The 72,089-nt window shown below is 41.6% G+C and overlaps 2 protein-coding genes across 4 annotated transcripts; both read left to right on the top strand.

Moving 5' to 3' along the window:
* Positions 1-15,588: 15,588 nt before the first annotated feature.
* LOC139923284 (acyl-coenzyme A thioesterase 5-like) lies at positions 15,589-30,255 on the top strand. Of its 2 annotated transcripts, XM_071914020.2 has the most exons (10): positions 15,589-15,781; positions 16,434-16,533; positions 16,898-17,088; positions 18,314-18,474; positions 18,853-18,972; positions 19,246-19,328; positions 19,414-19,507; positions 21,568-21,648; positions 28,404-28,545; positions 30,125-30,255. In XM_071914020.2, exons 1-10 carry the CDS (start codon positions 15,589-15,591, stop codon positions 30,253-30,255), a joined length of 1,296 nt encoding a protein of 431 aa, XP_071770121.2. The 2 variants fall into 2 exon arrangements, with proteins under 2 accessions (XP_071770121.2, XP_078138170.1); XM_078282044.1 differs by lacking the exon at positions 28,404-28,545 and having other exon boundaries at positions 30,125-30,130.
* A 12,068-nt stretch (positions 30,256-42,323) lies between these two features.
* Positions 42,324-54,347, top strand: LOC139913399 (peroxisomal succinyl-coenzyme A thioesterase-like). Of its 2 annotated transcripts, none has more exons than XM_078282051.1 (10): positions 42,324-42,539; positions 43,150-43,249; positions 43,622-43,752; positions 44,462-44,628; positions 47,630-47,749; positions 48,030-48,112; positions 48,194-48,287; positions 49,119-49,199; positions 52,488-52,629; positions 54,217-54,347. In XM_078282051.1, exons 1-10 carry the CDS (start codon positions 42,347-42,349, stop codon positions 54,345-54,347), a joined length of 1,242 nt encoding a protein of 413 aa, XP_078138177.1. In that variant the 5' UTR covers positions 42,324-42,346. The 2 variants fall into 2 exon arrangements, with proteins under 2 accessions (XP_078138177.1, XP_071757501.1); XM_071901400.2 differs by having other exon boundaries at positions 42,336-42,539; positions 43,622-43,812.
* Positions 54,348-72,089: the final 17,742 nt, after the last annotated feature.

Here is a 72,089-nt window from a genome sequence, read left to right as displayed (position 1 = left end):
GCAAGTATCTGCTCGCACCTGCATCAGGTAGAGTTTCACAGATTATGGTAAACTAAGTGGTAGACTATGCCAGCATGTGTTGACAGCATTTAGTTGTTCATTGATGGTGACTGAAGCTCTCACTTACAGGCTGCACTGTTATCATATGAAAATTAACCTGGAGATGTAGCCTGGTGATAAAGTGATCAGGGTTCACTTTTGGTGTATTCTAAACCAAGCAGTATTTATTTCAACAAAATTTCCATTTTCTGAATTGGCTCATAATGCTCACCATCGCCCTAATAGGCAAACTAATTATAAAAGTTTCAGTTTTATTGAAATAAGTGCTGCTTGGTGTGTTTGATCTACTGATAATTCAGAAAAGATCTCATTTCTGTCTGACTAGATTTTCCGACATTTAGAATTTTCTGGAAAACCTATTTTTGCAAACTCCTCCTAGAAGTTGATGCAATTGTCTCCAAATTTGGTTTCCATCATCTCTGGATGCCCATGATTTAAAGTTATCAAACATTTTTTGATATTCCATACTGTTTTGATATAATTGGCTTCCAAAATTTTGTCAAATGTTGTGGGAGCGGTCTATTTTACAAAAATTGCCATAACTCATGAACATATTGTGCTATCTAAACCAAATTTGGTACACTTTTTTTCAAAAGCTCATAATTAATATCCCAGAACTTAGAATTTAGTATGAACAGATTAATAAAGCAAGTAATCAATAACTGAAGGAGAGGTCTGTGTCTTTCCAAAAGAGGAGAAGTGCACAGCACAGTGGCAAATGCAGTTCTCTGACTAGTGAAAACTACAAAAAAAAGTTTATGTAAGTATGATTTTCAGTACAAAGACAAGGAGTGCGTAAAGGAGGGTTGAAAATGTAACAACTGTGGTGCTATGTGTGAGTTTCACATGTAGCTACTTGACTGTGATATTGACAGGAACAGAACAAAGATCTGGTAAACAAGACATTGTAACAAAACTTCCGTCTTACTTAAAAGATACAAAAGACTTGTTGAACTGTCTAAAAGACTGTGAGATAAACCCCAATACTCTGCTCGTCACCATGGACGTGGCCAACCTATACACCTGTATTCCACATGATATTGGTTTGACATCGGCCACAAAAACTACTTCATGCATGAAAACAAATTTTACATCCAGACTCTGGGTGCAGCCATAGGCACTTCTGTTGCGCCGCCGCCGAGCTATGCAAACATAGTGGTTGGAGACTGGCAGAGCCGGTCCTAACCTCACACCAGTGCTCCCACTACAATCCTCCCTCCTTTAAAACAGTTTGCTCCATCTGTCGGTCTAAGAATAAGTAGACCTATACAGAACAGAATGAGGTATAAACAAACAATATTTATTGAATAGAATATTTTCTATAGAATCTTAAGATAAGTGAATATTAACATTAACATAAATAAGAAATTATAAATATAAAATGTAGAAAATAATAAAATATAACACTGAGCTTTGGCTCTGCTGCCTGTTAATTAGTCCAGTCCTCACAATATTATACAATTAGCTTTGGGGTTAGAGGTTGCTGCTGGAAAGCGCGAGTTTCATTTTGTGCACACGCATATTAACGCATGTTCACGTGCAACGCAGTTATCTTTTCCGAGCTGCAGTCTGTAAACACCGTTGCCCAAATGTTTATCAAACGTAATAGTTGTATTTCACTCTCACTTTTGTCAGGCACAAAGTCACAGAACACAGCCCTGGAAGTGGCTGGCAAGCAAGCAAGACACAGACAGACCAAGAGATGCACTGCCCAGCTAGGTTAACAAGACAGACAGACTAGAGAGAGATGCATTGCCCAGCTGAGACAGACCAACCCGGTCTCACGGCAGATTTCATCTATCGATTCGTGTTCATGGACATGATTTTTCTCGTGACACTCAGCATGACTTTCAAACTAATGTATTTCAGTTGGAAGTAGGAGTTGAACGCACCAAGTCCGCCAAACAACAGCCCTTCCGTGAGCCACGTCATCCAACGTGTGTGTGTATGTGTGTGTGTGTGTGTTCGACTCCTGTTTTGGCTAAAATATCTGAAATAAACCAACATCTTTACTTTTTCTTAACATGGATCATCTAGATGCAGTGTAATTACTAGTTCAGCTGTACTAGATATTTGATATATTCAGTAGATATATCTTTTTACAACCCTAGATTTACAACCCTACTTTGCAAACCGGAAGAACTACAACTGTGGGCTGATTTGTATCAAGCTGCATGGCGTGGCTCTAGGGAATTGTAGTTTTTAAAAAATATTAGTGTTTTTCCTAGAATTGGAAGTTGTAAATACTGAATTGAGAGTACACTGAGGAGTTTAAGGGGATGGTAAACACGTGTGTAATCAGATTTTAAATATCTAATTGTTAAATGGGTGAAAATTAATTTTAACCATATTTGACAGCGCCCCCAGTTGTTGACTATACTCACATGATACTCCCATGTCTGTAGCCCCTTTTGTTGCTGAAGTATAAGCCTTCAAACATACACCGAGGTCAAGGTTCAAAGGTCAGTATTTCAAAGCAGGAGCCATGTAGAATCTTCATACTGACATATGTTACTCTCCAGGTCAAGACCTTTCCAACGATGTATTTGGTTTAGCTCTACGACAAAGAAAGAAAAAGCTTCATTTTATATATTGCGCCTTCAAAGTGCTCTGTGAAACTAGGCATGGGATGGCTTGTGTCCCTGAAATGAGAAAATTAAAACTTTGTCGTATTGTTGAGTTATCAAGGACACTTTCGTGTTTTTGTGTTGAGAAATGTTAAAGATATCATTAAAATCGAAGGTTATGTTACGGCTTCTGTGCTCCCGAGTCCCGACTGACAGAAAAAATAAACGTGCTGCAGGCACGAAAGATACTTCCAATTGAAATACATTAGTTTGAAAGTCGTGCTGAGTGTCACGAAAAAAATGGAAAAATCGTGTCCATGAACACAAACTGATAGATTAAATTACGTGACTATTTCACGAACTGCCGTGAGACCGGGTTGTATAACGATATTATCCAAAATCAGTCAATGCCATGAACAACGAGATCTGCTACTATCTCTGTCCTACCCAAGCCAGGTAAAGATCATAAGCAAATATCCAATTGTAGACCCCTAAGTTTGCTGAATAATGATTATAAATTGTTTGCTAAAATCCTTGCTACACGTCTATCAAAGGTAATTCCATCAATAATAAACTTGAACCAAGTAGGTTTTGTTACTTGGCGGTTAGCGTCCAATAACATGAGATGATTGTTCCAAGTAATGTGGGAGGCAGGCTCTCTTCAGCACCCAGTGGTTGCAGTATCGGTGGATGCCGTGAAAGCCTTCAATCGGTTGGAATGGCCCATCGTTTTCACATACTATGGCTTTGTATGTATATAGTATGGCTTTGGCCCTACCGTTATAAACTGGGTGAAGGCATTAAATAATGGTCCAATTGCATCTGTCAAAACAAATGGTATAATATCTGACCCTTTTCAACTATATCACTCTACCAGACAAGGCTGCCCAGGCTCGCCGATCCTCTTAATTTTAGTACTTGAACCCCTAGCCTGTGCAATCCAAGCAAACAAGGCACTAAGCAGTATTAGTATAGGACATTATTTTAAAATTAATTTATTTGCAGATGATGCAATTTTCAAATAAATTATGCAAATAAATTTGCGTTGTTTGTTCGAATTTCTGGTTACAAAGTGAATTGGACTAAGAGTGAGGCCATACCTCTCAATCCTTACACAAGTCCAACAGATTTGGGAGATACCCCTTTTGCTGGGAAGAAAATTGGTATGAAGTACCTTGGTATAACCATCAATTCACCAATTACAAAAATATACAAATTGAACGGACCCACATTACTCAAGAAAATTAGAGACAACATTAAAAGAGGACAGTGCTACTATTATCAATCTGGGGAAGGGTAGAGATCCTGAAAACAAACATCATGCCCATTTCATACATAGTCAGCCATACCATTTCAATTTCCTAAACAATGCTTTAATTAAATAAATACACTATTCTCAGAATGTATATGGAGAAACTAAAAATCCTGAATAAGCCATAAAAAAAAAGGTTATAGACAATCCGATCATAAAATTTTCATGTAATCTTGCTAACATTATCGACACAAAAATCTTCAACAGAGGAGAGCAACTCCCCTCTTGTGCTATTTGGAATAACCCTCTGAAGAACCCTCTGTTGGCAACACAAAAACATTTTAGAGATTGGACAAATTTTAAGGAATAACACCATGATACTATTTACTGAATGTAAAGCAACATTTGGATTGACAAAACGATTTGTTTTCTTCACCAGTTGAAATCAATCTTAAGAGATGTAGCATCTAGAGGAGTTGTTACTGGCAAACATCGGGAGATAGATAATAGGTTGCGGAAAATTGCTATTGGTTGTGGCATGGTTTCAGCAATGGCTTGGTCGTTTTATGCCTGATGCTAATGTTCCTACTCACAACACACAGAGTGTTGGGATGCAATATGGAAAAATGCAAATACAATATCTAAATGTGTAAGATACAAGACCATTCAACTTAAAACGTTACATAGAGTGTATATCACTCCATCCAGACTATCCAATAGATGCTGGCAAGGCTGCGATGAAAGCAGTACACTCATTCATATGGTTTGGAAATGCTGTATATCTACTAAGAGGAAAATATTAATCAACTGGAAAGTATGTATACCTGACTGTTTTAACATGGAGACTACCATTAAATCCTATACTACATTTGAACCAAAAACATGAAACTACTATGTACAATAGGATACAAGGGATTTTGTGTGTGTGTGTATTCATTTGCTTTTTTTTTTTTTTTTTTTTAAATAATATAATTGGAACTGGGTGTCGAGTGTTCCCCCCTTGAGCCTCCAGTCGGGGTAACTTCGACTCACAGACCATCTCTCTAACCTGCACCTATACTTCCATACTTCTCCCACCTCCCTGTAATGTAGAATGTTCTTTGCTTACTGTGTGTTTTGTTTGTTAAGACATAAAAATACCCAAAAAATATATAATTAAAAAAAAAAAATGTTGTGGGTGGACCCATTTTACAAAAATTGCCATAACTCATGAACGCAATGTGCTATCTTATCTTGCAAGATTTGGTGTTTCGCCCATAGCGTCGCTACAGTAACCTTTTAAAATTGTATTGCCCATAACTCAGTGATAACCAAGGTAATCAGGTAACCTCATGAAACAATCAAAAAGTTAATCAACAATCAGAAAATTTTCTGAACTTTTCTGATTGTTGATTAACTTTTTGATTGCCATACCTTGTCACCTGGACTTTTTACCTCACTAGGTACTGATTTGTTCCATGAGGTCACCTGATTACCTTGGCCCTATGATGATGATTTCTATCTAGCCTATGGTTAGATAGAAACTACCTTGTCTAAGACCTTGGATAGAAAGGGTAATTCGGAAATAGGTCTATAATTGCTAAAAACAAGGGGGTCCAGATTTGTTTTTTTGAGGAGAGGTTGTACTACAGCATGCTTAAAACAGCAGGGGAAAGAGCCATTTGCCAAGGAACTATTTACAATGGATAAAAAAACAGGACCAAGTGTTCCAAGTATCTCCTTTAAAAATGTGGTGGGGATAATATGATTTCATGTGGGCTATAGTATCCTGTAAGGCCGAAAGAGTAATCGGTTCAAAGTTTGACAGAACCGCGTGAATGTTGAGGGAAATTAAAAGGTTTCAGTCAATAGGTGAAATGTAGCGCTTGATGTTCTCCACCTTGTTGGAGAAGTAAGTTGAAAATTCCTCACATTTGTCAGGGAAGCATCAATATTTAGACTAGGTGGGGGGGCTAACTACAGAATCAAGGCGTGAAAACGCCCTGTTCATTCGCTTTGTTCCAAATCAGCGACTAATTGTTACAATGTTGCAGTTAACCCTTGGTTCGGTTTCACAGAGCAATATTTCTGAGTGGACCAAGATTTATAAACAAACGCCACGCGCAATCAAACTGGTCCCTCATTGGTCATAATTGTCGTGCAGGAATTCTGTACTTCCTGGAAAAAAACAAAAAACAAAACACAATGGAGCATAGGCTTGCACACCAGCAGCTTGGACAGGTTATTTTGTCTTTGCTGTTATTCTCTGGTTTGTATACCAGTGTTTACTGCATGAGTAGAACATTCAATTTGAACGCAATTCAAGACTGCGTCTCAACAATGTGTTGCTACATTTGATTTGACAAAGACACGCTGCTTCCAGACACCTCTGTAGAAGGCGCACTCTAATGAGCGACTACAGTGATATATTCACCCACCAATTTCTACTCAGAAGACACATCAAGTAAGCTTGCTTAGGTGATGCTGGAACTCCAGTGTGGTTTCTCCCAGTCTGGTAGTGGAGGCTGAACTCGGGAGGAGGAGAGAACTCTGGCCTGGAAACACACAGGAGAGGGGGTAAGTGAGGGTAACTGGTCTGTGGGGGAGACAGCTTACAATGCCGTTGGTCCGTAGTCCAAATCTCATGGTCAGGTCTGTTCCTACTGGGTCGTTCAACCGGGGCACACACACTCTCGTTGGTGAGGAAACAAGCACAGGTCAGCACAGTCAACACACCACAAGTCCGTTTATCCAGATATCCTTCAATCGTTTCAATCCTATCACACAAGCCAAGTTTCGTTTCCATATTTGTAGTCCTTCTTACCGCCTTGGAGATTTGGTTTGCTCTCTGTCCGCAACCACCTTCCTCTCCACTGAATGAGTGGAGTGGCTGGCTTAAGTAGGCTGGTTGCTGATTGCTGATCTGCCACAGCTGTGCTCTCTCCACCCCTGCCACATGATGGTAGGAAGGTATTGGCCCTCCTGTAGGCCCAATCCCAATGTCCCCCCTATGGACTGAGCCCCGAGTCCTCACGGTCTTACTTGACGTCACCTGTGTGCGCAGTTGTAGTGCCTGAGTGCGAGAAGTCATGAGGGCTCGAAATGGTATAGGAGTGGGTTAGGGTTAGGGTTACCACTTTGTGGTATCACGTGTTGCCTTGATGATGTCAGACGTTACTATCTCCCGTCAATTAATCAATTTGTAATTTACTCTTTGTGCCTCGCGCTTTTGACTAAACATTATTAAGCTAAAATGAAAAAAAAAATTGAAGAATAATGTTAAATAGGTCTAACATTGCAAAATGTATATACTGTGCTAATGGATATAGAAAATACTACAAGAGGTTAACCTGCGCTAGGCTACATTATTACAATATGTAAAAAAAGAAAACAAAAAAGAAACAGTTGGAGGCACCTTGATAGCAAAAGGTACTTTTAATAAAGCTTAATGTACAAATAAGCACATAAGTAAGCAAAAGGCTATATTACATGCTGCTTATATTAGCAGCATCTAACACAACCTTCTTCAACGTGTAGGAAAACTTACCTTTCTTTTTTCTCAAATGATCTGTTTATTCTGTTTTAATGTTGAAATATTTTATATTGGGTGTATTGGCTGATATTTTCCACATACATGAATATTAATGTCACAAACACTATGAACTGTGGGTAATTCCCTCAAGCAAAGTCTGCTGAAACGCGGACTGAAATGCGAAAGTCTGCATAAAGGGCTCATAAAGTCTGCCAGTGAGCCCTCGTGCACTTACCGATTTCACAGTGGGACAGCCCTGAACCCTCGCGGACTTGTCAGAAACACGCGTCAAAGTCCGTGAGTCTGGGATTGGGCCACACTCTGCCCAGTGCTCTCCTGTGTGGGAGAGAGCGGTGTCGGTGGTGCTGAAGTCCCACTGAACACCCGCCCCCCGCCGTGCTGGTGCGGGGAGCTGCAGTCCAGAGACATTCATTCCTCCTGGAGAGGGCTTCGGTGTTCTGGTGGTACTTTCCCGCTCTGTGTTCAATCTTAAAAAAGAAAGCTTGCAATTCCAGAAACCACTTAGTCACTCTGGCATTTTTCTCCTTATTCACACACATCCACTTGAGGGTACCATGGTCAGTAACAAGAGTAAACTGCCGCCCTAACAGGTAATAACAGAGCTTGTGCATGGCCCATTTTATTGTTAAACGCTCTTTTTCAACAATAGTTTTTCTCATGCTTCAGCAACTTACGGCTTATGTATGTGATGGGGTGCTCCTCACCATCGACCACCTGGGAAAGCACAGCTCCCAGTCCTGATTCAGAGGCACAGGTCTATAGCACAAATGGGAGGCGGAAATTTGCTCCTCACAGAGGGCTTCCCACAGCGTGTTGAAGGCAACCTTTGCCTCCTCAGTCCACTTCACATGATGCGGCTGTCAATTCTGGGTTAGAGCATGTAATGCACAGCCACAGAAGAAAAACCAGGAACAAATTCCCGATAATATCCCACAAGTCCCAAGCATATTTTCACCTGCCTCTTGGTTGTAGGTCTCGGCCAACAGGTGATGCTGTCTATCTTCGTCTGTTGAGGCTTTACTGTCCCTCTGCCAATGGTGTGTCCAAGATAGTTGGCTTCCTCTAAGCCCAACCGACATTTTTTCGGATTCACCACCAACCCAGCTTGTCTCAAAGCTTCCAGAATTGCCTGTAGGTGTCTCAAGTGGCTGGTCCAGTCGACACTATGGATGACAATGTCGTCCAGGTATGCAGCTGCATATTTCTGGTGAGGTCGTAGAATCTCATCCATCATTCGCTGGACGGTAGCCGGGGCACCATGGACACCAAAGGGAAGGACCTGGTACTGGTATAAGCCATCTGGAGTCGAGAAGGCAGTTTTTTCCTTGGCTCAGACGATAAGGGGTACATGCCATTACCCTTTGGTAAGGTCCAGGGTGCTGATGAATCTTGCGGGACCCAAGCACTCTATTAGTTCATCCACTTGTGGCATTGGATATGCATCGAACTTTGAGATTTCATAGACCTTGCGGAAGTTGCTACAGAAGTGTGGGCTGCCATCTGGTTTCGGAACCATCACGATTGGGCTGGACCATGCGCTATGAGATTCATCTATCACTCCCAATTTCAGCATCTTTTGTACCTCCTCCCGGACGGTGATGGCCTCGGGGATCCTGTATGGGCGCTGGCATACAATCTTCCCTGGTTCTGTCACAATGTCATTCTTGATCACGTTTGTGCGTCCTGGTTGATCGGAGAATACATCTCGGAAGCGTTCCATCACCTCTCGGAGATCTTCTACCTGGTGTGGGGCCAACTGTTCCCCGACTGGGCCCGGGTCTGGCTCTGGGGGTGGAGCAGTGGTCATCAATGCCGGGACTGGCGGCTGTTCAGCTTCATACCATTTTTTCAACAGGTTGACATGGTATATCTGCTGGCTTTTCCGTCGGTCTGGTTGTCTCACCTTGTAGTTTACAGGCCCGGTCTTCTCCACCACCTCGTAGGGTCCCTGCCAATTAGCCAGAAATTTACAGTCATTATTGGGAATCAGAATCAAGACTTTGTCACCTGGTTGAAACTCCCGTATCTCGCCCCTCAGTTGTAGACTCGGGCCTGGGCTTCTTGAGCCTTCTGCATGTGTTCCCAGATGATGGGCCACACTTTGGTCATACGCTGGTGCATCTGCTCCATATGCTGTATGACTGACCGGTGGGGCGACGGTTGCTGTTCCCAGATCTCCTTGGCTAGGTCCAAGATGCCTCTAGGTCTGTGGCTATAAAGCAGATTGAATGGAGAGAAGCCTGTAGAGCTCTGAGGCACCTCCCTGATAGAAAATAGAACATAGGGTAACAACTGATCCCAATTCTTCCCATCCTCATCAACCAACTTCCGAAGCATACTTTTAAGGGTAGCATTAAACCTTTCCACCAATCCATCAGTCTGGGGGTGGTACACTGAGGTACATAACTGCTTCACCTGGAGTCTCCGGCACATCTCCTTCATCACTTTAGACATAAAGCAAGTTCCTTGGTCAGTTAGTATTTCTTTAGCTTGAAAACAGAAATACCTCCTGGGCCACTGCTCTGTCGAAGGAGTCTCGATTATGGGAAGAAGGACCAAAGGGCTCCATTGATGCATTTTGGGAGCAGTGAGCTGACACTCAGCACAGTGACGGCAGTACTCCTCGACAGCCCTCTTGATGCCAGGCCAGTAGAACCGTGTCTGGATCCTCTCGTTTGTTTTTTTCTACTCCCAGATGCGCTCCTAGAAGATGGGGGTGAGCTAGGTACAGTACTTTAGATACATATGCTTTTGGTATCAACAACTGATTAATCACTTCTTCGCCCACTTTAACCACTCTATACAACAACTTGTTTTGCACCGCAAAATGGGGATATGTCACATCACTCACCCCGGACTGTTCCTCACCTGAACATCCCGCTGTGCCTGCATCAGGTTAGGGTCAGTCCGCTGTGCTGAGGCAAAGCACCCCGGGGAGTCCGCATCCCCTTCTTCCTCCTGAGGAAACTGTGAAAACATCATTTGTGTCAATTTCTTCCAGCGCAGTGGGGGCTTGGCGAGCTCCCTCGGCAGCTGATTCGGTGGACTCTTCCTGTGGCCCCGGCTCACCTGTCTCCTCCTCTGTATGTGGCTGTTCTCCCTCAGTTGTCTCAGGTCGTGTGGCAGCATAAACCGGCTTTAGTGGGGTTGTTTTACCTTGGCTCCATTGTCTTCCGGCAGCGCTGCGCTGGGGACTTGCGGACCAGCATTCTAGTATCGTGCAAATAAAATGCAATCTCTGCCAACTAAGACTGGTACCGGAAGAGTGTCCACCACACCGACTGTAAGCATCTCCGTTCCTTGAGGGGTTTGCAGACAGACGATGGTGGTTGGATAGGTCTTGGTGTCGCCATGGACGCAGGTAACCTGTGCAGGAGGAGCCCCTGACTTGGTAACATATTCTGGCCGGACAAACCTCACTACCGGAGTCCAGGAGAGCTTCTGTATCCTGTCCTGTCACCCGTACTGGCACATATCGGAGTGCTTCTAATTCCTTGTGTGCCCAGCAAGAGTTGACATACAGGCAGGGGGAGGATGTAGAGTTAGCCGACGGCATCGTTGCATCCCGGGATGGACAGTTCCAGGCAATGTGACCCTCCTGGCCACATGTATAACATCGGCAGCTGTCCTGGTTGATGAGGGGTCGCCTGGCACTGGGAGACCCTAGGCGATCTAGGGGAACATTCTGTGGTACCGTGGACTCCCCTCGCCCCTTCTGGCTGCATCGGCTCTGAGGTCTATTCTTCTGGGTCACTTCTCGCGGAACATTTCTTGGCTGACTTGGTGATTCTCCAGTAAGCTAATGAGTGCCTCTACAGTGTTAGGACAGGTCTGGGCTGCATACTTCATGGCATCGGGGTGAAGAGCCCGTATGCATCGGTCGAGGACAATCCTGTCCACTACTGAGGGTCCCTCGCCCTCCAAGATCCAGCCTCTGGTCAGTCGGACTAAAGCAGCTATCTGGGTCAGGCTGGCTGAGATGAGTCATATTGCCAGGCATGGAACCTCTGGGCCCTGGCCGGCAGACTGAGCCCATAACGGGCTAAGATGGCTCTTTTCAGAACAGGATACTGTGCGGCTTCTGCTGGTAACAGTTCCTGGCAGGCACGCTGTGCTTCACCAGACAAGAACAGGGCGAGGATTCCTCCCCAATCAACAGGAGGCCAATTTTCTCGGGTCGCCATTCTCTCAAACACTCCCAGGAAGGCTTCGATGTCATCTTCCGCTGTTAAATTAGTCAGCAGCTCTCTGGGACTGCGTGCAGGGCTCTTCCTCTGTGCAGTTTGTAGGTATAGAGCAGCTATGGCGTTCTCCATCTTGTGTCGTGAGTCACTCCCCAAAATAGCGTGGTATTCACAGTTCCCACATTCTCCACCAAATGTGACAAATAGCTCAGGGAGAGGCACAATACCAGCGGGGAAATGACTCTCAGACACAGGTTTGCAGGTGCCAAAATTATATAGTTATATATAATTATTATTATATACTTTATTTTACAAGTGTGGTGCGGGTTGGATGCTGGAATTCCAGTGTGGTTTCTCCCAGTCTGGTAGTGGAGGCTAAACACGGGAGGAGGAGAGAACTCTGGCCTGGAAACACACAGGAAAGGGGGCAAGAGAGGGTAACTGGTCTGTGGGGGAGACAGTTTACGATGCCGTTGGTCCGTAGTCCAAATCTCGTCGTCAGGTCCGTTCCTATTGGGTCATTCAGCCGGGGCACACACACTCTCATTGGTGAGGAAACAAGCACAGGTCAGCAAGCCAAGTTTCGTTTCCGTATTTGTAGTCCTTCTTACCGCCTTGGAGAATTGGTTTGCTCTCCATCCACAACCACCTTCCTCTCCACTGAATGAGTGGAGTGGCTGGCTTAGGTAGGCTGGTTGCTGATTGCTGATCTGCCACAGCTGTGCTCTCTCCACCCCTGCCACATGACGGCAGGAAGGTATTGGCCCTCCCACACTCTGCCCAGTGCTCTCCTGTGTGGGAGAGAGCGCTGTCGGTGGTGCTGAAGTCCCACTGAGCCATCATTCTGGGCTGAGACTCCACAGTACCTATAAAGGAATCTGGATTAAAACAGACTTCCAAGGCAGCAACGTCACAATGTCATAACATCGCCAAAATACCACCGTCTGTCAGTTACAATGGTTACGCTACCACCTGTTGGTCATTTGGAATAACTGCTTTTAGTATATATATTTTTTAGTGATAGTATTCAGTATAAATTTAAATTAGATATAGATTTAATACAATAGCTAATGTTATTACTATAACAACCACAATAGTGGAAAGTATTAGAGAATATTTACTAACTAAGTAATACCCAAGAACTACAATTAAATATTTAACATGCAATTCAAATGACATATCTTCAGCAACTACTAGGTTTACTTTTCACAACCATTTCATTACTTTGGCTGGAATATTTTTTGCCTGAATAGAGTTTTAAATGTAGGACTTTCACTTGAGTTATACTAGTAGTTATACTGCAATTAATAGGCTATTTCGACTTTTACTAAAAGCATTTCAAGTACCTTTTCTGCTATTAAATAATCAACAATTTTTATAAAGATTTTTGTACTTTATTTGAACATAAATATATAACCAATAAAAAATAACTACATACTGTATCTACATAAAACACAATTACACTAATGCAACTACATACAGTAACTATACTATATACACAAAAGTTGATGGGTGCCATTGATGGATGTCACATCCCCATCAAACCCCCTGGAGAGCCTGATGCCCAGTCTTATCCGAACCGCAAGCTGTTCCCTTCCATCTAGCTGTAGGCTGTATGTGACCACAGAGCCACGTTCATTGATGTTTTTGTCAGTTTCCCTGGCTCCGTGCATGACTCCAGGGTCCTCTGGCACGGTGCCTTGTATCGGCGAGGGGTGTATCCACCACAGGGTACCTTCCCTCTGGGTGATGGAGGGTATCCATGCAGTTTGAGGAGTGGCACAACACAGGTTCATTTACTGAAAGGGTTGCTAGCGATAATCCATTTTAAATACTTACCTGGCTTGACTGGTTCGATGCCCATCATGCTAGAACTCGCTCTGTCATTGAGCATGATGAAGACTGGAGGGCCATCTTCTTCCATGCCCTGGAGGTGGACACCACATTCGTCCTAGTAATAATTCGTAGTAGTAATAGTTTAAACATTCAGGTTACTTATAAAACAAAATTACTGTCTGTTGAATAGCCTACTGGTAGAATTTAGGGATTGGAATGTTTTCACTAGTAAACAGCTAAACTTACGTCCATCCATTCAGGGTGCTGTTTTTTGCCCAGTGAAGTCTGGACCTGCCTTTGCCCGGGCCTTAATAAAGGCGGTGGTATCCTCCGTCGACCCTCTGAAATGGTCAAGTTCAGTAATGGTTAACCGACGATGAAACATGCGTTTTAATTAAATAACAGTTTAGGCTACAACTTACGGGCTTGTTTTAGGCTAACATTATATAATTCAATGGTCTGCTTAGTAAGCTAACGGATAGGCTAACAAGATAACGGATAGGCTAACCTCAAAAAGTCTGTTGTCAGTGAATCCAAAAGTCAAATTTCTTAAATAAGCATTATACATCTAAATAGAATGGATATTCAGTGACTAAACTGTTTCTTGGTAGAAAAAAAATCTGAGGTTGAAAAAATAAAAATAACTTACAATTATAAACAAACTTCAGACTGTTGCTCGCCATTGTTTTTTTTCCGTCGGAGCAGTGGAGTGGACACATGGGATTGTGGGATATCTTGACCAACGAAGGATGCGTCTATGCAGTTGGAGGCACGTCAGCAGGCAGCATTTTTTGTAAACATTCGATTGGGACATGACTTGAAGCCTTCCTGCCTCCAAAGGCTGCCTGATTAGGCGGCATTTTAGCCATTATAGGCCTTGGCATGTTTATCATAGCGAGTTCGGGCCTTTGGCTCGAATTGCAATCTCACTACCAAGGAACTGCGGCAGAGTTTGTTTGGAAGAGTCCGCTTGTTTTGGTCCGCACCCGAGTGCGATTGCTGCGTTCATATATGCCCAAACAAACTGAACTTGGAGGAAACGCTCCAGGGTCCGAAATAAAGGTTCCAAACGAACTAGGTGTGAAAACGCCCTCAATTACTTTAAAAAGGACCCTGGAGAATAAGATGAGAGTGGATGGGATCTGCATTTTCTGTCAGTTCTGGCTATGATGACACCGACAAGCTATTATAGCTTCACGCTGTTATTTTGAAGGATAACCACCCAAACAGGTCAATTATCTTAGTGTTTGGAACTAGTGATGCGGACTGTTCCTGACACTATTAGACAACTTTCAAGTTCACTGTGGCACAACAGAAAGAGTGAAAGAGAACAGAGAAAGGATCCTGTGTTCTGGAACCAGGGTCAAAAGTTTATAGAGTGCCATCTCATGTTCACAGTGCTTTGGGATGTACAGACAAGCCTCTACTACTCCAAAACAAAAGAACACGAGTACAGAGGGCGGATAAAGATCCTGCAAGTTTACTTGTCAGCCGAGGTTGCATTGGATGGTAACTTGGCCGATGAGAATGAATGGGAAGCCCAAGATTAATTGTGGGAATGATAGCTATAACTTATAGGGCCATTTGAAACAGCTGGGAAAATGAACAGTTGTGTGTCTTAATTGATTGTGTGCGCAACATCAAGCACACAGCCCATCTCAAACTGTAAGGAAGCATCTTTGCGCTCACTTTTGTGAGAAGATAATTTTCTCCAAGACAACTTGAGAAGAACTTTCTCCACAATGTCCTAATTATTGACTTCTTCCTGCTTCTTCCTGACTGGAAACTCTCACTCTCTTGCTGTTACATTGCTATTGTTTTTGTTGTTGCTCTGTCCACCTACAAGTAAAACCAATGGCTGGATGCAACAAGTCCAGGCAAGTCCTCCAGGGATTGGCAAAAGTCATTTTGGTAATCAAATAGGAATTTTTTAACTGAAGTAGAAAGTGAATAGAAGACGTTTTTGAATTTTGCTTTCTCTACATGGTGTGAATTTGCTACTGCCAGTCTAATACTATATACAATGTAAAAAAAATATATAGTGAAAGACGCTTGCTCTTATCTGTCCATTATTGTGTCCTCTAATATATATTCACTAATTAAACTGTATCCCTTGCTAATCTTTCATTTTCAATACTCCACAGACCATCATCAACTATGTCTGGGACTGTCACTCCAATTCTCTCTGTTTTCCCCACACGGGATCTTGTGGATAACAAGTTCAAGGTGATGGTGGAGAATCTGCCTCCAGGACATCCAGTAACACTGCACTCCCTTCACCAGTCTGAGGACAAGGACTACTGGGAGGCCTATGGCCACTATGTCAGTGATGATAGAGGCACAGTGACTAGTAGGTTTGGTTCCTCTTGAACAAGTAAAACCTTTCTGGATCTAATTGAAATCTTTACTTGTGGATTTTTTGCCCTCAGGAAACATTGCTCAAGCCCAAATTGCTTAAGTGATGGTTTCAAACAAAAATCCTTAGAGCTGATTTGATGGCTGTGGTTAAAGGACATGCTTGCAGGATATTTAGGTACATTTAAAGCTGCAGTAGGTAACTTTTATGGATTAATTTAATTTGTAATTTATTTAGAAGTAATAAAAATAAATCAAAGATGAGCAGGATAATATGTCAGAATCTCAGAAATGGTGGTAGCCCCATTCCTCTCCTGTTCTCATTTGAATGTGAAATGTATGGAAACTCATCTGACCAATTAGAAGTCTGAGGCAGAAGGCATGTCCTGTCAATCACTCCTCCTGTCACTCACTAGAAGGAGTGGGAGGCGTGTCATTCCTTGTGTCTGAATTTCCTGCACTTTTATCGCTTTCCTCCCAAACTTACCTACAGCAGCTTTAAATTAATCTCTAGTGTGAGGCCATCTTGAAAATCAAGCATACATTCCATAGTCTACTTTTGTTTGTCTTTTGTTGGTGTAAGTGTAGTTGTTACCAAACTATACAAACAACTGTTGTTGTAAGTCAAGATTTTATTGCTTTTGTAGTTTCTGAGGATACGAGTATTGGAGGAATGTACATAGGAAAAGAAACCATGGGTTTGCTGTGGAGTATGCGCCCTGTCCCAGGCAGCCGGACAGGCCTCAGGTAACGCATTAACAGTTCCCTCTGAGGCTGCGAACACACAGGACAGTTTTTAAATGCATTGCATCACACACACAACAACGTATTTCACAGATTTTTGTCTCTGTCATAAATAAGCTCACACTAGATGATTAGGCAAGGTTCTGCAAGTTTTCATTCCCACAAAACACTGCAGCAGCTGATTTCACTGACTAATACAACTTCAGTCAGAGAGGGAGGAACTAACCAGTGACATCAGCTGCTGTAGTATTTGGTTGGAATGGCACAGGACTGGAGGGAACACTGATTAACAGTAATCTGAATTGTCGAAGGTTGCATACGGCGATGGTTGAAAAGAAGCTCCTTGCTCTGACTTTTTGCCTCTCAGGATGAGGAAGATGGATATCCGCACCCCCATGGTGGTGTTAATCTCTGTGTACAGAGGACATGTTGTTGAGGGCTTCAGGGAGCGTCTTCCCATGGCCTCAGTAGTCACAGAGAGATGGTACATGGCACCAGGCGTCCAGAGGATAGACGTCAGAGAGGGAGGAGTCAGAGGGACCCTCTTTATACCCCGAGGTACTAGGGCTGTGACATTGACCAAAAATTACAATTTGAACATTTAAATATGAAATACATATAAAATTGATGATTATCGATATTTTATTAAATTTTTTTTTTAATCAACAATATATTTCTAGTGTTATACTGGGTATGTCCACAATATAGTCAAGGTTTTGACAGAAAGACTGACAACAGCAGTTAATCTAATAAACAGAAACAGTGCATTTAGTTTACTTATGGCAAGGGCCACACGCCCCCGTTGGGCTGTTTTGGAACGTCAACGTGTTTGCCGCTATTTAAAAAAAAAAAAAGTAGGAACTAATCATTTTTTCATCGGGTGCTCCTGCAGCTGCGGGACGAGTGTTAGTAGCCATTCGAAAAATGGCTTTAAGTTTTGTTTCCTGTTTAGAACTATCCAATTGTATTGCCTATTTTGATCACTCAGTTAAACTGAGTGATCAAAATAGGCAATACAATAGGATAGCCAATATCAAACGTTCTGTTTGATGTTCGAATATGGCAATCAATTAATGTGGTTGATTGTTGTAAGTTGGTAGACCAGCAAAGCATCAAAAGGGCCTTAGTTTTTGACCAGAGTGTAACAAAGCACAACAATGATTTAGTAAATCTGTAAAGTGTCCCCTTTAAGAAATGGATGGTTGTATAAAAATATTTAACTGTAAATGTGGATAAAATTCTGAAAATGCTCTTGATTGAGGAGGCAGTGGTGTATACTTTTGTCCATTGACTTTTTTTTTATACAATCATTAATTCCTGAAAGGGGGCAGTTCACTGATTTTAGGAAATCAGGTTGTGCTTCGTTCTATGCCAAAAAGACGTTTGTCAAAAATTTAGAGAACTTTCAGACGTGTATTCCAAAAGTCAGGGAATTTGATATATTTTCCAGGGGAAGTCAGGGAATATCAGGGAATTTTGCAAATGGGTCACTTTAAAGGAATTTAAAGAATGTATTTTACAGTTTGTTTCACACATTCATTGCATTAGTGGGTTTTCAGCCCAACGGAAACCAGACTGTTCATTCCTTTAGATAAACAACATTCATTGACCAGGAAGGAAGAACATTTTTAGGTCATGGAAGCACTTTGACATAGTTATGGAAAGTTGTGGAGCAGTTTTGGAATTTTACATCAGGATCACGGTGGGAACCCTGGTTTTATTTGTATGAAATTATTTGTTTTTTCAGAGTAAGCTTACAGTGTCCTCTTCTGCCTTGCCTCAGGTCCGGGACCCTTCCCTGGGGTGTTGGATTTGTGGGGAGGGGGTGGAGGGCTGGTGGAGTATCGTGCTGCCTTGCTGGCATCCCATGGTTATGTTTCTATGGCGCTGGAGTATCTTTCCCCCGATGAGCTCGGGACAGATATAGGGTTAAGCTATTTTGAGGTGTGTGTTGTTTTTTTTCCTCTTACTTTTCCACCTTCTCACGCGTTTCAAGCTTGGCGTTCTTCTTCAGGCAGCATCAAGAAGGAAGAGCGCCAAGCTTGAAACGTGTTGCAAATGCTAACCCTTTTTGTGTGGATTCACTGTTAGATTAATACAGAACAGGATTAATACAATATGAGTGTCCTTTATCTTAAATATATAAGACCTTTTTAATGCTACCTATGAAGGGTCATTTATAGTTTTAGGACTCAAATACAATTCCAGGTAGCATTAAAAAGATCTTAAAGAGTTTTATATTTGGCTTCATGAAACCTGCAGATGATGATTTAATGTTTTGTTTCCTTCCCTGTCATATCACCATTATCTACCTCCCTACAGAAAGCATTTACTATTATCCAGGAGCATCCTCTAGTGATCAGTGACAGAGTTGGGATTTGTGGTCTTTCCCTCGGCACAGCAGTGACCCTCACTATGGCAGCTTACAGCAACTTAATCAGTGTAAGTAACTGAAAATATCCTGGAGATGTTCTTTTGTTTGACCTTGTATCAGTAGTTCTCAAACATGTACCATGGAGGGCAGAGAGTTCAATTGAACCAAACATTACAGCTGCTGATTCCACTAACACACCTTCAACCACAGAGGAGGAACTAGTCAGTGAAATCAGTGGCTGTAGTGTTTGGTTGGGATGAAAACCTGCAGACTCTCTTGGGCCTTAATGGCACATGGTGGAGAACCAGTAACTTATAGTGTATCATTGTATGTTGTTCCAGCCCCGTTGCTGTGTTTGTGTCAGCGGCAGCCACGTTGTTTTAGTCGGCAAGTCTGTCTTTGATGCGTTTCAGCAGATGAACAAGTAGGTGTCCTGCTTCGCGGTAACATAAATACAGTACACAGCATTTTATAGTAGGAGTAACAGGAACAAACGCTTGTCTTGTCAGGAATGTTCACAGGGCACGTCTGGATGAGCAGAACCGTATGATATGGCGTGACATGATGCTACCAATCCCCTCTGACCCCAGCAAGAAAGTGGATGTAAGTACATGTACTCTTAACACACACAAGAGTTAGACTGATATATTAGGTTAATTAATATTGTCCTCATCATCCACATCTGATATGATGCCGTTTGTTTGATTACATATTTATTGTAGAATTGATCAATAAAATTCAGTGGGAAACTCAGAGGTCCAGATTCACTAAAGGGGCTGAGGTGAACATGTAGGCTACAGTGTAAAATATCGTTATGAAACACACATATCGATAGAAATGAATGTTTATGTCAAAAATAAATGATGAAAAAATTATGATACAGTTGGGATCAGTGTTATGAGATGTTTATAATTTGGACCCCAGATAGTTAGCCCAGTCTACATCAGAGTCCCGGTTATAGGCATATACTCCACTGGTGCAGCACAAAAATGAATTGGAGGTTAATGTATCGATGTGATCCTGCTTTTTGTTGTGGTTCAACACATGAACGTAAACTGCAAGTTTTATACAGTGGTTTAGTAGTGCATTAGTGCAGTGGTGCGTTAGTAGCTGTAATGATTTCTTTAAAACACTTGCTGTCTTTTAATAATAAGTTTAAGTTTAAGATTGAGTTAAGTAATGACCTCGTCACAAAACTTGCAATCTTAACATAAATTCATGACTCCCGCAACATATTTTGTGATTCATGTATGGGCTTTAGGCAGTACGCCTGATAGTCCACTATACAGGCAGGGTACAAAAACTCACAAATTATCAAGATATCAGTGCCTTGGTTATAAATTGGCTGTTGTCAGCTGCACACCATTCTTCTAACAATTAACAACATGCCACAATTTCCACCACTGCTGAATTAATGTAGTGTAATGTAATGAGTTATTTGTAGGTGAGGCTATGCAAAGTGAGATTGCACCCAATTTATTAGTACAGTGGTCTTCAACTTTGGTACTCGAGACTCAGAGAACTGCTGGTTTTCTATCCTACCAGCTAGTTAGTTGTAGTTTATTGCATTCACCTGGCGTCACAGATGTAAATCAGTCTGTGATTAGACGGCTAGAATGAAAACCAGCAGCGTAAAATCTCAGACCAGATCAGAGGGCGCTCAAATTAGAAAGGGGCTTTAGGACACAAGGGTGCCAGCCTTGGTGGATTAGTTTTACAGCTGAAGCGGTTTGTGCTTGCAGTTGGTGGTGAAAGGACTATTTGCTTGTACAGAGCTACTTTTGAGGACTTGTTTGCATCACAACTTGATTTGCATAAACGTCATAGTGAATAAGATGAAAACTCTATGCTCTTAGCTCAAGCAACTGAGGCTCAAAAAATTTGCAAATTGGCCTCGTAAAACAATCTTGGTGAATCTGGACCTGAATGCTTCGAATTTTCTGGGATCTTTAAGTATGAATATGGTCAGATTGAAAGAGTTTGAATATCGGCACAAAATATCAGCAACTTCTACCCAAGAATATCTGTACTGATCTTCCAAAACCAAAGCCCATATCAGTCAATCCCAAAAAACGCATACTATGGTTGTTCCTTGGGGTGTCCTGAGCCACTTTCACACATGAAACCTGTAAAATTGCCATTTAAATTTTTCCGGTAAAGGTAGCAGTTTCCGAGACATGCCTTCCCGTTTTTCTGCCATTCACACAATACTGGCAATACCATTAAATTCCACTGTTGTCATTTCCCGCAAATTACGTTTAACTGCCGGAGTCACTGCAGTTTGAGAACACAGCGGCCTAATCTCTTCATCTGCCCGGACTCCGAGGATCTCTCTTATTTCCACAACTGTCAAATTCGACACGTCTTTAGAAGTGGAATTGCCGGAACTGATTGACCAGCATTTCGACACCGGAGCCTGACACACGAGCCCTGTGCCGGTAAATTTACATAACAGGCTGCATATGTGAAAGGGGCTCTGGTGGGTCAGTGGTCTAAGGCGCATACCATGTAACCATGATGTCCTGGGTTCAACTCCGGCCCAGGACCTTTGTCACGTCATCCCCCCATGTCTCTCTCTCTCCCATTTAATAAAAACTATGTAAGGCAGAAATGACAAAAAATCTTAAAAAAAGGGTTGTTCCTCATGGTTAATGTTCTGCTAGATGGGGAGGATAAAGTGTCCGCTGTTATTGCTTTGTGGTGATGATGATCAGAGCTGGGCCACAGTGGAGTCTGCTGAGGATGTGAGTACACACACACACACACACACCTGATTGCAATAGATGCAGCAAAGAGAAATTGCACTCACAAATTGGAGAAAAAAGATAGATTGAAAGTGTTTTGTTCCGGTCAAGCACAGATCATCAAGCGACACTTTAACAAGACATAGATAACATCACATAAATAAATACAGTTTTAAAAAAAAACGATGACTATGTACATATAAAGCACACTTTGAACTGAACAATGTGTGCTTTATATGCACATATAAAGCACACATTGTTCAGTTCAAAGTCCCTTTTGGGGTGCGGGGTGGGGGGTGGGGGGGGGGGGGGTTATAAAAAAAGGCCTTCTGGGGCTAGAGAGAAGGATTCAGCATGTGAATGGTAGAGGGAATGAAGCTGGCCCTGGCTCTGTTAGTTTTGTACCTCGGGGTGGCATACCTCTGCCAGAGGGCAGGATTTGAGAGCTGCTGTTGAGGTTGTATGTTGCATCCCTTGCAATGTTGTGTGCCTTCTTCACTGCTCGCTGGTCATACAGCCCTTGGAGACCAGAGCGCTCCTGCTCACAGAGCTTGGCCCCCAGAGAGGTCACCCTTCTTCACAATCTACTGTGTTTTCATTGAAGGTTAGTCCGCTGTCAAGGATTGTTCCGAGGTATATGAAGCTGCTTACTCTCTCCACAAGCTCTCTGTTGAGCATCAGCTGTGGGAGAGGGTCTGCCTTCCTCCTGAAATCAATGAGGAGCTCCTTTGTCTTCCTCACGTTCAGTTGGAGAAAGTGTTCCTCACACCAGCGGTGCAGCCTCTCTGGCTCCTCCTCAAAGTGGGCTGCACTGTTGGAGGTATCAACCATAGCAGTGTCATCTGCAAACTTCACTGCCATGCTCACACTATCTGAGCCCCTCAGGTCATTTGTGTGAGAACAGGTTCTGTTCTCACACAAATGACTGTTCCCTGGGGGGTGCCAGTGGATGTAAGTAAGACAGGAGATGTTGATCAGTTTACTTTGACATACTGTCCTCTTTTGAGGAGGAAGTCCATTATCCACAGGATAAGGTAGGGGTCCACCTGGAGCTCCTGCAGCTTGGTGCAGAGAATGTGAGGCTAGGGTTTAAGAGTGAACGTTTTTTATCTTGTACTTATGGACTTAGGTGCATAATGATATTTACAGCCATTCACGCATTGTTTAAATATGCAATAATGTATCTACTGCATGGTATACATTGCCAAAGATCCTGGGTATATGAAAGCTAAAGCATAGACACAACATTGAAATGACGTCTAGTTCATTCATTCATTCATTCAACCTTTATTTAGATCTCGGAGATCATTGAGGGTATACCCTCATTTACAATGATACCGAGAGTACAGAGTAAAATACACATCAAAAAATAACCAACGAGAAAATAAACAAACAACAACAGAACACAATCAAACACAGTTAAAAACAGTTACATTTATGAGTGGTGCAGTTTGCAATTATGGTTTTAAATTGACCCAAATGTACAATTGTGTCCAGTTTCAATGTATGTTGCAAAGTGTTCCAGGTGTGTGCAGCACAGAAACTAAAGGTAGTCTTTCCAAATGTAGTGTTTGTACGCGGTACTTCGAGCATTAGCCAATCACTTGAACGAGTTGAATAGGAACTATAGGACCAATTTAATAAAGTAATGTATGATGGCAAGTTGCCAATAAGGGCTTTATAAATGAAGAGAAACCAATGCCTGTCACACCTTACTGTTAGGGATGCCCACCCAAGCTTTTCATACAAGAAGCAATGATGTGTGGAATAACTGCCACCGGTAATAAATCTTAGGGCAGAGTGATAAACTGAATCTAGGGGTTTAAGAGTGGAGGCAGAGGCGTGTCCATAGATAACATCACCATAATCCAAAACAGACAAGAAGACAGCCTCAATTATCCGCTTCCTACTGAACATAGGAAAATTAGCTTTGTTTCTGTACAAACATCCATTTTTTTTGTCGTAGCTTGCTGACAAGTGTGTCAATGTGAAATTTAAAAGTAACTTTTTGATCCAGCCAGATACCAAGATATTTATACTCCGAGACCCTCTCAATATTGTGTCCATTCAGAGTGGTAATATGCAAACTATTGTCCACAATATTTCTGGCTCTAGAGAATATTTAGTATTGTTTGAATTCAGGACTAATTTCAAATTAAAAAGTGCATCTTGCAATTTGTCAAAAGCTTGTTGTAGGATTTCAGTGGCTGAGTGCGCAGTATCAGCAAAGCAATACAGAAATGTATCATCCGCATAAAGATGGGCATTGCAGTTTGCTAGAAAGGATGTAATATTGTTGATATAAATTGTGAACAAGATAGGACCCAATATTGAACGTTGTGGAACCCCTTTGGACAGTGGTAAAAATACAGAACAATCATTTCCCAAAATCACACATTGCTGTCTATGAGACAGGTAGTCCTGAAACCATTTACAGGACTTATAATCAAAGCCAATATCACACAGCCTCTGTAGGAGCATAGCATGATCAACAGTGTCAAATGCTTTTGTTAGATCGACAAAGAGGGCAGCACAATATCATTCACAACCAAGGTAGTAGCAGTGACAGTACTATGCTTAGCTCTGAGACCAGATTGATGTGGACTTAACACAGAATTTTTTGAGAGGAATGATTTGAGCTGATTATTAACTAATGACTCCAGGACTTTAGCAAGACAGGACAGTTTGGAAATTGGCCGATAGTTATTAAGATCAATTTTATTACCACCCTTGTGCAGTGGGACTACATGTGCAGATTTCCAGACCTGAGGGACAACGGCAGTAGAGATAGAAAGATTAAAAAGATATGTAATTTGTTCAGCAATAAATGGGGCACAGAGCCTTAAAAAATACAGTCTAATTTATCCTCCCCAGTTGCCTTCCTGCAATCGATAGCTTGAAGTGCCTCCTTAACAACAGAGGAAGTGAAGGCCTGTAGGGTGAACTGAGAGGTACGGTTTAAGGAGGGCACATGAGCCAAAGGCTTACTACTAAGAGCCGATCCTGAATACATCGTATCAAACAGATTTCCAGCAGTAGCAAAATGTGTGTTGAAAGCATGGCAAATCTCTGATGTCTTATTTATCAAGCAGTCATTAAACATAACATGAGATGGAATAGATATAGAGGATTTGTTTTTATTTACATTTACTGCTTTCCAGAATTTTGACGGATTTGTAGAAGAGCTAGAGATTAATTCTATGTAATAATTGGCTTTTGCTTTTCTCAAAGAGGATGTGCATTTATTTCCGAGTTGTCTAAAAGTCAGCCAATGGGTTGCTTCACCAGTACGCCTCGCTAGAGCCCAGGCTTTGTCCCTTGCCTTGAACATCATTGATAATTCTGTGGAGAACCAGGGGCTTGATCTATCTTTAACCCTAAGCTTTTTAAAAGGTGCATTGTTTATCAATGATAGCAAGTAATGAATTTGTAAAATATTCCAATGCCAAATCTACATCTGGTATTTCAGATGTGTGATGTATATTACTGTCAGCAAGGTCACTGAGGAAAGCCTGTTCATTAAAAGTTTTTAAATTTCTTTTGATAACAATTGTAGAGCTTGATCTTTCCAGTCTAGCACTTCTTACACAGGCTAGAGGACAGTGGTCACTAAAGCCAAGCGCAAAAACTCCAGAGGCAGTAATTTTGGCCTTCCTATTGGACAGAATCAAATCTATCAAAGTAGATTTTGAAGGGTCCTTCAAATTAGGTCTGGTCGGCTCATCAATCAGCTGTGACAGATTGAAATTGTCACACATCTCTTTTAAACTATTTGAATCGTTCGTCAACCAATTTAGGTTAAAGTCACCTAGAACCAGCAACTCTGAGTTATTGTACTGAGCAAGTAAGTCTGCTAATTTATTAATTGCACTAGAGACAGCTGAGGGTGGTCTGTAAACACCCACCACATTAATTGAATTATTACTAGATAAGTTAACTTTCAGAGCAATAAATTTGAAGGAATGAGGTACAGTGACAGCATTTAAAACAGTAACAGATAAACATATAGACTTCACATATATAGCGACACCACCCCCTCTTCCAACTCTGTCTATTCTATACAAGTTATAGTTATGTAGGGAAACCTCAGAATTATGTATGCTCTGTTTAAGCCAGGTTTCTGTCAGAACCAGGATATCGGGGTCAGTCTGTGATACAAGAGTTCTCAGGTGATCTAATTTAAATTGTTTGCATAGACTTCTGATGTTTAAATGCATCAACCCCAGGCCATTTCTGGATTTAAAAGCATGTGGGTTAAATAAAACTTGCCCAGAGTCACAGGAGGGCTTACTCGCAGATGGCAACCTAGAGCTTGTTTGGGGTTTGGGTGTTATGATTATTACATTTTCAGGCTTATAATAACTTGTACAGGAAATAGGCTGGTGGTGTTTAAGAGGGTTATGTCTATTATTGATTATTACTGGAATAGTGTATGCATGTGTGGGATTTTCATGCTTACGATATGGACTCACTGACCGTCAGTTGGCGAATGCATTGCAGGAGTGCAGAGTAAGTCCAATGCTTATAGATAAAAGACGAGATCCTGCATGATTTGGATGGAGGCGATCGTGCTTAAGACAGGGAATACATAATCCCCCAAAGCAGCCGACCTAAGCCACTAAAATTAGTGTGCTGCAATTATGTGCCGTTTCCTCGGCACATTAAGTAATGCAACCATGAACCCTATGTTATGGGTGCCTGGGCCAGTTTGGCCAAATGGCTTATTCATCTAGTGATCAGACTCTAAATGTGTGCCTGGGCCAGCTTGGCCGATGGCTTACCTACCTAGTGGCCTATCCATCTATTAAAGCCTACTCCTTAAATGCTACGCTCCCTGTCTCACTTGAGTACTCTCTGATGAACATATGGTAAGATATGCGCTTGCATTATCTTGAATTAAGAGAAATATTCCGTCACTTAATGTACCTAGCCCAAAGGCATGCTTTTCACTGAGGTGGCAGCCAGCAGCATGTCAGCATTTTCATTGAATTCATTTCATTTCATTTCATTTCCAAAGTATGCTCTACCCACTGAGCACTCCTCTGTCGGTGTGCACCCTGGGATGTCCACCGAGGCAACGGTTGAGGACAATCATGCTGGCTGTTCCCCCGTACTTGTCGTTGGGTCATCCATGGTCCGTCATGTCCAGATCAACAGGTGCCGCACTTCCTGCCACCCAGGTGGTCTCGTCGAGGACATTAACATCGCCATCCCACAGCTGCTTTGTCATCAGCCATCTGTCTCCGCTGTTGTGGTGCATGTGGGCACCAACGACCTCAAGATGCAGCAATCGGAGAAACTTAAAAAAGACTTTGTCTGCCTCATAAACAGTATTTTGAACACTAGCAAACAGTGCATTGTTTCAGGCCCACTGCCCTCCCCCCATTTTGGCGACGTAAAGTTTAGCCAGTTAAGGCAACTGCACATCTGGCTTAAGGGCTACTGCTGTAACAGAGGCATCCCCTACGTGGACAATTTCACCACCTTCTACAACAGGACGGATCTTTTTAAATCTAATACATGTGTAGCAGTGAGCTATTAAGCAGATCTATTCCGCCAAAACTTATTGCATGTCATAACCATTTAGAAATATTATTAATATCAATATGTGAGTGGTCCTGACTGAGGGAGTGACAAGATCAGAGCCTAGACGCCATACTGAACTCTGTATCTACAGTATATTTGCATTCATTCTCAATAATCTGTTTACATGAATTGGCTGACTGAAATAAAGCGAAGCCTGCGAAGCTAGTTCAGGCAGGCAACTCAAGTCGCACTGCAAGACATGTGATACACACACAACCCTTATCAAGTGCCCCCCTCTCAATAAAATGGTCTATTTAAGCTACCAATGCACCTGCTCACTCTCTCTCGCATTGCTATGCTGCTGGTGTGCTGCTCAGACTGCCAATCACTGCTGCTCAGTTATTGCTACTGCTCACCATACAATGTTTCATCATCCCCACATCCACCCCAGCATCCACCTGTAGGCTCTGATTCTAGGTTTCCCCCGCGGGGAAGTTCCCTGTCATCATTCCCTACTCTCATTTGGCTATCTTAGGTGTATGCTCATAGGCAGTGACAAGATCAGAGCTTAGATGCCATACTGAACTCTGTATCTATATTTGCATTCATTCTCAATAATCTGCTTAGCTGAGCTGGCTGACTGAACTGATTTCCTGTTGATGAATCCTGAGTTTCTGTAGGTCTGTTGGGGCCATGGGGACTATTGCTGCTCATGCTAACTACCCACAAACCACTGTTGCTGTTGCCGGAAATGTAGAACGCATCACTTCCTATGCGCCAAAGGATTTTCCCTTGGACAGACCTACCAGACACTGTGTTTTTAGAACAGCAAATGTAAAAGCTTTCATGAACTGGCCATAGGTTGAATCACTGTGTTATATCAATCGGTGGTAGAGAGTACCAAAATTACCATTTATTTACAGGAAAACTTTAAATTTGGTTTTGCAGTTGTTCACTTTAGCACATCACTTCATTGGTCAGATGTAGAATAAAAGCATCCGATTTGAGCAATTTTTTCTTCCATTTGTGAGTGCGTGCTCCGGTTGCATCAAGTCCTCATTGGGTTTTTGGGCCTGTGAACCTCTGGTTTTGCAGGGCCAGCCAGTATAATAGACACAGGTTCAGTTTGTGCTGTTTTGATTCAGAGAGGCAGGCTTCATTTTGGTGTAATGAGTTGTGATGGTTGAGTAAGACTGACCTAAGACTGACCTCTGACCTTTGACCCTCAGATAGCCAAGATGATGCGTGCAGCAGGAAATGAGCACCTGCTTACAACAGTCACTTACCACAATGCTGGACATCTCATTGAGCCGCCCTACACACCCTTCAGCAATGCCAGTAATTTTATACTGCAGCACACAAAACAGAAAGGTAAATGGTACACACACACACACACACACACACACACACTCACATACTTTGTAATTATTTTGTGGGGTGGGACACCCACTTAAGGTTGTCTGATTATGAAAGACTTTCTGGGCATGTGTGTCCTTGTCCTCCTATCACTGTGAGGAAATACCAAATACCTTGCATACACAGTCCTAGGAAGCACTAAGTCACCTCGCTTAAGTTGCATGATCAGTGACTCCAGCTTCTATCACTGATCATGTACCAACAGGTGTGGGTGCATGTGTGTGTTTGTGTGTGTGTGTGTGCGTGCATATGCATTATGGTTAGACAAATATTGGCCTGTTTATTAAATATCGGATATTGCCCCATCAATGTCGTCCACCTCTGATATGATGGCCATTCCTACATTAAAAACACCACTACTGTAAAACCTGCAATGTAATCTGTATTTATTTGCATTTTAAATTTATTTGATTGTTACATTTTTTTTTATTCTTAATTAATTTAAAGGCAGTAATTTACCCATCAAGACCTGCCAACCCTAAAAGAATTTCATTAGTTTGGGGTTCAATGGAGCGTTTTTGTGTCCCATGATGGTCTAAATGGCTTTCCCACCCTGACAAGAATAAAATTGGGGGAAACACTGAATAAAAAAACAAAGATCACATTTAAAAATATTGAATATAGGCACAAAATATTGGCTATTGGCAGTTTCGCTACAAAACTAGAAGGTACAGAGAGCACAAACCTCCACCAATGCTGAACAATTCTCCAACTTACTGTTACGCCCAAACATTACCATCACTTAAATTTTAAAGTAATAGTTCACCAAAAAAAATAAAATTCAGTCATTATCTACTCACACCCATGCCAGTGAAGTTTGTTAGTCCATAAAACACTCCCAGAGCTTCCAAGCACAACTATGTAGCAGCGCTCTCCAAAAATCGTCGCCGTTATGGACTGATTTAGAGTTCCGAAAAGAGCAGAAAAAGAACAGAAAATATCCATAAAATGACTCCATACAGCTCTTGCAGCATAATTCACACTAGTGGAGTGGAAAAGACTGATCTATCTATCTATATATCTATCTCCGTTAGTTTCATAATTATGGCTCAGAAACAGCAATCGTGTAATGGCGGAAATCCCAGGTCGAGATTACCATCAAAATGGAATCAATTGTTTCTTGGCCCAAGGCCTACCCACCATATTTCATGGAAATCCGTTCAGACGTTTTTGAGATATCTTGCTGACAGACAGAGAAACTAACAAAGGCGAAACTTAACCTCCTTGGTGGAGGTAAATATCAGTAATAGACTTCAAAAGCCTAACTCTGGTATGCATGTCTATGCGCATGTGTTCTTACTTCAACCATTGAGAGGACTGCCTTACTCAGCTGCCTTACATATCGTACGAAATCCGACAAACTGGAGATGTTTCAGTGGTCATAACAGAGAAAGCCATGTTGGGGATGGGCTTATATTTAAGATTAGGGTTAGGTATTAATTGGTTATGGAATGACTGTGTATAATGGAATGTCCTTTCAAATATAGCTGTGTGTGTGTGTGTGTGTGTGTGTGTGTGTGTGTGTGTTTTGCAGTGGTGATGCTGTGGGGAGGAGAGACCAAACCACATGCAGACGCTCAGGAAGACTCTTGGGAGAAGATCTTGGCTTTTCTACGGCAGCATCTGTACCCCTGTCCCAGCAGCGCCCCCCAGGCCAAGCTATGAAGTCGTACACAAACATACAAAGCTCAGGGCCTCGTTTCTTGTACGTGGATAACTTGAGTTAGCTGGTTACGTTTGTTAACAATTTGAAGTAAGCGTGGGATTTTATGCTCCTCGAAGCAAGCTTAAAATTTAGTCTATGTTGTTACCAGGGCAGCAGATCCTACATACAGTATATACTATATACATATACTGTGTATATATATATATATATATATATATATATGTATATATATAAAGAGAGAGAGAGAACCAATCCAAATTAATTTGGTTTAATATCAACTAGACTGAAACACTGAAACAGATAAAATGAACTAAAATAGTCTGAAGTGTCTGACTGTTTATAGAACCAGATAACCGAGAGTTTGATCATTTCACTTTGACACACTCATTAAACTAACACATTTCAAATGTATTGGCATCATGAGCACAAATTGCATACATTCAAATTGATTCAGTCATTTTCCTAAAATACTGTATATTTAATTTAGATTAGAATTACTTAATTCAATTTTGTGGGAATGTATCATACAATTGAAATACATAAACCTTCTAAACAGACCAAAATATTTTTTCAGTTTAGGTAATGACAATGGGCTATAGATGCAATTGGAAATAGCCTACTTATTTATTATTAGCCTATATATTTCATCTGCTATTTTCTGCCACAATTCCTCTCTGATTTCAGAGGCTTTGGGAGTGTTTGATTTTAGAGGCTTTAGCAGTGTTTCATTTCATAGTTAAGATATGTTTTAAGATATGTTTTTAGATAAAACGTGCTGTGTCTTTAAAGTATAACTTTGGCGATTTTGGACCTAATATATAATTTGTCTCTTACCTGTAGTACTTGGACCCGCAGAGAATACTGGCTCAAGCGTCAGCTGTCAGTTGAAACAGCGAGCTCTGTTGCTAGGCCGACTCCACAATGAGTCCAAATGGAGTTTGTCAAAATATCTCCAAAAAAGCCATAGCCTCCACAGGGGAGATTAGAGTAAATGGAAAAGTTGCAAAGCACATAAATTAAAATTTGCTCTGATTTCATTACACAATTCTATTCTATTCTATTCTAAGTATTTTTCTCTCCCACAGCACAGATTGCTGTGGGGTTGCTAGCTGTTGCTAGCCTCTTGCTGCTAACAATGAGCCCAAACAGGGTTTGTCAAAATATCTCCAAAAAAGCCAGTCTGTGAAAACAATATGATGACCAACCAATGTATTTATATCCACAGCCTGGAAAGCAGCAGTACCGCACCATTTCCACTCCGGATAGTCTTCTACCAAACTCTAGCTGGCTCCATGTGCAACTGTTTTTTTTTTTAGATATTTTGATGAATCCCGTTTGGACCTTTGGACTCATTGTTAGCAGCAAGAGGCCTAGCAATAGAGCTCACTGTTTCAACAGACAGCTGACTCGAGAGCCATATTGTCTGCAGGTCCAGATACTACAGATTGATATTAGCTTAGATTAATTAAGCAACATAGGAGGAACAGGGCTGTGGACTCACCACAGGAAAAAACAATTATATGTCGAGGCCACAAGTTACTACATCAAGGGTACGAGATGCTATTACGTGCACACTAGATAGTCCTTGTGCCTTTATTTTGATTGATTTGAATGCAGGAGATGCATGTCGTTCCCTCACTTTGGTGACTGTGTGTCGTAATTTTCATTATTTTGTACGTATAATTTCATAATTTGTGCAAACACATTGAACATGGGCCCACAGTTTGATAAATGTGCATAACGTTTTTGAAAGCCTGTGCACAATTTTGCTTATTCTGAGAATTGCACACAACACACAATAGCATGACTGGAACCCCAGGAAAACCCTGCCTATAACCAACCAAGCCATATGAGCTGAAAAAGGATATCCAAGTTCCTCCCGGTATAAACATGGATGTTCCCATTTTGGATAGTAGACAGCCAGCATTGAAGTCATTGCCAGTATAGACAAATAACAACTGTCTTTGTCCTGAATGCTCGTTTTGTGTTTATAAGCCTGTCATCTTGCTCAGAACTGTACAGAGTGCAGTCCAACCACAGATACTGAACCAATTTGAAATTTCAGTTCTGTTGGCAATTGATTTGTGAATTGATCCATCACGAATCCACACATCGGACTCTGTAGGAAATGAATGGACTTCCGGTGACTTGTTGATCATGTTGCTCACAAATTAATACCTTGTTAGCATGAAATGCATTGTCCCCTACTGACAAGCTTTGACCACCTAGGACTGACATGAACACAGGAAGTACCTATATTTTTTGATTGAATGTATTTTGTATGCTATGTGGTGTTTATACAATGTATGGCATCTGAGATATTTATAATCATGGTCCTTTAACCTAAAATCCACAAAGAAAATAAGCTCTAAAGTTTTTTTTAAGTATTAAGCCACTCGAGCTGCTTTTCAGTGATTTAAAAAAAGTAAAGAGGTGCTGTTCCGTCATAACCATCTTGGCTGTACTGATATCACTGTAAAGCTTGAGTGGCTCATTGCTTTAATAAAATGGCAGTAACACACCATTGTAATAGGAAAACAAATGTTGAATCTTATTTTTAACCATTGATAATGCAATGATTATAATACGTAGATGTGACTCAGCCAATCAGAAATGAGGACTCAAACTATCTGTTTTATGTGCCATCCTTTATGATTATGCAATTTGTGCATGAAAATGTCTTCTTACTGCAGTGTTCTATTGTATTTTTTGAATGATTATTAACATAAATCAATAAACTTAATGACTTGTTGGTGCCTTTGATATAGTATAGTAGCATCTTCTCAATATATCAAAGGCACCAACAAGTCATTAAGTTTATTGATTTATGTTAATAAATCAATAAACTTAATGACTTGTTGGTGCCTTTGATATATTGAGAAGATGCTACTATACTATATTAATATTTAAATGAACTGTTATGAGGTCACAGAGATGTGTTCATATATGCAATAATATTTAAATGAACTTATGAGTTCACATGTTTGCGTTTATCAGGTAGGCCTATTTTACAACTGCTTTGAACTTTACTCAGTCAATCAAAACTGAGGACAGAGACTAGGTGTTTTATAATGGGCTGTTTTGGATAGCTGTCCTATCCCTGGTTACGCAAATAGGCCCAATCACTGGCCCCAATCAGTGGCGTCCTGCCTATAGACCCTGGGGGTGCACATGCACCCCCAAAGCTGCAGGGAAATTTTTTATTTTTCCCTCTGAGATGGACCTTTTGAAAATATTTTTTAGGCCACGGATGAATTACAACTTAATTACAAATTAATTCATCCCTCAAGCAAAGTCTTCAGAATTGCGGACTTGCTTAAAGTCTTTTTTTCATTTTCATTCACCCACTGCTTGTAATGCATTAGTACTTTAGTTATTAAAATCGCTAGGCAAAGGTGATAAATATTGTAATACATTCTTTTTTATCCAAGTTTATAACTTTGTACGTGATGCTAGATACAACTGTGCTGGATTATGACTAGCTATCAACAATAATCTATGTAGATCTCTGCAAGACTTGCTGTTACTTGTTACTTGCTGTTACCATATATGGTTCAACGTCTAAATGCCGGCAAAGACACCTATGCCATAGGTGTCTTTGTCCGCTAAAGACAGTAATAAACTAGGATGCTGTTGGGGGCCGATAGCAAGGGTATATCCCCGAAATTCCCCAATCCTCGAAGGCCCCATTAAGTCAAATGTAATAAAAAGCCATTCAATTCATTCCCCAATAATAAAGGGTATGTACCTTAACTATTTTTTTAACGCTCAATAATAAATTTAACTACTAATTAAATATAGCCGCTAGCGGCAATGGCTGGGTTCATGCCAGTACAGCAGCCAGAGCTGAAGCGTGGAAGTTTGTATTAAGATTACTGTCAGTTTTGTCATATTAGGCTGTTGAGCCATCAGGCCCCAAGCTATCAAGTTCTGATACTGAACAATGTAATAGCAAGTTAAAAGGTGTCAATATCCAACTTCTTATTGGCTTTACTGTGTTTGGCTGTACACTCAAAATGCTGCTGTTGGGCAAAATCTGGTTGGATCTGTATGGAAATTGGTGTGCATGTTCCACATAAAGGTTGGAACATGATTGCCAAGTTTCATAGTGATTGGTGAAATTCTGTTTGAGTTATAAGCCAAAATGTCATGGGCCACGCCCACTTTCACTAACGACAACAACTACAAGGACAGCAGTGAACCAGGGGCGGAAATTACGGGGGGGACAGGGGGGTCCGGACCCCCCCTTCCTGGGACTAACAGAGAGTTGTCCCCCTCAATATATCATTGTAAACATAACTATATAATTTTAAATAATATAATAATATGCATTGAAAGCACTTGTGCTAATTATAGACGCAAAACAATGCGTTTTTAAGTTTCGAAAGATTGCGTCCCCCCTCATACGCCTCACAGTGGTTTGGTCCACTGCCTACCTGCCTCCCCGAACCCCCACACACACACATGAACCCCCCCCACACACACACACATTAGCCCTCGGTACGAGTGTCTGTGGAGGATCTCTGGAAGTGTGTCAGTGGTGGCAGACCTCCAGTAAGAAGCTACTTTGCAAAGGTTAACTTAAAACAAAGGATGTGTCAGACATTTTTCTTTACTTCTACCACTCAGTAGAATAAAACACATTCACAACTGTAACCAGACTACATTTTGTTCGCTCCATTACCTCGCGGTTGAATCTTGTGCGTCAGCGTGTTGGTACGGAGCAGCCGCGTCTCCTAATGCATGTACGTCTATGGAGGCAGGAGGTCTGTCCACAATTAAAATCCTCATAACTCACTGAATTTTCGACCGATTTTCAAGCGGTTTGGTTTGTTACAAATGCCAGACATGTATTTATGATACAGGATACTTGGTTAAATTAAAATGCGGGTTTTCATACCAAAATACTTTATCTTTTGTAGATGGTAACAGTAATATTTCTATAATATAATATTTAAGATTAACTTACCCTATGTAATTAGGTTCTAAGTATATTATTTTTTTCTTACTGCATGTAAAATGGCTGCCACTATGTTATTTTGTTCATAATTTTGGAAATAAATGAAGACTTAATTAATAAAAAAGACATAATTACAACAAACATTATGTTAAAATATAAGTAAGTTTCTGGCAGGCTTCATAGCGTTCTGGACTTTTACACACTGACAGCAAAACATTAGAGATCTGCTTTTTCGGGAAAACTAAATCTAATTAGGCATATATTAGCTTTAGTTCAGTTAATGGGTGTTGCATCTCACCTACTACTGTAAATAACCTGCATGCTGTGTGTGTGTGTGTGGGGTGTGTGTGTGTGCGTGTGTGTGTGTGTGTGTGTGTGTGTGTGTGTGTGTCTATTTGTCAGCCAGTCAGTTAAAATGGCAGAGAAAAGAAAAACAGACATCCGATCATTTTTCAGTGCACCGAAACGCCAAGTAGAAAGACCCCAGTAATATCAAAGGCAATTTGATAAAATCTTCATAAGAAAGGAATGAAGTGCTTATGGAAATGTTTCATAATGGACCTCTATATACATTTAATACAACAGTACTTTTAGAGGCACCTTTGGTGTCCCCTTCAGGAATTGCTCTTGAGAAATGTTTCTGTTTATTGTCCCCCCCAACAGTGAAATGAAATATCCGCCCTTGCAGTGAACAAATGAAGCTTTGGTGGCTATTGGAGCACAATGTAAGTAGCCTACAACTGTTTCCACAGGGTTTTCTCCTCCTGTAGAGCAGGAGAGCTGCTGGCCGGCGCGGAGAAATGCGCTTCCATGTGTGAACAACCCAACTGCGACTCGCGCGTGAAATCGCGGTCCTTGGCCGCTACGCGTCCTGTGTGAACCAAGCGTGACGCTCCGTTCGCGAGAGGTGGAGGCATAGCTCACTCACCTCTCTCTCTCTCTCTCTCTCTCTCTCTCTCTCGCGCACTCACCTCTCTCTCTCTCTTTCTCTCTCTCTCACTCTCTCGCGCACTCACCTCTCTCTCTCTCTCTCTCTCTCTCTCTCTCACTCTCTCTCGCGCACTCACCTCTCTCTCTCTCTCTCTCTCTCTCTCGCTCACTCACCTCTCTCGCACTCACCTCTCTCGCTCACTCACCGCTCTCTCTCTCTCTCTCTCTCTCTCTCTCTCTCTCTCTCTCTCTCTCTCTCTCTCTCCTGTATAACTGTAAAAATTATAAAAAAAAAAGGGAAATACGGGAGATTTACGGGGAAAATTACCAAACGGGAGTACGGCGGGAGAGGGGGTAAAAATACAGGAGAAACCCGGGAAAAATGGGAGAGTTGACAGGTCTGCCTCCAACACCCTTGAACTATTTGCTCATTAATATGCTTGCTTGGGTTCTTGCTGTGTTTATCCGGTTAGATCTGTTCAGTCTATGGAAGTAGAAAGGACAGTCTGTTCTACAAGGAGTAAGGTAGGCCAACAGTAAAAATCTGCTTAAAGGTTGTAGTTGGTTAATTTGTAGATTTCTCATTTAGCATTTCTCCAGTTCTTTGGGTACAAAGGCTAAAGGTATGCATTTTGCAGCAAAAGCAACTTTCATCTGAACTGTGGAACCTGTGTAAAGGGATGTTTCATTAGTTTCGCCCTCTGTGATTTTTCCTTTCTTTCTCGGTTTGTAAGGGAATCCAATGCAAAAATGTAAAGACTGAACCCAAGTGGGTGTTGGTTTGTACATTGCAATCCTGGTTGATCTATCCTAACTTGTGTACTATTAGAGCTGAGGCACAGAATCATTCACATGGGAACGCCTATATACCTTTTAGATGTGTGATAGACCTACCACTCATCCACAAATGTACAAAAGTAGTTACCTCACACTTTACACACAACAAAAATCACTGTAACATAACCATCAGATAATATGGATATGTTGTCTTGCCCCAGATGTTTCATCTCCTTGTGTAGTTTGGTGAAAATCAAGGGATCTCAGTTTGCTGAAAGGTTCAATTCCAATGTAAGTTAATGTACTTTTCCCCTCAATCTTCCTTTCTACTGCTTTTTCTTAATCTACTGGATGGAGAGTGAATTGAACCCAAGTCATAAAATGATTGCTCTTATGCCTTATCATTTAGGGTACACAGACATGTTCATGTCCAGAAGTAGTGGCAGTCCGCCTGTCTTTGGGTCTACATGTAGGGCTATCCCTGCTGGTCTGGGTTTCAGTCCCACCAGAACTTTCTCTGATGTTTTCCCCTACTCTGTACCCCTCTCAGCTTTCCTATGGTCTCAAGAATTTAAATAACTAAGGGGAGTGGACCGGCCACTCTAAAAGCAAAATACTGTCATGAACCCAATATAAAGAGAAACCAGCAAGACTAGAGCAAAGGTGTGTATCATGACTTTCCCCAGTCTTTCACCAGTCACAGAGAGGAATTAAGAAAAGCAAAACACAAAGATGGAAATACAAATGGGATTTACAAGTGAAGTTTCAGAAAGGTCACAGTGGCTCAGTGGTCTAAGAACCTAGCTTAAAGTACAGGCCACAGGAGTGAAGGTCATGGGTTCAAGTCCTGCTCATGATGTTTGTTGTATGTCATCCCCATTTTTCCTGTGCCACTCCAGTGAATGCTGCCCAGTAAAGTAACACTAGGTTTTGCGCAAATTCTAAGCAAACTTTTGAAAAGTCGACAATCTTAAAATGCGAATCTGGTGCGTTTCCAGTAACGGCTTTTAACCAAATAAATTGGTTTGCGTGTGTGTGTGGTGAGACAAGATCACAATGAGCTTAGAGTTACTTGCCATAGGAGAAGTAATAACTATTCTGTCATGTAATCTGCTGGTAGCTGTATTTCTTTCTTTCCGGCGGCGACACCTAAATATTATGGGCAATATTTTGGGAGAAATGTCATTCAACGACGGTCGCCATATCTGGGAAAAGAGACGCACAAAACAATTCTGGAAGGTCACCATGCAAAGGCATTTTACGGAGAGCCTTTGGGTGCAACACTTTAGGATCCAGAACAACATTTGATCTGCTGTGCAGGATTATCGGGCCGTTTGTTGGGCTGGTCGGGCCACTGGTTCTGCCAGAGGAATGCATCGCGACAGCACTATACAAGCTGCCAGCTGTGCAGAATACAGGGTTAAGGTAACTATGTCATTCGCAAAATACGTTTCCAACGCTGTTTTTCAAATAACCTCTATCAACAGACCAACAAATCCACTTCAACGAACGTAAAAACTTTTTTTCAAAATTTGGTGTTTCCATTCAGCTTATTCCCATTCAAAACTTCAATTTTCGCATAAAATGGCTTCATGGAAACGCAACTAATGTCTTAAATATGTTCTTCAAAAAAAATTAAGGTCATAGACCAAATTTTGCTCAATGAGGTAGTCAGACAGTGTATATATAGGCCTACTTATTTGTAAAGTCATGATGTTTAGATTGTTTGGATTTCTTTTATTGCTAATAAACATGAATCCATTTTTACAATCCGTCAATTACAATCCTAGAATTTTGTTTTGAACTGCAATACAAAACCTAAATATACTTGTGGACCTCTTTCCCTTTAAATAGCGTGTACAGAAAATACAGTACCGTTAGGTTATATACTTTTTGGCCACTGAACATGACAAGCATCCACGGGAAACATGTTTGTACAGCAAGCCTGCCCGTGTCTTTCTGCACAGATGACACCTGGCGGCTGAAATATGATACTACAACAGGGGGCAGCGCTGTAATGTGAGGCAGGTATAGAGAGAGTTGCAATAGTCTTGACGATTAAAAGCATGAATTACCTAAATCAGCGTGAGATAAAAATGACTTGATTTTTGATATATTCCTCAGTTGAAGGAAGCAGGACTGCACAACTCTCTTTTCTTTTCCTAAGTTTCTGGCCACTGGCTTTATATTAGATGAGTCCCCTAGATCACGTAGAATATGATTTATTGAGATGGGCCGCCCGAGTAAGACTATTTCAATTTTGCTTTCATTCAACTGAAGAAAGTTTTGGGACATCCAGCACTTAATGTCCTTGAGACAGTTTCTGAGAGTGTTAATGCAATTGGGATCATTATATATATTTATATAACTGTGTGTCGTCAGTATAGCAGTGAAAGGAAACATTATGCTTATGAATTATATGACCAAGTGGAAGCATGTAGAGTTAGAAGAGGATGGGGCCAAGAAATGAGCCCTGTGGGACCCCACAGGTGATGTCTGCTATGGTTGATGATGAACTACAGCAACACACAGACCTACATTTAAAAAAAAAAATCCATTACCAGTCCATGTTTGTTTGTTTGTTTGTTTTTTAAAATTTTATTGTCTGTCCATGTGCGTTCCGACAATAATTGTCCTGGGCCGTTTTGTCTGCTCTGGTCAAGGCGATGAATAATGTCCAGCTTATAATGTGGATTGCCTTAGCCTTAATGTCCTCATTATCCTCTTCTTTGAATCCATGTATCTTTAAATTCCACTTACAGCTGTGGCGTTGAGCTTTGGTTAAGCTGTCTTTCAGGTCAAGATTATTTTTCTGCACTGAATTTCACTTTCCATATTATCGATTTTTGCATGGTGGGATTTAAGCTCAAACGTGAGATGTTGCACAGTCCCTGAGAGAGGTTTTTGAGAGCCTTGGAAGTGGCATCAGTTACCTTGGCAATGTCGACAACTTTCTTGTGAGTTGCCAGCTACTAGGATGTGAGATTCTGGATGGCCACTATGATCTCATTACACACATTAAATCTCATCTTCTTTTACTCGGGGTTTGGGGTTCACCGATTTGGGATCGCTCGCACCCCCGTCTAGATTATCCTCGGGCACCGTACTGTTAGCCACAGCACCCTCCTCCTGGTTGTGCTTAGTTTTACCCATTTGAGTGACAGACCTTGGTCAACCGTTGTGATCACACCACCGATTGCTAACTTGGGTTAAGCATGTGAATTAAGGTGAAGATCCCAAATACCCCAATATGTTGGAACAGCATTCAAAAGTTCCCACTTACAGTGACGCCATTTTGGCCTCCCTGAGTGCGTTCTCGTGAATTCTCATATCCTCCATGCTGTGTTCGACGTAATAATATCAAGTACGATTCCAAAACAAAAGAACACAGGGACACAGGGCGGATAAAGATCCTGGAAGTTTACTTGCCAGCTGAGGTTGGCCGATGAAAAAGAATGGGAAGCCCCAAGATTCACTGTGAGAATGATAGCTATAATCTATAGTACAGAGTCAGTTGAAACAGCTGGGAAAATGAACAGTAGTGTGTCTTCATTGATTGCATGTGCAACGTCAACCACACAGCCCATCTCAAACTGTGACAATGCTTCTCTGTGCTCAATTTCTTAAGAAGATCGTTCTCTTCAAGACAACTTGAGAAGCTTGAGAAGAACTTTCTCCACAAGGACATAAGTATTGACTTGGCATTATTGTATCTGATATTTAGCTGTTGTATTTTGAGTAAGAGGTACAACTCTCGCTTCTTCCTGACCGGAAACTCTTGCTCTCTTGCCATTACATTGCTATTGCTATCGTTGTTGCTCTCTCAACCTACAAGTAAAACCAATGGCTGGATGAAACAAGTCCAGGCAAGGTCTCCGGAGGTTGTCAAAAGTCATTTTGGGAAACATAGGATATTACAAACTTAAACCTGCAATAAGCGATTTCAGACCCTGTAACCAATCCTGAAGCTAACGTGTGCTACGTGGAGATTTCCGTGAGACGTAATGATATAAACAAACAGCCACACACGCGGGCCAGCTGTGTTGTTGTTTTCACCTCTTTCCTAAAGCTTGTTGTCAAAGTCGGCCGAGTAATGGCGAATCGATGAAGCAAGCGAGTAAATGTTTTCAACTAGTAAACGTGCTACCTACCTCTTCACTCGTCATTGTGGGACATGTAACTTTCAGCGGGAGAAAAATCTGACAAAGCGAGACTGGTAATATTTCTCCGTAGATACGTTTATTTTAGCCATTAGCCTTTATGCACGGTTTGTCCTTAAGGGTTTCCGTCGCAGTAGCTTTGCTGTGTGTGTTTACAAAATGTGTTGCGGTTGGTGTTACCCTCTAGTGGTCAGAAAAAAATCGCTTAGTGGAGCTTTAAGTAGTAGAGGCAGTTTAAGTTAAAGTGGATACAACAAAAAGGTAAATTGCAACACTTAATCATAAAATAACTCCCAGAATGCAAACACTGATTTATTTCCTTTTTAAGTTGCCAGATTTTTAAATGGGGTTTAATGTGACATTCTCCATATAAGAGAACAGTAGGTATCAGGGCTACAGAATACATTTTGTTTTCCCTAAATGGAGTGAATGTGCTACTGCCAGCCTAATACTGTTAAGGGGGTTGTTTTCGTGGACCCAAATGCAGACACGGACAATAGGTAGGAGAAAAAGGAAAAAGGTTTATTGGAGGTTGGAATTGGGTGTAGTGGGATGAAGGCAGCCGGTCGGAGTAGAGGAGATGATCCGGACTGGGCTGGCTGACGAGCAGACGAGCTGGCGGGTTAGCAGGCGAGCGAACAGGCGGGCTGGAGCTCGGGTAGATGTGTGGCGAGCAGGCGGACAGGCAGGAAAGCTGAGAGACTGGCAGGTGTGGCGTGGGCAGGCGGAGAGACTCACAGGGAAATCCTGGACACAGGAGAGATACGATCAACACGTACAGAACTAGGTACACAAGAATAGTCCAGACATGAAAACGCAGCGCGACAGAGAGTGTGTCTACCACGGAGTTGGTGGAACAATCTGGCAAAGAATGGATGGTACGCCGGGATAGATATACTGGAGGTGATGAGTGATGAGGTTCAGGTGTGCAGGTAATTCTGGAGCCCAGGAGCTGGGAGGGAGAGGGAGCCACGCCCACGCCACACATTCCCACAGACACAGACAGACCAGGGAGGCGGAGACACACGGGGGGCAGGGAACAAAGAGAAACACAAGGAAAACTAGAGTCACGGCAAGAGCCGTGACAAATACTATATACGTTGTAAAAAAAAATATATAGTAAAAGGCGCTTGCTCTTATCTGTCCATTATTTTATTCTGTAATATACGGTATGTCTCTATACTATTCACTAATCAACCATCTAATCAAACTGTATCCCATGCAAATCTTTCATTTTCAATACTCCACAGACCATCATCAACTATGTCTGGGACTGTCACTCCAATTCTCTCTGTTTTCCCCACACGGGATCTTGTGGATAACAAGTTCAAGGTGATGGTGGAGAATCTGCCTCCAGGACTTCCGGTAACACTGCACTCCCTTCACCAGTCTGAGGACAAGGATTACTGGGAGGCCTATGGCCAGTATGTCAGTGATGATAGAGGCACAGTGACTGGTAGGTTCCTCTTCAACAAATTAAGTTTTTGAGTCTAATTGAAATCTTTGCTTGTGGATTTTTTTCCCTCAGGACACATTGCTCAATCCCAAATTGCTTGAGTGATGGCTTCAAACAAAAATCCTTAGTTGATTTGATGGCTGTGGTTAAAGGACATGCTTGCAGGATTTAGGTACATTTAAAACTGCAGTAGGCAATTTATGGATTAGCATTTATTTAGAAGTAATACAAATAAATTATTGCGTTTGGTGGTCAAAGGTGAGTAGGATAATATGTCAGAATATCAGAAACAGCAGTATCCCCATTCCTCTGCTGTTCTCGTTTCATAATGAAATGTGTGGGAATCCATCCGACCGATGAGAAATTTGAGGCAATCACTCCTCCTGTCACTCACTGGGAGGCGTGTCATTCCTGGTGTTGGTTTGAATTTCCGGAGATTTGATCTCTCTCCTCCCAAATTTACCTACAGCAGCTTTAAATTAATCTCTGGTGTGTGAAGCCATCTTGAAAATCAAGCATACAATCCATAGTCTGCTTTTGTCTTTTGTAGTTTTACTTGTTAACCAAACTACAACTGTTGTCATAAGTCAACATTTTATTGCTTTTGTAGTTTCTGAGGATACGAGTATTGGAGGAACGTACACAGGAAAAGAACCCATGGGTTTGCTGTGGAGTATGCGCCCTGTCCCAGGCAGCCGGACAGGCCTCAGGTGACGCATTAACAGTTCCCCCTAACGCTGCAAATACGCAGGAAGATTTTTAAATGCATCGCATCACACACATAACGACATATTTCACAGATTTTTGTCTGTCATAAATAAGCTCACACTAGATGATCAGGCAAGGGTCTGCAAGGCTTTCATTCCCAGAAAACACTGCAGCAGGTGATTTAACTAACTGATTTATCTAACACAATTTCAGCCAGTGAGGGAGGAACTAACCAGTGACATCAACTGCTGTAGTGTTTGGTTGGAATGAAAACCGACTTTTCCACAACATTGTAATCTGGACTGTCGTCAGTCGAAGGTTGCATACTACGATGGTTAAAAAGAACCTCCTTGCTCTGCCTTTTTGCCTCTCAGGATGAGGAAGATGGATATCCGCATCCCCATGGTGGTGTTAATCTCTGTGTACAGAGGACATGTTGTTGAGGGCTTCAGGGAGCAGCTTCCCATGGCCTCAGTCCTCACAGAGAGATGGTACATGGCACCAGGCGTCCAGAGGATAGACATCAGAGAGGGAGGAGTCAGAGGGACCCTCTTTATACCCCCAGGTACGCCCGCATCATCCAAAACACCACCAAAAGACACCACTCTCTTTCACCCCTTCGCTTCATTTCAGAGAGCTCTACAGGATTCCCACTTGGTACACCAGCAAATCATCAAAAGGACCTTAGTTTTTCAGATACACTCAACCACGGTGGAATAAAGCACAACCATCCATTTCCTAAAGGGGACACTTCAATGATTTTGGGAAATTATGTTCAGGCTTCGTGCTTTGTTCTATGCTGGGTAAAAAATTTGTAGAATTTTGAGAGGTGTATTTCAGATGGGGAAAGTCAGGGAATTTGATAAATTCTCCAGGGGAAGTCAGGGAACATCAGCAAATTTTGCAAATCTGTCACTTTACAGGAATTTACCAGAATGTTTTTTCCAGCTTGTTTCACATATTCATTGCATTAGCTGGTTTTCAGCCAAACTGGAGTGAAACAAGACTGTTCATTCCTTTAGATAAACAACATTCACAGTCCAGAGAGGAAAAACATTTTTAGGTCTTGGAAGCGCTCTGACTTAGTTATTGAAAGTTGTGGATCAGCGTTGGAATTTTACGTCAGGATCATGGTAGGAACCCTCGTTTTATTTGTATGATATGATCCGTTTTTCCAGAGTAAGTTTACAGTGTCCTCTTCCACCTTGTCTCAGGTCCGGGACCCTTCCCTGGGCTGTTGGATTTGTGGGGAGGGGGTGGAGGGCTGGTGGAGTATCGTGCTGCCTTGCTGGCATCCCATGGTTATGTTTCTATGGCGCTGGAGTATCTGTTCACCAGTGCAGATGGGATAGCTGAGGTGGGACAGCTGAGATATTTTGAGGTGTGTTGCTTTTTAGGGGCCGGCCAGCTCTGCTGCCGGTCCCTCTTGTATTTATATGTATTATTATTACTATTCTATCTTTCTTACTAAAACTGCTTTCCCATGCATGAACATGCACAAAACTTGGCACACAGCTCCAGTCCCATGCCAAACGACAATCATTAAAGTATGAGGAAATAGTCCAGATGGTGCCGCTATAGCAGTGGTCTTAAGATTAAAACTTATAACAAATCATATAAAATCAACAATACATGCTACAGCTCTGTAATTTTCGGAGGTTATCGGCCCAAGTTTGTACACTGGTACCTATATTTAATTATGAAGTCCACCACTCTGTTTTTATAAAACTGTCTAACTAGTCCCACATACTTTGCACAAATTACATGAAAATTGCTATAGAGCATCCTTAGACATGCACAAATAAAACTGTTGTGGGGATTTTAATTTGATAAAAAATTGAGCCCACAGCGCATCAAAATGTCTGTAAATGGTACTGTATACAGGCATGTTAATTGCAGCTTACTTGATGTCCAATCTTCATGGAAAAAGTATTAAATATTTTCCTTTCTTAATAGATGAAATTTACAAAATTTCAGAATTCTATCTCAAAAACCAATTTTTTTTTTAATTCCTTGAATTCTGCCTTTATGTAAACCATTGTAGTCAATGGAAAAAAGAGTATCTTTAAACATCAGTTTTTCACTTATGGAGCATTCAATCCTTATAATATAATAAATCACACACATCTCTGTTGTCTAGATAAAGTATGATTGATAGCATATATCTCTAGAAGCTCCTGAACACATCGTCAGTGATCTTTCAATGTTAGACACCCTCGCCCAGGCAACCCAGCCATGGTTGATCAGACCACGGCTTGTGTTCAGGTGGCATTTGCTCCTCCACATGGACCTCCTCTCCTGATCCAGAGCCATCTCAAGGCTTTCTCTGCTGCCTCTGTGATGTTTTTGATGGCTCTTCTCCTCCCCTCTCCTGTGATGCCCAGTTCACTCAAGGCTTTGTGATTGCCCTGCAAAAACTCTACAGTCAGCCTCAATGGGCATGCACCTCGCCTACCAGCCCTGCTTATGGCAGTCGATGACAAAATTTTCATATTTGGCCCTCTTCCTCTCTCGTGAGCTTCCAGACGGTCCTCCCACAGCACTGTCAGCTCCAAAAGGATGATGCTCTTAGTTGCCTCTGAGACCAGGAGAATGTCTGGCCTCAGGGTAGTGGTGGCAATGTGACATTGAAACTTCAGCTGCTTCTCCAGGTCCACAGAGAGCTGCCAGTCCTGAGTAGTTGCCAGGATTCCTGACAGCTTCCTGGCTGTTGCTCGTGGCTGCTCTCCAGCCTTCATGAAGGTGATCGTGTGAGTGGTGGGGCGTGCTCGTCTGCAGCTGTTGATTCCCATGCTGATGGCTTCCACGATGGATTTCAGCACCTGTCCTGGGCCAGTACACCTGTCCAGCTTCTGACAGGCGACCTGGGCTGATGTTGTGTCCTTCAGGCTGCTGTTGAACACCTTGCCAAGGCTCTTCACTGGCTTTTTGGAGACAGTTGGGGTTGTTGTACCTTCAATGCTGAAGCGGAACCTGTCTACGTCTTTGCCCTTCTTCAGCACCTGTGATCTTGATTTTGCTGGCTTGAAGCTCATCCTTGCCCATCAGATCAGCTTCTCCAGCACGTGCAGGATCCACCTGCTTCCTGGCCCTGACTCGGAAGACTTGCATTGCATTGTATTGTATGGTATTGCAGGTCTACGTCCGTGATTTAGAGTAGGCTTGTCTCCTTTGGCCAAATGGAAATAGCTGCTTCACAAGAGAAATGTTACTGTAACTAAGAGATTCACTGAAAAAAAAAAATTTTTACATGCATAGATTATCAACTACGATGCAAGTTTCACACTCTTCACCAGTTCACTTTGCCATTTCCTGGTTGTACAGACAAGGCGCCGGTGCTGCAGCCTCGAAAGTGATTGGCTCTCAAGACATGACCACCACACTCATTTGCATGAAGTTAACTTGAGCTCAACTTTTGTCCCGCCCTTTTCACCGTACCATGAGCTTGGTCTGCGCCGCAAGCTATCGCAGCAAATTACTCACTTCTCATAAAAAATTAATGACGGCGGAATTGGTCACCAGCCAATTCGTGTTCAGTGGGCCATCGCTGTCACGCATTTTGTTGTGTGATCTAGAGACATGTTTTCAAAGGTATTTCAAGGTTTTAATGATAACCTTTATTTTATTACTTCTTTCTCCAAATGCTTCTTTTTCTTTAGTTTTTCTTTTTCCTCTTACGCTACACCTTTTTTTTGAGTTAGTACTATGTAGTCATGAAATACAACAATGGTCATACTTTCAACATTTGAGCTCAAATGTTTCAGTGCCATATTTATCTCACTAAATCTGGCTCAGTTTGCCCTCTAGTGGTTAAAATGAACAGCTGGTGTTCAGTTGGAGATGCAGCTGTGTACAAGGACAATGGTCCTAAGATAAGTCATATGGTAAAAAATGTTCCCACCCCCAGCATAAAAGTAGATTTGAGACATCCCATCCCGTTCCTCTTCACACCAATCTGGACCAACCACAGACCCACCTTCTCTCACTCGCTCTTCACGCCATGTGTCTGCGTGTCTTGCATTTTTATAAATCGCGCAGTAGGGGGAGAGAAGCTCAAACTGGGTGCAGAATTACTCTAAGTTTGATCCACATGCATGTTTACTCTTATTAATACGAGGTTAATATAATATGACAAACATGTTGGACATCATGTCCCTAAACATTTATTTCCTTGGTGTCCTTTGTCTTAAATCTTTCAGTTTTTAAGACCTTTTTAATGCTACCTATGGAGAGTCATTTATAGTTTTAAGACTCAAATGCAATTCCAGGTAGAAAAAAGGTCTTTAAAAAGTTTTATATTTGGCTTTATGAAACCTGCAGATCCCTTGATGTGAAGTTTTGTTTCCTTCCCTGTCATATCACCATTATCTACCTCCCTACAGAAAGCATTTACTATTATCCAGGAGCATCCTCTAGTGATCAGTGACAGAGTTGGGATTTGTGGTCTTTCCCTCGGCACAGCAGTGACCCTCACTATGGCAGCTTACAGCAACTTAATCAGTGTAAGTAACAGAAAACATCCTGGAGATGTTCTTTTGTTTGACCTTGTATCAGTAGTTCTCAAACATGTACCACGGAAGGCCGAGAGTCTGCAGGCTTTCAATTGAACCAAACATTACAGCAGCTGATCCCACTGAACTGATTCACACACCTTCAACCACAGTCAGTGAAATCAGTGGCTCTAGTGTTTGGTTGGGATGAAAACCTGTAGACTCTCTTGGGCCTTGATGGCACATGGTGGAGAACCAGTGTCTTATAGTGTATCAATGTGTGTTGTTCCAGCCTCGTTGCTGTGTTTGTATCAGTGGCAGCCACGTCGTTCCAGCTGGCAAATCCATCTTTCATTCGTTTCATAAGCTGATGAAGTAGGTGTCAATACATACAATAACATATAATACACAGCGTTTTACAGTAGGAGTAACAGGAACAAACGCTTGTCTTGTCAGGAATGTTCACAAGGTACGTGTGGATGAGCAGAACCGTATGATATGGCGTGACTTGATTCTACCGATCCCCTCTGACTCCAGCGGGAAAGTGGATGTAAGTACATGTACTCTTATCTATGACTAGCTTGGTTGGTATTCACCTAGCCAATAACAACCGTGCAGTCATCAACGATACTCTTGTCTCTTTTTTTTCTCCACGGTCGGTAAGGAGCCACTATATCTTCTTATGTGCAAAACGGCACACCCCCTGCCTTTGTCAATATTTACAAGGGAGTTCTTCTGTCTTGTTGATAGTTTTCCCAAGTCATTTGACCCTTACTTACATACTGTATATATATTACAAGCCTTGAAATTTCACTAGTTAGAGAAAAGCCTACCCCCGCTGCCCCAGAGCAGAAGTATGTCCAACACATCACAGAGGATTACATTGTCAAATTAAAAGTCCCCTGAAATACTACATGGTCGTTCAATGGCAAGGTCATTATAATGTGAAAATGCCCTCTGAGTGCCATTCTAGTTTGAATTTTGATAGGTCCGCTTGATATTAGTCAGTGTGAAACAAACTGGACCAACACAATGTAACAACCTAGCGAACTAGCGGTTCGGACTTTAAAGGGAGTATTACCGTGTGAAAATGCCCTAAGATCCTTTGAAAAGACTGCTGTCATTGCTGCAAGATGCAGCATCATCACCAGCAAGTCAGACAAGCAAGGAAGAGGGTTTATTATCCTAGAATCTCAGACCAGATCAGAGGGCGCTCAAATTAGACAGGGGCTTTAGGGTGTAAGGGTGCCAACTTTAGTGGATTACAGCTGAAGCAGGACCTTTGTAACATATCATCCCCTATCTAATAAAACTATCTAATAAAAATGCAGAAATGACAAAATAATCATCTTAAAAAAATATATGGTTAATGCTCTGCTAGGTGGGGAGGATAAAGTGTCCACTGCTATTGGTCTGTGGTGATGATGATCAGAACTGGGCCACAGTGGAGTCTGCTGAGGATGTGAGTGTACACACACACACACACACACAACACACACACACACACACACGCACACACACACACACACACCTGATTCGGAGAGGATAGATGCAGCAAAGAGAGCTCGAACTCACAAATTTGAGAAAAATTCACTTTTAGGCCCGGATGTTAACATGTCGCAATTCCAGGCGCAGCACAAAAGCAATTGTGGCTGAAATTGGTACTGATAGCGCAAGGTATTTAGTAAAGTAGGGCGCGCAAATGAGCGGAGGCACACATAATTAATTAGAATTGCGACTGTGCAAATATAAAGGCCACAATAGCCCATTTACGGCAACGATAATGATGGGCAAAAGAAGTGCACATTTTTATCCAGTGGAGCTGGAAGTGTTGATGGCAGAGAAAACCCCAAAGACATGCAAAGAAGAGATGTTTTTCCCGGCGCGTGAAAAGTCACTCTGGAAGGACATAACAAATAAAGTGAATGCAGTTGGACACCAGAAGCGCGATTTGTAACTTTAAACTGTATAAATAAATTTAGCAGAGGTAAAAAGCGCTGGTATGATATGGGGAGGTGAACCAACACGCTTGCCACAAATAAAGCCTCTGCATGATGGCAGCCCCTCTGAAGAAGAGCCTTAACTCCCTTGGAGGAGGAGCAAGTGCAGGAGACCCTGACTGAGATGCAGGTGCCAGGTGTGGAAGGGATGGAGACCTTGGAAGGTACGGTTAAATATAGCTGGAGAAGCCGCACACACACCTCTCCACTGTTGGGCCAGGCCATGTGGTTAAACAAAGGAAAGGCCTACATGTAAAATTAAAAGCATAAATCAACAGCCTAGCAAGGGAATCAGAAGCCTGAACTCTAGCCCACCCGCTGGGCTGGGACCTTAAACAAAGGAAAACAGCGCCAAAATTCCAACAGGCCCTGAAGTTCACACCTAGGTGCGAACTGGCTGAAACCCAACCTCCGGTCTCTCATTGTCCCCATGACATCACCAAGAGTATAAATTCCAGAGCTACCTTTCTGCTGGGCCCCTTCTTGTGACTGCGTTGCTAACAAGGTGGTTCTTGAAACGTTCGAACTGTTGTTTTGTTTAGCCAAGGCGCAGTCTTCAACTCGCGGGACGAGCCCAGACTGTTTAGTGTTAGCTGTAACACTGTTGGATCCAGAAGGATTAGACTAGTCGTCTGTGTATCCGACATTCTAATTCCTTACAGGCACTGCCGTGTGTAGCAGACCTGCAGAAGTGGACTGGAAGAGAATACAGCTAAGGACACTCCTTCCCTCCAAGAAGACGACGTAAGGATACGTTTCTTCAATCAAGTCGACTCCTGGCTGACATCTTTCGCTGCCTACGAGGAAAGCCAGCTGGCTGTTGTTCCGTGCACGGAGAGATAACGGTTCCGCTGACCCGCCTGGGAGAACCCACCAGATCGATAAGAAGGACTGAAACACACATCCATCACTCGAGAGTGATCCCAAGAGGCTTTGGTTCTGGGCAGAGACTAGAATAGGTGTGTTAAATAAGCTTGACTGATCAGGAGCTATAATTGTGCTTATTGGGAAGCGCATCGGACCGCCGCGTCCATATTTTGCTGTGTGAAGATACCTCAATCATTATGCTTGCTGCGTGAAATTAGACCAAAGTGCAAAAAAACGGCACACCCAGATCAACCCATGATTTCAAGCGCAGATTCCCTGTGCGCTGTCTTAGTAGATCAGATAACAAGGTTTTAGTGCCCGCAATGCGATTTCTACTGGCACAAACCTTCAGTAGATCCGGGCCTTAGATGCTATCTTCTACAAATGTTGCAGTTTCTTGGTGAGCTGTTTTTCAGGTGAGAGATTGGCATAGTCGCACAGACCTACAGTATATTCTGATAGGTCTACAGTTCTTTCATTTTCATGTTTATTTAAACTACAAAATTGTTCCTAGATAACACTCTAACAGAGATCACTTGTCAATCAGTGTGGCCAGTACTGATTTCCTGTTGATGAAGTTTCTGTAGGTTGTGCTCTTTTCGTTGTCTGTTCAGCCACGGTGTCTATCGCTGCTCATGCTATCTACCCACAAACCACTGTTGCTGTTGCTTGAAAAAGGATTTTCCCTTGGAAAGAGCTACCAGACACTGTTTATAGAACAGCAAATGTAAAAGCTTTCATGAACTGTCCATAGGTTGAATCACTAGCTGCGGTTAAATTAACCATATTTTTTCATTCTGAATGAAATCATTCCGAATGAAGATTTCCCCTCAAGTGTTTATATGAGCGCAAAATAAAAGGATTGCATGGTGTGCGTTTACATGCTCCACAGTATGTAATCAGAATAAAAGTGTCTGACATGCGCAAAATACCGAATCCAGCACTCTAGCATGGGCTTACGTTTTTAAAAGATGGACCTGCGTCAGGTACTTGGCACCATTATTGCTTTACTGCTGTTCTTTCTGATGAAGCACCAGTTTTATCATAACATACGACTCCAAAAGTGTCAACAACAGACGTTTGTTTTGCACCCACAATGACTGGGTAATTGAGTCAGCACTTGATATTAAAACGGGCTGCGCCGCCTACATCAAGCCTGAGCGCCCCAGCGTTAATAACAAACACGGTCATTCAAATTCAAGTTACTTTTGAAAAAAGTAAACGTCATTGACGTCAAATGGGCGAGCATGCGAGCTTGTGCGCATAAAGAGTATAGATAAAGAGTATAGATATTCCAACCAAAGAAAATTATCAGAATGAGCGTTTACATGGCGAACTTTTATCCATCGAACGGATTATGAAAGGGTTATACCATCCCTCTAAAATGGAATGAAATTTCATTCAGAATGGGCCAGTTTATTCTGATTGAGGTTTTTATATGGGGCATTTTAATTCTGATTGGGCTAATATTCTTATTATTAGTGGAATAAAACACTCTATGTAAATGCAGCTACTGTTGTGTTATATCAATCGCTGGTGGAGATTAGCAAAAGGACCATTTATTTAAAGGGAAAACTCAAATTTACAGACACCCTGGTTTTGCAATTGTTCACAATAATTTTTTGCATATCACTTCATTGGTCAGATGTAGAATAAAAGCATCCAATCTGAGCAATGTTTTCTTCCATTTGTGAGTGCGAGCTCCCAGTGTATCAAGTCTTCATTGGGTTTTTGGGCCTGTGCACCTCTGGTTTTGCAGGTCCAGCCAGTGTTGCTGCCAGTTTGTGCTGTTTCGATTCAGAGGCATTCTTCATTTTGGTGTAATGAGTTGTGATGGTTGAGTAAGACTGACCTGAGACTGACCTCTGACCTTTGACCCTCAGATAGCCAAGATGATGCGTGCAGCGGGCAATGAGCACCTGCTTACCACAGTCACTTACCACGATGCTGGACATCTCATTGAGCCGCCCTACACACCCCTCAGCAAAGCCAGTACTTTAAGACTGGCTCACACACGACAGAAAAGTAAATGGAACACACAAACATTCTCTCACAGATATATTAATATCCCCGAAATGTCACCAAAATCGGTCAGTAGCATCTATGGTCCTACGCTCTTTAAATTTTGTTTATAAATTGTTGACATCTACTGTAGTTAAAGTTGTGAAGGAGGCGTGGCCAAAGTCATTCAAATATTGACCAATAGGGGGTGCCACAAAGGCCAGAAAACTGTATCTCCTAATCCAATAGGTTCGGTACACATGCTCTAGGACCATGTCCTAGTCGAAATCTGAAGTTTGGTTGTCATAAGTGAAAGTGGGCATGGCCTATGACATTTTGGCTTTTAACTCAAACAGAATTTCACCAATCGCTATGAAACTTGGCAATCATGTTCCAACCTTTATGTGGAACATGCACACCAATTTCCACACAGATCCAACCAGATTTTGCTCAACAGCAGCACTTTGAGTGTACAGCTAAACACAGTAAAGCGAAGTTGGATATTGACACCTTTTAACTTTTACATTCTTTACATGCTATTACATTCTTCTATATCAGAACTAGATAGTTTGGGGCCTGATGGCTCAACAGCCTAATATGACAAAACTGACAGTAATCTTAATGCAAACTTCCACGTTTCAGCTCTGGCTGCTGTACTGGCATGAACCCAGCCATCATCGCTAGCGGCTATACCCTTGCTGTCGGCCCCCGACAGCATCCTAGTTATTTTGTGGGGTGGGTCACCTGGTTAAGGTTGTCTGATTGTGAAAGACTTTCTGTGCATGAGTGTCCTTGTCCTTCTATCACTGTGAGGACCAAATACCTTGCATACAGTCCTAAGAAGCACTAAGTTACCTGGCTTGATTTGCATGATGAGTGACTCGTATGCACGTGCACGTATGCATTATGGTTAGACAGATATTGGCTGTCAATGTCAAGCTCTTCCACCTCTGATATGATGGAGGTTCCTACATTACTACTGTTAAAAATTCTTTGCACAGTTTATTAATTTGACAAAAGTTTTTATTAATTCTTCATTTAAAGGCAGTAATTTGTTCCAGAGTTTCCCTACCTACCATTACCTATCAAGAGCTGCCAACCCTAAAAGAATTTCATTAGTCTGGATTTCAGGGGAGAGTTTTAGTGTCACATGATGGTCTAAATGCTGTTTCAGAGGCTTCCACCCTGACAAGAAAAAAATTGGGTGAAACACTGAAAAAAAAAACTGATCACATTTAAAGATATTGAGTATTGGCACAAAATATTGACTATTGGCAGTTGTTACAAAACTAGAAGGCACTCAGAGAGCACAAATCCCCGCTAATGCTGAACAATTTTCCAACTTACTCTTACACCTGAACATCATTCCTATCACGTACATTTTAAGTTAAATTGATTTCTTACATACATATCGTACGAAATCCTTCAAACTGGGGACGTTTTATTGGTCGTAACGGAGAAAGAGCCATGTTGGGGATGGGCTTATATTTGAGATTAGGGTTAGGTATTAATTGGTTATGGAATGACTGTGTATAATGGAATGTCCTTTCAAATATAGCTCTGTGTGTGTGTGTGTGTGTGTGTGTGTGTGTGTGTGTGTGTGTTTTGCAGTGCTGGTGCTGTGGGGAGGAGAGACCAAACCACATGCAGACGCTCAGGAAGACTCTTGGGAGAAGATCTTGGCTTTTCTACGGCAGCATCTGTACCCCTGTCCCAGCAGCGCCCCCCAGGCCAAGCTATGAAGTCGTACACAAACATACAAAGCCCAGGGCCTCGTTTCTTGTACGTGGATAACTTGTTCTCTGTTCCTTGAAGCAAGCTTAAAGCTGCACTAAGTGATTTTTCGACCACTAGAGGGTGACAGAACCGGCAACACATTTCTCAATAAACCACAGCAAAACTACTGGACTACGGAGGCCCCTAAGGACAAACCGTGCATAAAAGCTAATAGCTAAGCTAAACGCACCTATGGAGAAATGTCACCGGTTACCAGTCTCGCTTTGTCAGATTTTTCTCCCACTGAAGGTTACATGTCCCACAATGACAAGTGAAGAGGTAGGTAGTAAGTTTACTAGTTTAACAAATTTACTCGTTTGCTTCATCGATTCCGCCATTACGAGAATTTTTTTCAGGAATGGGAGAGGGAGAGCGCCACTTTTAAAAAGCGAGGGAGGAGACAAGCTAGTTTTAAAAAAATGAAAAGCTACTGAATGGGTCGGGAGGAGCTTCGAGTCGGTCCCGGTTTGACAACAAGCTTTAGAAAAGAGGTAAAAACAACAACACAGCTGGCCCACGTGTGTGGATATTGGTTTATATCATTATGTCTCAAGGAAATCTCCATATAGCACACTTCACTTTCAGGAATGGTTATAGGGTCTGAAATCGCTTATTGCAGGTTTAAAATTGAGTCTAACTTGTGTATATACAATATATACTGTATGTAGAGAGAAAGAACCAATCCAAATTAGTTTGGTTCAATATCAGCTAGGCTGAAACACTGAAACAGATAAAATCAAGTGTCAGATGTCAGATAAAATCAGATAACCTAGAGTTTGATCATTTCACTTTGACACACTCATTAAACTAAATTAAATTAACACATTTGAAATGTATTGGCATCATGAGCACAAATTGCATACATTCAAATTGATTCAATCAATTTACTTTAGTTCTATTTGAGTCATTTTCATAAAATGTATTTAATTTAGGTTAGAATTACTTAATTACATTTAGTGGGGATTTCTCATACAATTGAAATACATAAACCTTGCAAACAGACCAAAATTATTTTTTTGAGTTTAGGTAACTGCAATGGGCTATTGATGCAATTGTTAATAGCCTACTTATATATTTAATTTATCTGCAATTTTCTGTGTTTTAGCCATAATTCCTCTCTGATTTCAGAGGCTTTGGGAGTGTTTGATTTTAGACGCTTTGGCAGTGTTTCATTTCATAGTTAAGTTTTAAGATATGTTTTTAGATAAGACATGTTCTTCATAGCCTTCAGTTATTAACTCTTGCTCAGATGCAGTAAAAAGGTGCTGTCTCTTTAAAGGATAACTGTCGATTTTTAAACATCAGGTCTCAAAATAATAATGTCTTCCCTACCCAACAAAGGGGAGGGAAGACAAAACACAGTGCCTGCAAAGACATGGCACGTAACACTCCTATTGACATGGCAGTTCTCTTATTGAAGCAACCACCTCCATCAACCCAGGCTGTCAGGCAGGGGATGGGGGGTTGCTGTTATTTAGAGAAAGGATTTTAAAAGCACTCCCATTTTACATAGTAGTTTTACATAATTTGAACGTCTTGGTTTTACGTTAAATTCTAAAGATCCTGTGATATTTCTAACAATCTACAGACCGCCCAAGCCAAACAATGCTTTTATCCATGCTATCTCATTTTATGTCAAAATATGCCAAAATTCTTATTTTAGGTGATTTTAACATTCATGTCTGCTGCCCTACCCAGACATTTGTTACAGATTTTGTGTTTTCTGTGTGTCTGATCACAAAGCAGTTTTATTCAGTGTGGTTTTATCTCATCCTCCCACTAATCACAGTACACTTGTCTGCTGCTGTGTTTTTAACTCTATGTCCGCTAACAAGTTTTCTGAGCTTTTTACTGCAGCTGCTTTGCCTTCAAAGGATAAGGCTGGTGTTTATTAATGCATTTCTTACCATCAACAAATCCTATGAAAATAACAAAATCAGCAATGAATTTGTTTTGCTAACAAGTCTCATCCATGTAGCCGATGCCCAATAAAGCCATGTCTCAGTAGCCATAGAACTCCATTGTATTAAAAAAAACGATTAAAAACACGTCAAAGAGCCATGCCGTTGCTCTGGGCAGCATATTTCATCATTGTGATGCACCGGGCCAGCCTAATTTTTCCTCAAACAACTTAGAGGAAGAGTTACACATGTAGTTCTCCTTGTTCTCGTATCTTGGGTGTGCGCAAACGTGAACTTTTCAACAGAGTGGCGATTTCAGCTAAAATAATGGTGTAAATGTCGGTCTTTTCAAGTCACTTTGGGATCATTTGGCTTCCGGAGACTTGCATTATGCTGCACAAGCTGCATGGAGCCATTTTATAGTTATTTTCCGTTATTTTTTTCACCGTGAAGTCAAGTCAAGTCAGGTACCCAGCAACTTCAATTGTTTTGGAGAAGGTTTCTATGCCGTTCTGCTGTGGAGCTCAGGGGCTGCTGTATGGACTAACAAACTTCACCTGAGTTTCAGCTGGCATGGGGTTGAGTAGATAATGACTGAATTTAGATTTTTGGGTGAACTATTCCTGTCCTATTCCGACCGTAAACACGTTTTCGATCTCAGGAAAGTAGTTCTGTAGCACCGAAAATAGTCCCCGTCGTAATGAAGAATTTGCTCCCATTTGAATTTGATTTGGTAATAACTACAATAGCCTGACTTGTCATGGTAACAGTTAGTGATTTTTAAAATTGAAACGATGTATTTGTGAGCTGTATTTAAAGGTTTTTAGCTTACAGATGGAGCCAATGACTTCCGGTTTGAAGGCTGGGAAGTCGAAAAGTAATGTAAGTAGAACAAACGCATTGTTGATTTTGTTATTTTCATAGGATTTGTTGACGATAAGAAATGTATTTTAAAACACCAGCCATATCCTTTAACTGCCATTGATCCATATTTTAACATGGAGGAGCTGGTTTATGAAGGTAAATATGTTGCAAAATGCGAGAGCTTGTAGACATGATGTGAGAACTTGTAAAATACAATGTGAGAACTTGAAGAAAAAAAATGAATGTTAAGTCACAGAAAAAATATTCACAAATGTGTAGATTGATATTTACATGAATACAATGACAGTTGCAAACTTGTAATCCAACATTTACTTATATTTATTTATTTTACTTGAGTCCATTTTCCAGTACAACCACAACTCCGTGATTACAACCTCTCGAATCGGTCACTGCAACTTCACAAATGTGCTCTCTTGCATCACAAAGTGACGAATCTGCGCGCCTTGACTTTTGCAACACTTATTGCGATAAATGTGTTGCAAAACCCACTTGTAGCTGTGAGAGAGTGCCCCCCCTCACCACCCTTCCTGCGGGGGAGGGGCGTGCGGGGGGGGGGGGGTACCAATCAGAAATCGGAAGACGAAGCGCTCTTTTGCTCTGCTCCATGTGCTGTCCTGAGGACGTCCAGAGCCGTTGCGTCACCTCCATTCACTTCATCAGGCCAATTATTTTACAGCAATGGCGGATCATGGAGACCCTCAATAGTTCCAAACAGCCGGAGCTAGCAACTGCATCGCCATAGGGAAGCAGTGTTTCAACTGCTGCTTTTAGTGGTAATAACTTCAAAATCAGTATTACTTTGGCTACTTATCTTTTTATCACATGTGAATCGAGTTAGCAATATGTTTTACAGAATTTCAGTTTAATTCCACTTAACCAAATTTATATATTTAATCTGACTGTTATTTTATGTATGGAAACAGATTAATAGAGCAAAACAACGTTAAACTAGCTAACGTTAGCAATCAATTTGGTTTTAGGTTAAGTTACGTTCTCTTAAATTCTCTGTAATTTCATGCGTTTTAAATTGGAGACAAAAGCCTGTAAACGTGTTTATGGGTGGGAAAATGTATTTATTAGTTAACTAAGCTAACCATATTATGTAGGCCTATTTAGGCTATATTATTGTTTACGATGGTTGATTTCTGATTGGTTGTTGGCTGTTTATGCCAGTATATGTGTCCTTATGTTAATTGTATGTTAATGGGGTAGAACATTCTGTCACTTTTTGTTTCCAAAATAAAAGTCTTTTTACATGTATTTTGTCATAAAGGTGCTTCTTAACCATAAAAGATTTCAGGTGTTCCTGCTACTGTTCTGAAAATGTGTCTGTTAAAGAAGGCAGGACAAGGCATAGTTCATAACATCGATGGACATCGATGGATTTGTATCCATAGCCCATTATCTGACACAAGTAGGCTAATTAAAAACTTGGCTTACTAATATCAATAGAGATCAATATGATTGCATCCCTAGTAACGTAGCCTACACCAAAACCCATCGCTTGACTCACCACTACATTGCTAAGCTTAATGGATAGGCTATATATATATTGATATTTTGGTAGTATTAATATTGATTCTGGATCTGGTGGATGGGTCAGGTTAATAAAGCATGCTTAATTGCATTTATAATCTAACCAGACTTGTAAATTACTTATTCTAGTCCTGTTCACTCTTTGTCTAAGACTCTTACCATAGACTTAGTAACACCTGAGTAAGAGAGTATATTTTTTATGTAGGCCTACTCATGCTCTATGTTCATTGATGCACCTCAATAGTTAAATATGAGTACCTTCCTCTAAATATTACAGACATCTAACCTGTCAGTTTACAATACTCTAAATCAGCTGTCATATTGTTTATTATACCCCAAGTCGCGGTTGTTAGTACTGTTCCCATAGAAAACAATGGATTCAAATGGACCGCTTGGAACTATCGGGAGCTACATGAACCACGTGACCGTCATGTGACCGTGTAGCGTTTTTGACCCTCCGTTGATGCAACTCTTTCTCTCAATGGTTCTGGACGTCCTGAGGACAGCACATGGAGCAGAGCAAAAGAGCGCTTCGTCTTCCGATTTCTGATTGGTACACCACCCCCCCTCCACGCCCCTCCCCCGCGGGGAGGGGGTGAGGGGGGGCACTCTCTCACAGCAACAAGTGAGTTTTGCAACACATTTATTGCAATAAGTGTTGCAAAAGTCATGGCGCGCAGATTCGTCACTTTGTGATGCAAGAGAGCACATTTGTGAAGTTGCAGTGACCGATTCGAGAGGTTGTAATCACGGAGTTGTGGTTGTACTGGAAAATGGACTCAAGTAAAATAAATAAATATAAGTAAATGTTGGATTACAAGTTTGCAGCTGTCATTGTATTTATGTAAATATCAATCTACACATTTGTGAATATTTTTTCTGTGACTTCACATTCATGTTTTTTCTTCAAGTTCTCACATCGTATTTTACAAGTTCTCACATCGTATTTTACAAGTTCTCACATCAAGTCTACAAGCTCTCGCATTTTGCAACATATTTACCTTCATACTGGTTTCCCTTTTTAATCACACCTGTCTGACGGTCCTGTACCCTACAAAGACAAAAAGTCAACTATAGCCCTGGCTAAATGAATCCACTCATGAATTAAAGAGAGGCTGTAGGAGAGCTGAACGGAGATGGAAGAAGACTTGTCTATTTTATGAGCTCTGGAAAGACGCAATGCACAATTATCAAAAGGCAGTTAAAGAAGCAAGAGCAACCTTCTCCAACCTAATTGCGGCAAACCATTCTAACCCCAGAATTTTATTCAAGGTGATAGACTCCGTCATCACCCCCTCCCCTTGTCAGTGTATTGATGCCTTACCAGAGGAGTGTGAAGAGTTTTTTAATTTTTTATAGCATATTTGACAGCAAATTACCCCCCCGACCAAGTTATACCTGCAACAGGGACATATATAATTATTTCAGCAATTTTTAACCTATATCACTGTCATTTTTATTTGAAACTATATCCCGCAGGAAATCAATCACGTGCATCCTTGATACTATCCCCACTACATTTCTTAAAGAGGTTAATGACACAGTTTGGCCCGGTATTTTATTGATTATTAATAGTTCTCTAGAGAAGGCTTTTTCCCTTCTGTTTTTAAACATGCTGTGGTCCAACCTCTTTTAAAGAAACCTAACCTTGATCCCTCCATTCTTAGCAATTTTAGGCCAATTTCTAAGCTTCCATTTTTATCAAAGGTTTTAGAGAAAGTTGTGTTAACCCAGCTTTTAGCTTTTATGTGTCATAATAACATCTTTGAGAAATTTTAGTCTAGTTTTAGAGCTTTACATAGTACAGAAACTGCCCTCCTTAAGGTAACCAACAACCTCCTTGTAGCAGCTGACATAGGGGAAAGCGCAATTTTAATCCTAAGACCTAAGCGAAGCCTTTGACACTGTAGACCATGCCATGTCTTAATACCTGGGTTGGCATCATGGTTTTATTCCTACCTTTTAGAAAGAACCTTCTTGGTCACCATAGGTAACTACACTTCTTCCACAGCTCACATTACCTGTGGTGTACCGCAAGGTACACTGTTTGACTCTGGCCTAAGCTTTGAACCACAGGTAAAAACAAGTAGTACACAGTCCTGTTTCCTACAACTGAGAACCATCTCCAAAAGTAAACCAATGCTTTCATACAGAGATCTGGAGAAAGTAATCCATGCCCTAATCTTCTCTCGACTGGACTACTGTAACTCCCTCCTTTCTGGTATAAGCCACAAGTCACTCTCTCACTTCCAACTAGTTCAGAATGCAGCAGCTAGGATTCTTACTGGTTTTAACAGATGACATCACATCACCCAAATCCTGGCATCTCTCCATTGGCTCCTTGTTCAGTTTAGAATTGATTTTGATATTACTGATCACTTTTAAAGCACGTTCGGGTCTCCAAGCTATATAACAGACATGTTGACCCCATATGAGCCAATGCGCAGCCTTAGATCCTCAGGCGGGGCCCTTCTGGCCGTTCCAAAGTCTAGACTTAAAACTAAAGGTGACCGTGCTTTTACCATCAGGGCCCCTCGGCTTTGGAACGACCTGTCTGATAAGATAAGGCTAGCAGAATCAGTGACTTCTTTTAAATCACTTCTTAAAACCCATTGTTATAGACGTGCTTATATGTGATGTTGTCATTTTATCGTCTTTTTATCTTGTAATCTTAATTTTGATCTTAATTTGATTTTACTTTTATTTTATCCTTACTGTTTATTTTGGTTTTCATTTTACGGTAATCCTTTATTTTTTATTTTTTAACATGAATGCTGCTCTTTTCCACCTCTGTCCTCCAATCTAATTCCTGTTTACCACTGTTCCATTGCTTGCTAAATTCATTTTGAGTATTGTGCTTTTATTTTGACTGTCAAAGCACTTTGTAATCTCTGTTTTTAAAGGTGCTATATAAATAAAGTTATTATTATTATTATTATTTACATTGATGGCCAGCATAAGGATTAACAGACAAAACAAATATTACTGTCTACATCATATTAAGTTGGAACAATTATGGCAAGGAATATGACTAATAATAATAGGTCTTCCATAGTAGCCTACATCTTACAAAAAAACGTTTGTTCTCTTCCTCCACCCGTCCTCTACTACACTATTAGAAGAAAGTGTTTTGAAACCCAAAAAGTGGTGGCAACTCTGCTGCCACAAATATATAGTGGAGTTAAAACCCTGTTTACACTGGCGTTTCAAGACAACATAGAGTGTTACCAAACACCCTCTCGGGACTGTTTTGAGATCAGAAAATGGCGCTTTGAAGCACTCAGGTCATAGAGTTTTCAAACCTGATATGAAGCATGGACACACCAGTGAGATAAGTGGTTTGAAACACATTTCAGAGATTCAAACTCTTTTTTTCAAGGATTGGAGACACCCCTGATTATTGAGATTCGAAAGACTGCACAGTGTTTCGAGGTCTGTAAAACCTGGAACTCTAAAACCTAGTAAGGTGTTTTGAGAGCTTATTTCCCTCAACTCCAAACACCACTTTGATGTTTTGATACCTTACTTTCATGGACTGAAAACACCACTATGCTTTCAATAGCTGACTGTCAGGGTATCCAAACACCACTGTGGTGTTTTGATTGATTGATTAATTTATGGCACTCCAGACACCACTATGGTATATTTAATCTATTTTCTCATGTACTACAAACATCACTTTAGTGTTTATCTTTGGCAGTAACTCTGTTTTACATTGTTTCATATGGTTTCATATCAATATACCCTCGATACATTTTCCAATTGACACAGACAAATAAGACGAATGAGGGGTGTCCTAGTGGCTCAGTGGTCTAAAGTGCGTGCTGTGTAAATCGATAAATCGTATATCGATACACCTTCATATGGTGTATCAACCAACTATTTTACCTATTTGTCAAATATTGTTCAATAAGGTCAAATAGCTTTACTACAAATGAGGACAGAAAAAGGCCATCCATGCCCACATGAAGCAATGAGATACATCATATGTCCCTAAGTTTCGTAAAATGTAAAGTCAAAGATTTTGTGTAACAATTATATTGTATACTGTATAGACAATTACGCAATAATTAATAACACTGGTTCAGTGGCATCCAAAATGTGCGTGATGGACGAATAGATGGACGGACAGACAGATGGTCGGACAGGGACTGATCCATAGTATCCATATATTATCTGTTAGGGTTAGGATTATTCAGTAGTTGTATCTGTATACATTTTGGGATACTGCTATCACAAAATTAAGTACGAGAAAGCAAGGGCAGTGAGGGCATCAGAGAAGTTGTGCACAGCCAATACAGTTTTATTTGTGGCTACTATGTAAAATCTTTGCGCCGTAAGAATGGGCCAGTGGTTTATATATAGGGAGTTATAGGGCTGACTGAAGCATCTTGTGGAGTTGATGTTTCCTCCTGGTGGAGCATCATGCTGCTCTGACCTCCTCATTCAACAGTGTCGAGGTCTGTGGCTGAGGAGGACACATGATGGACACACTCACTCACACACACACACACACATGCACACAAGAGTTAGTTATGAATCCACTTATAGCCTATTCTTCTTGAATCTGCAAAGTCACATACATGTTAACTATTACAGTAGAAGCTGAAACACTGAAGTTCTAACAGTAGCCTATGTATTTAGCTACTGACACTAGCCACTGTAGCATTAGCCTAATGTACAGACCCAGCAGAGGCTACATTTGGCAAACTACTATTTAGCTGTTAGCAAAGCACAAACATGATAGAACAAAGATAAGGTTAAATAGAGAACTGTTTTAAGACAACAACAACAGTTAAAAAACTTAGTGTTGGAGCCATTTTATTTAATGAGCATATTTTTGGCTGTAGTTGACTGGCTGAGACTGATACCAGCCAATGACGTAGCATACGTGCGGCAAGAGGTTAATTGAACCAGGTGTGCGACAAAGGAAAGAGACGCCGCAGAGAAACAGTTTTTCAACCGCACGCTCCTAAGTTTGTTGATTATCTTTTATTACCGTTTGTTGTTTTGATACTTTGAACTCATGTGAATAACTTTCTTTAACCTACGTTAAGCTACTTTGATTTGAACTTGACGTAAGGCCGCCATAGATATACACATTTACATAACATATTCAAACATTCATTCACCTCATCTGTACAACGAGACCTACTGTTGGAATAATTGTACATAGAAAGTTATCCTACATTTGCTTATATTGTTTGAGAGCTATATATGTGTGTGTGTGTCTGTGCAGGAGGATGTGTTAACTGTTTTTCAGAGATATCACGAAGCCTCACGGGCAGGCTCAAGGTCGAGGTGACCGCATTGAGGAGGCAGATAAGAAACACTCCTACAGGAAGGCGGAGGCCGCAACTATGCCTTTGATCTGAATGAAGACACCTGCTACAAACGAGGACTTCTTTGTAACCATGTTTAGAAAAAGATACGTAGAGAATTTCAGCCCGTGTGTCCCCCACCCTTTAGGGGCTGTAATCCTTTTGTAACTAGGAACCACCTTAAGGAAATAAAAAGAGAGGAGACGGCGGGACGGGTTCAAAGCGGGTTGGAAAGTGTAACTGAGCACGTTTCCGTCCGTTCTCCCTTGCAAGGAAGAAAACTCTAACTCTGTGTCTTCTCTCTTTGTGTGTGTTTTAATAATGTTCAGGTTGCTTGAACCCGACATTAACTTGGTCCTTCGAGCCGGATACCAATAGATCTGAGGATTTCAGTGGGCGAGGCGGACACCAGGAAAATCCGTGCACGGTGAGTCCCTTTCCAGGACTGATCCGCCCCGCCGACTGAGATCCGACGGTTGACGGTAGTCTGACAGGGAGACAACACAAATCGGTGAGTTACAGTTTTCTTTAAAAGGAAAAGAATGACTGAGGGTCATTGCGAATAAAACCCTGAATATTCTAGACACTGGCAGGTGAATAAGGGCAAAGAAGTCCTGGGGCGCAGTTAAATTCCGTAGAGGACGGCGGAGTCCCCTGTGTTACAGTTAAATTCCGTAGGACGGCGGAGTCCTCTGTAAGCCTGAAAAAGCGCAGCGTAAAGTACGAAAGAGTGAGTGAGTGAGTGTGAGTGGAGGGGAAAATACCACTAGGTATTTAACCTCATACCAAAAGGCAGGAGTTAAACAGTGGACTTTTGTGGATGCAAAGGCAAGAAGTCTCCACTCGAAAGAGTTGAAGTGAGACTTACCACAAAAGGAAATTTGAATCACTGTCCTGCTTGAATTTCCCAGTGTTTAGAACACCCTAGGTGTTATTACACTGGACTAAAAGACACATAAAATGGGTAAAGGAAATAGTAAATGTCAATTTAGAGAAGCATTGCAATGCAAAGATTGGAAATATATTGGAAAAAAAAACCCCGCAAAAAGTAAAATACCTTGAAAAATGGGTGAAAAAGTACAACTATAATGGTAAATTAAGTACTCAGAAATTAACTGAATTACAGGGAGCAATAGAAAGGAAGAATAAAAGCAGAAACAAGAAAATGCGCAAAGATGGTTATGAGGATGTGAAATACTGGCTAGAAGTAGCACAGAAAAGAGAAGAAGGCGACAGGAAGGTTAAAGAGGCTAAGGAAAAGGAATGTGCAGATAAATGTGTTGAGGCAGACAGAAACAAACAGTTAATGTTTCACAGAAAAGAGGATGATGAAACAACCTCTAGTAGACGTCGTAGGCAGGAAGAAGAAGAAAGTCAGAGAGGAGAGAGCAGTAAGGTGGGGGCTAGGAGTAGCAGAGAAGAGAGAGCAGTAAGGGGGGGGGCTAGGAGTAGAAGAGGAAGAGAGTGAGGAGGAGGGTGCAGCAGCAGCAGAAGCTGGGCAGGGAGGACGAGAGAGACTGTATCCAACGCTGCCTACACCCCAGCCACCAGGTTATGAGGAAGTCATACCAGACAGGCAGACTAGATCCGTAACAGGGGGCCTTGGACAGTGGTCCAAAACCCTGGGTGGCATGCTCAGCCCCGCGTCACCAGCAGCACCCCCTTCATTGAACATAAAACAGGCAGATACATATCCCATGATAGCAGTAGCCAACCCAAATCCAGAAGGTGGAGAATCCACCATGTTGGTGTATAGAACCTGGAACATGCAAGACGTAAAAAAGGCAGTAGAAGGAGTAACATCCCATAAAGAAGATGTTAACCAGTTTGTGACAGATATGGAAAGTTTGAGACAGTCATACCATTTAAATGGACAGGAAGTGCAGCAGGTCTGGATGGCAGCGTTAGGTCCTGACTGGCATTATGTAAGGGGAGATTGGAACCCAATGCAGGGAGGAAACCCATTGGGACATGATGTGCAGGAATTGAAGACTCGAGTAGACCGACTAGGTGAACGAGTGACAGCAAGATTCAGGAAAAAGGCAAATTACACAGAAATAGGGAGAGTAAAGCAAAAGGAGGATGAGAGTTTTGAAGCATACAGGATTAGAATGGAAAAAGCGTTTAGAACTCATAGTGGAATCACAGATGATGGTAATCAGACTGGCGTGTACCAGCAGCAGTTGAAAAATGCCCTACATGCTGGCTCTAGAGATGGATTACGTCATTGGGTAGAGAAGCATTATGTGGGGCTTGCAAATGGAACGATGGATGAGTATATAAGTCATGCTATCCATGCTGAAAAGGTGATGAAAGAAAAGAAAACAAATAAGACTAAACCTGCCAATACCTTTTTCAACGAAGAAAGTGAAGTTTACTATCAAGGAAACAGAGGCAGAGTGGACTCTTAACTACTGACGTGTTAAAAGATATGCAAATCCAAAGCTTACAAACAGAAAAAGATCAGTGGAAAAAGAATGGTGCCCACCTGAAAGATGACATCTATGTATGACCGGAGAGCAAACCTATCCTACCAAAAAAACCTATATAAATGGGCGGCAATATTGAGCCATGGTTCTACACATGTCTCAACAGGAGGGATGGTAGGACAGATACATCAATATTATACAACCTATGGATTTAATAGGTTTAACTCTTATTCAAAGAATTTTTGTAGAGCATGTCTGATATGTGCAAAACATAATCCACAGGGCAATATGAGACCAAAGAGGGGAAAGTTTCCAACACCCCAATACCCATTCCAAATAATCCATATGGACTTTATTGAACTGAATCAGAGTGAAGGAAAGAAGTTTTGCTTGGTCATAATAGACGCATTTTCAAAATGGATAGAGCTGTTTCCAACAAAGCATCCAGATGCTCTAACAGTTGCAAAGGCGCTATGTAAAGATATCATACCGCGATATGGCATCCCAGAAAGAATTTACAGTGATAATGGAAGCCATTTTGTAAATCAAATAATAAAAAGGATAGGAGTTATGTTCCACATAGACTTAAAAAATCACTGTGCCTATCACCCACAAAGCGCAGGCCTAGTAGAAAGAATGAACGGAACAATAAAAAATAGATTGAAAAAGTGTATTGAGGAAACTGGCAGACCATGGACAGGTTGTTTGGATTTGGTAAAACTATACATAAACATTACCAGTACTACTGGTCTGACCCCATACGAAACCCTGTTTGGACGACCCTACAGATTGCCTCAGTTTAAGAATCAATGGGAAACTGATGATGAAACAAATCTGGCAGATTATATGAGAAAGATACTGGAGAGACAGAGGAAAGACAATACCGATGACGTTCCTTCTGTCTCTCAGCAGGACACTCCATTAGTGGAACCAGGAGACTAGGTTCTAATAAGGAGCATCAAGAAGAAACACTGGTACTCCCCTAAATGGGAAGGGCCTTACCAGGTATTGTTGACGACTCCTACTGCAGTTAAAATAGCGGAGAGAGGTACCTGGATACATTTGACACACTGTAAAAGAGTCATCTCAGCTGAAGGTTCCAATAGGGGCGGTGAGCGAGAATCTGATAATAGGGTGGTGCCAGACGTGTAGAGACTGGTAAGACCTGAAAGTCAGTGAAGATTTTCCAAGACACCAAACCAAGTAGAGGATAACCCTTTAGCTGAAATGGCCCCAAGATGGCTGAAACAGTCCATCTGTTGTTGGATGATAACCGTGTTTTTTATCCTGACCTTTTTACTGGTATGGTATCCCTGGGAGCCTCCCAAACAAATTCATACTAGCAATGACACCAATCGTGTTAAGAGAAGTAGTGCTCCTGAGACTCACATTCCATGGCTAATATCCTGGACGTATAATAACTCGGTTACTGTTATAGTGCCCCCCAATACAACCACTTCTGTAGATATTCCTATAAAAGCGTTAAAAGGGTTTCGGAACACTGTACCAACCACAGGCAAAGATTGGTTAGGTTCCTGGTGGTATCTGATTGGACACGTTCTGCGACTTGATTGGAGTGCTTTTATTACAACTCAGGCAGGACAATATTGGCCACCAGGCCATAGTGAAGAGGCTAAATTCTTTAAAGATAGAGTAACTCTCAGTCACCCAGGAGAACAACTTAGGTTGACTTTTTCTCTTCCCGACGGCGAAATACGTCCTCCAAATGCAACACTGTTTAACACTTCCTGTTGGGGACTGCTGCTGTGGGCTTGGTCGTCAGGCGCTGACCCTTATTTTCCGATTGTTGTATGTGTCAATAGTACTATGGAAACCACAGAGCAGCCTAGGATGAGCAATTATACACGAAGAGCTGGTGTGAGAGCTGTCAGTGTGTCGTTTGATAGTGTTGATGGATGGTTTCGCGTCACAACTGGAGTGTCTGGTAATAACAACAATTGGTTACTGATGGTAGAACAAGCGGTGAATGTAACGAAAACAGACTGTGTGATCTGTATGGGTCCAAGGCCCATACTTCAGATAGTGCCAGCAGTTATTTCTGAAGAGTGTATCTTTGATGTGATGAATAATACTAATCCTAATGTCACATGCCAGTCCTGGGATGAAGTTTTCCCCAATACTGGACCTGAAAAAAAAAAAAAAAACAATATTTTCAAAGACTGTGGCACCAGGTAATTTTTTTGTGTCAACAGAACTGGTAAAGGGAAGCAATTAGGAAATTTGTCAAGCTCATGGTGTAACGTAACACTAGCAGTACCTAGTTTGTTCACCCCAGTGTCTCGTAGTGACATCTGGTGGTGGTGTGGAGATGACAGGATCTTCGACCGTTTGCCCATAAATACAACAGGATACTGTGCTTTAGTGTCGTTGATCCTTCCAGTGTCTGTCTATCCAATGTCCGCTACTCAGTTAATTGATACCATGTCAAGTGTAATGCCTGAACGATGGCGCAGACACAAACGTTCTGCGACCTGGCTACCTGATAATGACCCAATTTACATAGACGCGATAGGCGTTCCACGTGGAGTACCCAATGAGTACAAATTAGTTGATCAAGTTGTAGCAGGGTTCGAATCTTCTATCTGTTGGTGGTGTACGCTTAACAAAAACGTTGACAGGCTCAATTACATCCACTACAATGTTCAAAGATTAGGTAATTGGACTCAGAGCGGTTTTGAGGCCGTTCATGGACAACTGTCGGCAACTTCACTTATGGCTTTCCAAAATAGCTAGATATGCTGCTTGCTGAAAAGGGAGGCGTCTGTGCAATGTTTGGTGAACAATGTTGTTCATTCATACCAAACAACACCGCTGCTGATGGCAACCTGACCAAGGCAATTGAAGGTCTACGCACTCTCAACAGCAAAATGAAAGAGCATTCTGGGGTTGATACCACGATGTGGGATTCATGGATGGATGCCTTCGGAAAATACCGACTATTGGTGTCCTCAGTATTAATGTCTCTAGCTGTGTTTGCAGCAGTACTGACCTTGTGTGGATGTTGTTGTATTCCTTGTCTGCGTGCTTTGCTTAACCGTCTCATTACCACAGCCATATCACCAATGGAACAGCATATGGAACAACTGTATCCCCTACTAGAGAGAAACAATGACACTGACGATGACAATGATGATGACCTGTCCTCAAACTCAGGTGATTATGAGTAAAAGATGTGAGTAATCATAAATTTGCCTCTGAGTGTAAATGTACTTGTTCTTATAAAAATGACCTTACAGCTGAAAATCTAAGTGAAGTGGCTGAAAATAAGCGATATGAGAATTTAAGCAAATACAGGATAAACAGGAGGGAAATGTTGGAATAATTGTACATAGAAAGTTATCCTACATTTGCTTATATTGTTTGAGAGCTATATATGTGTGTGTGTGTCTGTGCAGGAGGATGTGTTAACTGTTTTTCAGAGATATCACGAAGCCTCACGGGCAGGCTCAAGGTCGAGGTGACCGCATTGAGGAGGCAGATAAGAAACACTCCTACAGGAAGGCGGAGGCCGCAACTATGCCTTTGATCTGAATGAAGACACCTGCTACAAACGAGGACTTCTTTGTAACCATGTTTAGAAAAAGATACGTAGAGAATTTCAGCCCGTGTGTCCCCCACCCTTTAGGGGCTGTAATCCTTTTGTAACTAGGAACCACCTTAAGGAAATAAAAAGAGAGGAGACGGCGGGACGGGTTCAGAGCGGGTTGGAAAGTGTAACTGAGCACGTTTCCGTCCGTTCTCCCTTGCAAGGAAGAAAACTCTAACTCTGTGTCTTCTCTCATTGTGTGTGTTTTAATAATGTTCAGGTTGCTTGAACCCGACACCTACAAGCAAATTCATCTCACGGTAAGAAGATAACCTAGATGTGCGTGTTGGAAGTCTCGTATGGCGTCTGACTGGCTTCATTGAAAGGGAACATAGAAAGCCAGAACAAAAGTTGAAAAACTCTCAACACGAAGACTTCGCTTCGTCACCGTTGGATTGGAAAGGATTTAATCATTGAGTACATCGTGTGAATTGTTGTTGGATTATGAATGGGTGTTGAAACACATTATTGGAATTGTGATAATTTGAAGAGGAATGGAATATTCCCGTGCATTTGATGTCGCAATTAATCGTCTTGCCACTCGCTCATATAAACCTATTCTCCCGTTGAAACATGCATGCACGTATGAAAGGATGCTTTGACACCGCAGCCAGTGTTAAACTGTGACATTCGCATATGGAATTTGAATGCCCCTCAACTCGTGGTTGAGTAAATGAATGACGTGAAGCTGTATTATTGGTCGAGTTTCAAGTGTGTGAAGCATATTGCCTTAATGAATGAATAATGTCTCAACACAACAGAACAGAGGAAATAAACATGCCTGAAGAAAGTGGATCTAAAAGAGAGATCAAATTGACGGAAAGGGCTATTGAGGCAAAACTAAATCAGCAAAGGAATGCAAGAAAGGCTAAATTGAAACAACTGACAATAAAGAGAAATAATATTGAGTCATTAATGTTGGATTATACCAATGTTGGCATTGTTGAACCGGCTTATGATGTTCTCTGTGATTTGTTAAAGGAATTTTCTGAACTGCAGTGTTCTGTTCAAAGGTTGCTCCCAGAGGAGAAAAGGGATTCTGATCACAATGACTGGTATTTACCTAAAGTTGGAATGTTGAAGGAATTTCAGGACATTGTGAAAAAATGGTTAAGAGAAGCTGCTATGCATGCCCATCAAATAACAGAAATGCATCTGTCGCCTACTGCGGATACAACAATGCATGAGAGTTTGGCTGCTATGTCTGTTGGGATAATAAGTAAAGGTGGAGACAAAAGTGTGAAGAGCACAAGCAGCTCCAGTAGCAAAGCCTCCATGGTTTCATCCGCCCTCAGACGAGCAGAAGCCAAAAGGGCAGCTCTTCTTGCTCGAGCCTCTGTCATACACAAAAGGCATCAACTTGACAAAGAAGAAGCTAAGTTGAAAGCTGCATTTCAAGCTAGAAAAGAGGCTCTAGTTGGAAATTGAAATTGCTGCAGCAAGTGCAGAAATTGACACACTTGAAGCTTCTAAAGAGAAAGATGATTTTCAAAAGTATGTTAAACGATATGACTCAACACAAAAGCTTGTTGATGATGATGATGACGATGATGATGATGATGATGATGGACTTCTATATACCTCTACTGCCCCCAGCATTCACAAAGTGTGTGTGCAGCCTCATCTCAAGAAAGGTCCTAAGGAGAATGATCAAAATTCAGACATGCTGAAAATCATGCAAAGGCAAAATGAAATTACTGAAATGCTAATTAAAGAACAGAGACTCTCACTTCTTCCAACAAGAGAGATTCCAGTTTTTCATGGAAATCCACTGCATTACTTGTCCTTTGTGCGTACATTTGAACACTGTATTGAAAGCAAAACTGATAATGATTGTGATAGGTTGTTTTTCCTGGAACAGTTCACAAGTGGTCGACCGCAAGTGCTTGTCAGAAGTTGCATGCATATGGAACCTAAAAGGGGATTTAAAGAAGCTAAAGAACTGTTGCAAAAGACCTTTGGAAATGATGTATTGATCGCTTCAGCTTATCAAGAGAAAGCCCTGAATTGGAGTGTACTCAAATCAGAG

The sequence above is a fragment of the Centroberyx gerrardi genome, chromosome 24 (genome assembly GCF_048128805.1).
Source record: "Centroberyx gerrardi isolate f3 chromosome 24, fCenGer3.hap1.cur.20231027, whole genome shotgun sequence".
Classification (NCBI taxonomy): Eukaryota; Metazoa; Chordata; class Actinopteri; order Beryciformes; family Berycidae; genus Centroberyx; species Centroberyx gerrardi.
The sequence above is the reverse complement of the archived record's forward strand: the minus strand, read 5'-3'. Positions and strand labels throughout refer to the sequence as shown.

Excerpts from the sequence above, each read along its gene's own strand:
- LOC139923284 (XM_071914020.2), top strand. The coding sequence starts at position 15,589 with ATGTCTGGGACTGTCACTCCAATTCTCTCTGTTTTCCCCACACGGGAT. Across the intron at positions 17,089-18,313 it reads GACCCTCTTTATACCCCGAG|GTCCGGGACCCTTCCCTGGG; the intron begins GTACTAGGGCTG and ends GCCTTGCCTCAG. Across the intron at positions 18,973-19,245 it reads CTTACAGCAACTTAATCAGT|CCCCGTTGCTGTGTTTGTGT; the intron begins GTAAGTAACTGA and ends ATGTTGTTCCAG.
- LOC139913399 (XM_071901400.2), top strand. The coding sequence starts at position 42,347 with ATGTCTGGGACTGTCACTCCAATTCTCTCTGTTTTCCCCACACGGGAT. Across the intron at positions 44,629-47,629 it reads GACAGCTGAGATATTTTGAG|AAAGCATTTACTATTATCCA; the intron begins GTGTGTTGCTTT and ends ACCTCCCTACAG. Across the intron at positions 47,750-48,029 it reads CTTACAGCAACTTAATCAGT|CCTCGTTGCTGTGTTTGTAT; the intron begins GTAAGTAACAGA and ends GTGTTGTTCCAG.